The sequence below is a fragment of the Alosa alosa genome, chromosome 5, assembly GCF_017589495.1.
Source record: "Alosa alosa isolate M-15738 ecotype Scorff River chromosome 5, AALO_Geno_1.1, whole genome shotgun sequence".
NCBI classification, from domain to species: Eukaryota; Metazoa; Chordata; class Actinopteri; order Clupeiformes; family Clupeidae; genus Alosa; species Alosa alosa.
The window spans coordinates 16542420-16614508 of NC_063193.1; the positions used below are offsets into that span (position 1 = coordinate 16542420).

Here is a 72089-nt window from a genome sequence, read left to right on the forward strand (position 1 = left end):
ACACACACACACACACACACACACACACACACACACACACACACACACACACACACACACAGGCACAGGCACACACACACAAAATCCCCACATAACTCATTTCAGACTAATAAAGTGCAGCAGTTCAGCCTCCAATCCAAGGCAAGACCATACTTCTATGGTTTCTGCAGTCTTAAAACACACACACACACACACACACACACACACACACACACACACACACACACACACTCCTAACCAGAATGATTATGTCTTCAATTAGTGTGTCTTCTAGGTGCTGACACAAGAGACCCACATTTCCTGACTGAGGGTAATAACTCGCGTGGCCTGCTGGAGGACGCGGCCGTCTCACCAGGGTCTGGGTAGGCGTACTCCTCGGTGTCAGCCTCGATGGTGTAGATGGGATCCGTGAAGGTGTCGACCGGAGGATCTGTTGGAGGTTCCGTAGGGAATTCTATGGGTGGTTCTACGCTGCTGTCTGCAGTACTGTCAGGGTACTCTATGAAAATAGAAGAACTTGGATCACATTTTTACCCCTATTTTTAAGATATACACACAGTAGCGATACTACAAAAAAAGTCTCTAATTGCAATGATCATCTATAACAACATACATTGATATAAATATATCAAACTGTAGTGTGCCCAACTACATATCATTATTGTATTCTGCAATACTATATCATGACATTTTTTTTTAATTTGCATTAAATGAATGTGCTTTGAATCTGTCTGGAAACGAAAAAGGCCCCAACCTTGGTCCCAGTAGGAGTCTGGGAAAAAGTCCTCCTCGTCATCGTACGCTACGGGCACAGTGGTGGTGGGGGCAGGGGTGGTGGTGGTGGGCAGTGGGGTGGTGGTGAGCTCTTTCTGCTTCTTGTTCTTCTTCTTCCCTCCCTTCTCTCCTTTCTTCTCCCCCTTCTCTCCTTTCTTCTTCTCCCCCTTGGGTTTCTTGGTGGGCTTCGGCCCCTTGTCCCCTTTGGGCTTTTTGGTGGGTTTGGGCCCCTTCTCTTTCTCCTTCTGCCTCTTTCCCCGGCCCTCTTTCGGAGCTCTCTTGGTCCTCGGTGCTTCAAAAGAGGGAGGAGGAGAAGACGTGACAATTTAAGCTCATCTCTGGATTAATGACCTTGTCTGGCTTGTGTGTGCTGCTGAACTGTGTACCATTGCAGACATTCTTTTCAGGATGCAATGTGGATACTACTCCATGCAAGAGACTAATGTGGATACTATCCTAGAACTAAACGAATGGACCCCGGCCAGATGGCAGTGGATCTGATAGAGGCAGCTTATCCTTGTGTTTCTTGCTACTCTTAGAATGTTTAATCAGCAAAGTTATTTGGAGGGGATAGTGAATCATTAGTCTTTATCTTAGAGGGGAAGGAGAGCCAGATAGCTTTCCCACCAATACAAAATCAAAGTCAGGGTTCAACATATGGACTGTATATCACAGTTGTGTACATTCAGGACTGATCCTGAGCTCCAGAGTGGGCTTAACTTGCAGTGGATAAAATGCACAGCAAAGTCTAGTTTGTATCAACATTGTTTGTTTCAGTTAGTTCAAATCAATGACATATGATATACTGAACAAAAACATTTCTTTAGTCTTCAGTGATAAAGTCAGACATCTAGCCACCAGAAATTCCAAAGGGCACTCTGTGGCTTTAAGCTGAAAGCAAATGTCAGAGGCCGAGTGATGTTTGGTCAGTTAATTAGGTGCCTCTATCTTCTTATCCAAGTTTGTTGTAAACAAAGATACTATCATGAAAAACAACAATAACACAGAGAGGATGTCTCCTGGAAACTACATCCATTACCAGCATGACCAGTCATACTTAACCTGAAACAATAAAATTAGACTGACAAAATACCTCACTCTTTTAAAAAAGCATTAATTTAAAGAGGCCATGGCAACTTTTCAGACAGCCTCAACTATCTGTGGCTTTCGTTGTTTCCTTTGTGGATGTTTGGACTGACGATGGGGAGGGAACACTCAGCAATGTCTACTGAGACAGCTGGCTAACACTCAGATAAATCTGTCAAAGTTTCCAACACGTGGATCACTGGTTTGTTGGCTAGTCTCCATGGCCAATTTTGCTAACTATCCCCCCACTTTCTGTTTTGTGAGCTCTAGACCTTGTATGGAAAGAAATCCCCCAGTTACACACTCCATAAACAGGCTACTGTGACTGTGCCAAGGTCACTATGTCTGCCATCCTCACCCTTTCTTCTGTGAAAGACTAGAACAATTTGAACAACGGCAGTTTTAGTGAAGTTATGATGGGTCTGACCACATTAGGAATGCTGTATGGAGCATGTGTGTTGGCACCCTTAAGGTCATCCTATGTTGATACAGATGCTCCTGTATTTAAAGCCCATCCTGTGTTTGTCTCTCAGGAGTAGACAGGGTAGCTCTGAGGGGGGAAAATCCAGACTTTCAGCAGAAATCTATGTTCCAAATGACATCATTTGTCAAACACTGAGCTGGACTGAGAGATCTGACTTTCACTTGTTATTCAGTGTGTGTGTGTGTGTGTGTGTGTGTGTGTGTGTGTGTGTGTGTGTGTGTGTGTGTTTCTCCACAAACTGGTTAAAAGTTCTCCACCACAGTTAAGAGTTTGAGTGTAAAATGGTAAATGTTAACAGTTGAGGAGAACACATCTCTGCTTCACTTTGTTTGGTTTAGTTTAGTGCTGGGTTTGTATCTCTTGCGGTGTAGTGGTTTTTCGGTGTGGACTGGGGTGAGTGAGGTTAATGTCTGGACAGGTGTTGAAGGGGGCAAAAAGACAAAAGAAGTTGAAGTCTCCCTCCAACACACACACACACACACACACACACACACACACACACACACACACACACACACACACACACACACACACACACACACACACAAACAAATGGGGTCAAAACACCACCTGGTACCTTTTGAGGGATAAAGGTTTTCGGTGTTCTCTCTTCTCAAGGTATTTTTTCCTTATCCAACTCCTTACATATTCTCTACTCATTCTGGCATGTCTGTCCATCTTCACCCCCAACCGAAGCTCCATTTCTTCTCCACAGCTCAATATGCACCTCACCCCTCTTCCCCTCTACGTTTTTCTTACAGTCTGCAAAAGTTCTCTCTCTTTCTCTCTCTCTCTCATTCTCACTCACTCACTCTCTTTCTCACCACTTGACCACAGAGACATATCCTGCTGAGCGATATGACTCAGTCAGTGACTCTGGTATGGGATCAGTTTTCTGTAGAAGGGCAAAAGAGAACTCTTTCCACAACTTTCATTTGGAATTCATCTCCCATTGAACTGGTCCAGACATAGCCCACTGCAGACCAAAAATCCCTTAATATCCCAGGGCAGCTTAAGGCTGCTATTCTGTCAGGGTTAGCCTATATAAATGGAACCTATGGTCATTACATGACTTGTTTCATTTAAGGTTGACTTTTCAAAATGATGTATGACAAGACCAGTGTGTGAATGTTGGTGATTTTTTCCCTGCATGGAGGCAGAAAAGAAAGACTAAACCCATTTTGGGAAAGCTGCCATTCAACAAAGTGAAATAAAGTAATCCAATGGAGTCCATCACCAACTCTGTTAATAATGGGAGACAGGAGAGTTTTCCCTCCGAAAAATTCCACTGAGTCTCGTACAATTGAGATTTCATCAGAAGCACACAAACCCCATGCTCCTCCATTCATGGCTGCAGCCCATCTAAGTCCTCCCATATGAGATTACACCTTCACAGTTACATAACAGCTATTTAAAACATTACTCGCATACTGTACTTGAATTTCCTTTGGACCATTTTGAATCTATCCTGAGAACATGTACATGTACAATTCAATGGAAACATATCCAGAATATGGAGGCCAAAGTAAAGACCTCTTAGAGTGGCTATAACTGTAGCCATTATATTTTGAGAGCCCAGGTAGTATGTATAGTCGCTTGAGCTAGACTGGATTTGGATTAGTTGGGTCAGCTACATCATACTCTTCTGTTTCCCTCATTTGCAAACACTGGCAGTTCCACAGCAGCGGCTAGACAGGGATGCTACTGTAAGGCGGTTTGCAAGGAAAATGACGTTGCCCGGTGAGTGGACACCAAAAAGCTTACTCATATAACCTCAACGATCAAGGCATGGAAAGCGGTGGTAAAAAAACATGTTTCCATTTCCATTTCCGATGGACACAGACATTTTAGTGTGGGTGAGAGTTTTGTTGCTTCTGATGAGTCATCTGGTTCTGTTTGAAGAAGAATCTTGTGTTGATCTGTGCCCAGATCATCTTGCCAAGGTGAACCATGGCCATCTGTCCATTATGCGTTCAGCTCATCTTTTGCAAGACTGTGCTTGCAACGCATGCATGATGAATAATGTGTGTGTGTGTGTGTGTGTGTGTGTGTGTGTGTGTGTGTGTGTGTGTGTTATTCCAGCAAAGTGCTGTCAGCATGTCATTGAGGACAGTTTTGGTGTGTGTGTGTGTGTGTGTGTGTGTGTGTGTGTGTGTGTGTGTGTGTGTGTGTGTGTGTGTGTTTGTTATTCCAGCAAAGTGCTGTCAGCATGTCACTGAGGAAAGTTCTGGTTTAGCTCAACTCTCCCCCACCTCTTATCTTGTTCCGATCTGTCCTGCAGCTGTCCTGCAACTGTAGCTCTGAAACTTTTCAGATGTGTATGGCACTTGTGTCATTTACCCCATATATTACCACACGCCACAAGTTAGACAGATAGAAAAGAAAAGTATTTTAGATATTCACATGCACATTATTCAGAATGCATGATGCCAATAAAACATTACCAGCGCTGCTAATAATGGGAGACAAGAGAGTTTTTCCTCCAAATATGCCCCCTGAGTCTCGTACAATTGAGATTTCATCAGAAACACACACACCCCATATGCTTCTCCATTCATGGCTGCAGCCCATTGAAGTCCACCCATATGAGATTACACCTTCACAGTTACATACCAGCTATTCAAAACAAAAGAACATCCGCTTTACCTGGTAGCACACCTTCTGCAGACCTCTTGGCCACTGGCTTGACCAGCCCAAGTACTCTCTGTATTCGTCTGCTTTCCTCTTGAGTTAGCGTGGATTCCCTGTGTTCCTCATCCTGGGGTGGATCTCCCTGGCTCCTCACAAGCTCTTTGTCCCCTGTGTTTGTCTCTATGGAGTTTCTTCCAGAACACGTAGTGAGGCTCAGTGTGCAGCCCAGGCAGAAGAACAGCAGGGCCAGGCACAGAAAGGTGCCTCTCACAGGACTCATGCCTGGAGCTAGTCTGTCAGTCAGTCAGGCAGAGAGAGAAAGAGAGAGAGAGATAGAAAAGTTCCTGAGCTCAACAGGCAAGTAACTCAGTGAGCAAAAGAGGTGTGTGTGAGAGGGGGAGAGATGGCTGGGAGACTGAGTGGGAGGGGAGGGGAGGAGAGAGGGAGGGAGGGAGGGAGGGAAGGAAGGAGGGAGGGTGTAAGGGGGAGAGATGGGAATGGAGACAGCAGTGAGTCCTGTTGAAATTTGTGGATGGTCTAGTTACAGAGTAATATGAAGAGGAGGCTCAGCTGAAACAACAAAGGAAATTGAGGAATATCTGAGGAGTCCAAACAGGTGCAGCCAGCCTAGAATCACCACACAACCCCCACCTTCATCTCCATCTTCTTTTGCCAGCAAAGATAAAGGAAAAGGAAAAAAAAAAAGAAAAAAAGAAAGAAATAGAAAGGAAATTATGGAAATACATAAATAAATGTAGCTCATAACGGGCGACAGAAGGGAGCCAGGAGCACATACCTCCATATGTAAAAATCCTTTTGAATTTTTCTTGCTACTGTCACACCGAGGGTGCTTTGCAATGTCACTATGCCATAACAGTGAATTTAGGTTTAAGACATTATGTCAATAAAAACTACCTTTAATTAAAGGTTGTATCAGCGATAGCGGGGATACGTCACTTCTGTTGATGTTCAAACAAAACAGAGAGCTAGCTCGCTACTCCCTTCCCCTCCCTCCCGTGCAATTAAAACTCCTCTAAGCGCGCATCCCATCAGTTATTGGTTGAAACACTTTATTTTGCCTTTGAGTGGGTTGGCTACCCTTGCTGGTAGCAATTGTTTTTGTGTAGATCTCAGAGCCTTGGCTGCCTACAGAGATGCGTTTTTTGGCCGCCTGCTTACGGGGCAGACAGCTAGCAGATCGTTAGAAAAGATTAGATAAATGTGATCATTTATGTTTGGGCCTTTTTTGGGCCTGAAATCACTGACACAGCCTTTAAGTTATACATTTCTAAAGTTGAGTTTAGTCAAGTGACCAGTATCTTACTCTACTTAACCAGTTAAAATGTGCAAGAAACAGTATAAATCTAGTTTAATTACTGGGCTGGCTTCTCAGCCTTGACTTCAGTGAGTGTGTAGACCATCAGACACCAGAGTGACAGTTCTATTAACTTCACTATGCCTATTTTCTGTTTCCCTTCTTCCACTGATAAGTCACAGAGAAATAAAGAATGTGTTTGTCCTGGAAATGAATCAAGTGCAGACCACCATTGCTTAATTCAAGTGGAAAACTGAGACAAAACATTGGCAAAGGGGCCACCTTTTCAAAGAGGCTGGAATGTATGATGCTTACTAGTCATAGCATCAGGATATTGTGCAACAAAGACTTTTTTTTAATTATACCGGGTGATCTCACTCAAATAACACTCAAATAAGGAGCATTGCAAATCAAACTGTTGAGATTTGATACAAAATGTTACAAGTTGTGAGACTGAGGGATGATTTTATTCTGACGTTAAACATTTATCTAGTCCTGATTGTCATATGTACTTTTGTGAATCCTATGATTACAGTTGAAATACTAACATCCAATGATGAGACACCAAGCCACACATTGAATCCCCAAAGCATAGTTCCAAGATCTTCAGATCTTTGGCTTTGACCCCATACCGTTTGGACAAAGCGATTCATTCCAGATTTTAAGATTCCTTAGCGTAACATGACCTAAATAATCTACTACTCTGTGATGGTTTTCTGGACAGGGATTAAGACTAGTCTCAGACTAAAATATATCTCCACTGAGACAGCTGTTTTTCTGGGTCTAGGTTAAATCCAAGACTGGGGAACTGGTTCATCATGTCTTTACACTTTAGTAGCCTATGTGTTCATTCAAAATGAATGAAAACCATCAGATCATCAGATAATATCTGTTTCTCAAATGCCTATTCTACAATGCAAGTATGAACACTATGATAAAACACAAAATACTACTTCAGTGGATTAACTATTACTATACTAGTGATCTGGATGGAAAATGTATGTGTGAGCAGGGGTGCTGCTAGACAATTTGGGTCCTATGACAGACAATAATTCTGGGCCCCCCAATAATATATAGTATGTGTGCTTGTGTGTGTGCATGTATTACCATATGAATACTCGCATGAGGTAGGGCGTTATACTAGCCTGGGAATACCTATACGGATTTGCTCTGGAGCTCCGTACAAGCCCATTTCCAATGGCATGCAAATACACACGCTAATCTGTCATGGACGTGTATTTCTTTGAAATTGAGTAGACAACTGAGTTTAAAACCTTCGTTTACAAGATTGATGCACTTCTGAAACAATTTGCTAAGAGTTTAATGTACCAATGTAAGTTTAATTTAGCTGCTAGTTACACCCCTGCCCGAAGTCGAATGAACCTTTGCCAGACTCACCTTCAATCTCAATTGAGAAGGGTCTGGTTTCAATGAGGCTAGTGTAATGCCACAGGTAGGAATTATTTTTGCGTGCATTTGTGCAGGTATGAATGTACTACCATATGTCTGGCTACACTCATGTTCAAAAACTTGCTTACATGATGTAATATTTAGAAAGCCACCAGTTCTTCTCCCTCCTGAGCTGTATGAAGCTTTAGTAGACATATATCCATTGTGTGCACAGGCATGTGTGAATGTGTTTTTGTGGGCTGGTACACTTACGTGGGCCAGTGACTGTCAAAGACCCATATCTTTGACCTTGACTACATCCTACCACATGTGCAGTTGATGGATGGGGTCTGTTAGCATTTGGCATAAGAAACAATCTGGCACTTTTGGCATGATAAACAAACTTGAGTTTTGTGGGAGGAAAATTTAAATTATTCTCAGCACATGAGATCTTAAGTGTCTGTAGCCTACACAAGTAGTCTTAGGGAATTCATTTCCACAATCCATAACTGAATCAATGAAAAGATTATGTGATGTTAGCTTCCGTGGAAATTCACTGTGCAGATATCTTGTATCAGCCAGTTTAGGTAGTATGACATTATATATTGTTTCATGACACCATACTACAATGATTGATTACAGCAGTCAGTATTGACTAAGAACAGGTAACCATATATGCCAACTATAAATAAAAGAAAAACATGGGCGAAAACATCAGAGAAATTGAATTAGCAGCTGACTCTTTTGCTATAAAGCTGGCCAAAGTATGTTATATAGCATTCCTCCTCGTTTCCACCACCTGGGGCTCATATTCAGGTGGAAAGGAAAAGTGGTGAGGCAATTACGTGACAATCACAACTTGCTACGAAGTTCTGCTGTTTGACTCTTGACGTTCTGCTTGCTTTCAGAAGAATTTCCTCCTTCCCTTACAAATAAGAAATGAGGTCACTACCTTGAACTGTGTTGTTTTTCTCTCTCTCTCACACACACACACACACACACACACACACACACACACACACACACACACACACACACACACACACACACACACACACACACACATGGAATATCTATAAGATTTAACAGTCCCTCGGTATGTCACTATGAGTAATATGGAAAAGACAGGTCATTCATTCCTTACACACTCATCTGGTAAGCCTACATATAACACCTGGCCATACTCCAATGACCAGAGCACTGTCAAATGGCCACATAATAGCAGTCAACACAAGCTGTTATTGAGCAATCATAACAAATACAAATAATTCTTCTCGGCTAGTCATACAAATGCAAGAAAAATAGGTGTTATAGAGAACTTCATTTGGAGTATTTATATGGGTCCCCACAGTTCCAGTAGAATGGTAGAATGCAAAATGAACTGGACAGGAGAAAAGCTAACCATTCTACCTCAGTGTCCAAAGTGATACCGAAATGAATATCAGTTAGAGGTATTATAATGAATAATAACTTATGATTGCTGATTAGTGGCAAAGCAGTTTGATTCAGAAAACAGTATATTCGCTGGTTCTCAAACACCACTGAGGTGTTGTTTTCAATATGGGTGTACAGTATAATGCAAAATGACCTGTGATAAATGATAAGTTATAACACATCATGGCCATAGAGATGCCATAAGAGATGAAGCAGAGGAGTTTGTAGGGGAGAAAACTTGGTGAAGAGGTGGAAAGACGTGAGAGATGGAAAAGAGGGAGGGAGTGGAAGAATAAGAGAGAGGAAACACAGACTCTCATTTGCTGAAGGAGAGAGAGAGAGAGGGCGGGAGAAAGAGAGCGATAGAGGGAGGAAGCGGGAGAAAGAGAAGAAGAAAAAAGAGCTAGGAAGTAAAAAGGCTGTTAAAGAAACTGCTGAGTGAAACTGAGAGAATGGGAAGTGAGGACGCGGGGAGAACGAGAGTGGCTGTGTGTATTCCAGCAGGCTCTCCAGGTACAGATGGGGGCAGGCAGGCAGGCAGGCTGCTCGAGCCTCATGTGCAACTGCACCTACTGTACACTTCCACTCATATGGTCTGAATCACTCCTGCTGTGGCTTCCAATCAGAGCAGTCACACAGACACTGACTCTGTTAAACCGACTCAGTCCGGAATGCTCAGCTAACCACCCACACGACAAGAAGAGCGCATTGCTCAAATCACTATAGTGTGTGCAACTGAGTTATCAGATGAAGCACTTTGACGCAGAGAGGGGGAAGTAAGGCAAAGGCAGAGGGGGAGGGGGGACACAGAAATAAAAAACAGGAGGAGAAAGGCTTTGGTCTCTCCTCATCCAAAAAGAGAATGAAAAACTAAGAGCAAATAAGCGATTTCACCACATTTTCATTTTATCTGCCAGTGCTATTGATTCACGTCTAATACTACTATATTCTCAGTGTGGGCAGGAAGATGTAACATTGTTACTACTATACTACATAGAAATGGTTATGATATGGGTATGACAGGATGTGGAATTTCAACGTGGAATGTCAATTCCAACTAAATAACTAAAGAAGCAACCAGAAGAGATATTTATTATACGTCTGATTACAGAAAGGAAACGTTTTTTTTAAAATGCACTTAAATATTTTACAGTTTTCTTTTTTGTTTTGTTGTTAGATATTGTCATTACTGTACCATGTGTAATTTTGTGTGCAGTAGTGCTACATTTGACCAACAATTTATTTTTCCAACAATATGTCAGTAAACCAAAAATTTACATGGGAAGTCTGTTACTAGACTCCTGAGGGATCATTGACCTAACATCCAACTGAATATGACATGCAGTATCCTGTGCAGCAATTAATGAACTTAATTTGTTTTGGCAAAGCTGAACTAATGGAAGTTTCAGGGATTCTGTTGTTGTCAGCAGTACATGGAGAACAGATGTGTACACCAGTACTATATCTAAACTTCAAGCATAGATAATTGCACATATTCTGCATCACAATGAAAGAAATGATCTAGCCTTAGGGTAGATGTATAGGGTATGGACATTATGAGAATTATATAGGGCCAAAACCCGACCCTTGCGGAACACCACATGATAATGTCAAACCAGACAACATCTGTATTCTTTAGCAACATTTTTATGTATGTTACACCTTGTGGTGAATTGGTTTTTACTTCCGTAAATGCCATGAATACCATAATCCAGCTTGATCCTTTAAATAAACTCGTTTGTAGAACTACCTTTCTGGAACACATTGAGTCTTTTCTTAAGTAAAAACCCAAACTGCCATTACTAGTTTTAAGTGGATGGCTGCTGTGGCAAAAGTCCTGTCATTACTTCCATACCTTTCATTGTTGCCTAGCTAACATATCCCTCCCATCTGCTCAGCCTTAGCTTTTAGTCTTTCAGCCTTAGTCTTTTGGACACATGTAACATGTTGCTAAGTCCTTCAGTACATTTGTAACTCAAGTCACAAACCACGATATCCTACATTTGAATTTCAGGTAATATGGGTCTAAAACTGAAACCACTTCAAAAGGTGTTCAAATTTAAAAGATAATAATAATTGATGCAAATAACATAGTACAATAGTACAAAAGATATATATATATATATATATATATATATATATATATATATATATATAAATCAATACAGTCCAACATGTTTTACCCACTCTAGCATGTCAATGTCAAAATGAGTATGAAGTTATCATTTCATTGTATGTGCCATGTACAGTATCCTATATCCATTTTGTGACAAAAGTATGTTAAAAATAACAATTAGGTTGTGTTGTTGAATAGAAAACACTGTCCTTAAGCCCTTCTCCTGGAAATCCATTGCAGATAGAAGTATTTTATTTCAACCCTTATCTAACATGCCTGGTTCTTATGATCAGGTGGTATAGAAAGGCATGCTTAGCTGGGGTGTTGTAGCCAAGCTGAAAACTTGTCAGTTTAGCCATGGGGTGGCCTTGAACCCTGCGTCAAGATCAACTTCATCTTAAACCGCCACCGATTGTCCCGCCATAGAAGTTGTATATCACTGACAAATAAAAAGTATGAGTACAGAAAGTAAAGTGAAGAAAATATGAATACACAAAATATCTGTGTCCATTTACATCAAATAAGGTGTGTTGTACTAGAAGTACTGAAAATAGACCTTGACCAAGTTTGTACTATTAGTTTATAAACTGAAAATATTTTGTTGTCAGTATTTACTACTTGTATAACCACACATAAGGTTTGGATTTATTCAGCTTGATACAGTTATACTGTATGTGGCAGAGATCTTTCTTAAGGGGATATACCAGCTCTTGTTTTGTCTGAGAGGTCTGCGAGTAGTTACCACTACCAAAAAGATTACACAGACCTCTCAACTATGCTCTTCTAAGTCAAACCAATGTTGTGATTATACCCAGATTAAGAATGCTGCTTGAACAACTTCCAAAACTTTACTTTCTTTCAATCTATCCTTTCAAGATTCTGAGAAGGGGAACTGGGCATGAAGTAAAAGACTAGATGAGATTGCAGCGGTGAAGAGAAAGGGAAGTGATTAATGGTAGCTAATCTATTCCACTTGTATTGCCAAACACGTTGCATTTTCCTCTATGACAAAATTATTATAGATTATATGAGCGGGCAAGAGAGCAACACATGACAATAGCAGACCTAGCCTGTCATGAGGCAAGTAGTGACTAATGTGTAGCCCTTCATACCTCCAGTGGCTTGATAGGTGTATCTGCATCCGTTCACGTTCTTCTTTCCCTCCCGTCAAACTCCTCATGGGGTGTCCTGTCACTGACCTGCTTACCCCTCGCACAGCTTGCCTCTCCAAGGCCTGCTGGACACATGGGCCAAGCTGGCCTGCTTCGAGCTTGATTGCACACAGATGTGGATTTTGCTAGGCTGGCTTGGTATGTTTCTGCGGCTCTTCATTTCTGCCTCTTTGTCACTTCTCTTGGGAAGGTCAGTCTGGCCCCTTAATAGGAGCTCTCTATTCGAGGGTCGTGTCAGAGCAGAAGGTCTGTGGTAGGTGAGGAGGTTGATGTCACCGTGATTTCTTCACAGAGTATTACCAAGGTTCTCAACTGATCCCACAAATGATGGAACACAATAAAAGGAACACTGTTTAAAGATCAGGTGTTGATAATAAAAGACCAACAGTCATCTACAGTACATATGAGGCTCATACAAACCTCAGGAAAGTGGAACTAATGGATTTTGTGTATCATAAAATCATATATGGCATTTTCCTGTTACATTCTTTCTGCATAGCTCCTATATATGGTTCCGCTAAGAACCTGGCAGTCATCCAAGCTCAACCACATGGTTCATATCAGTATATGAATGATTGTTTTACAAGTGGTATTATCTACAGAGAAACATAACCCAAAATATCAAATGTAAACACCTTTGACAAGCCCATAGTCAGGGCAGCTTTTGAAGTGCTGAAATTACGTCACTGCTGCCGCACACAGGTTTCCCAGATCAGGAAATCACATCTGAAATCATATTTTGGTCTGCCACTGTGGTGAAATAAACCATCTTTTATTAGTCGAGATTTGTCTCTTGTAAAACCACACCTCAGGTCCCGTTCTGGAGACATGCACAGACGGACAAACAGCCCAAACTTGCTCTTCTGTAAAAAAGTGCATGTCTGTGTATATACTTAAAGGCTGCAGGACTGGCGGTCATATTTCTGTGACTTCCAGACAGACTGAGCCCATATGGGTCTTAAATCTTTAGGAAAGGTCGCCCACCAACCTCAGCTGGCTAGACAGGCAGACAGACACCAAACGTCCACAACACTGGGCACAAGCACTAAAGCAATGTTCTTAAAGCTTCGACCGTTTAACATACAGTAAGGCATAACCAGAATGTTCACACTTGGCCTACTGGAAGAGACACTGTAACCTTTAATCAATACAGCACACATCTGATTGCAAGACAAAGGCAAATCCTCTGTAATGTTAAGGCATGTTAGTTTAGAACTGCCATAATCATTTATGTACGTATGAATGTGCTGATGAACTATTTGGTTAGTCTCTCTGGGAGTTAATTTTACTTCTCAACATCTGATAGTCTGTATTTCAGTTCTGGGAATCGCAAGCATCACAATTCTTGGATCTTGTGAACTGGCAGTATTGCAATTCTCGGTCCCATCATTCATTGAAATCTGGACCAGTACTATAGTTTGTGACCTCAAGCCAAAATTGATGCTGTGACAGAGTACTGATGACAAGTTGCATTTTTTCCATGATTTCCAAGGTGCCTCTTTTGTTTGTCTAGTGTGTAACAGCAGCACCCTAGAAGTCACCCGATTTTTCATGTAAGCTTTTTTGCAGCTTAGCAAGTGCTTCTGCAGCAGCTTTCACTCAGTTTTTTATGACTCATGACATTTAGTGAATTCTCTCCCTCCCTCCCTCCCCTCACTCTCCATCCTCTGCTGGCTGAGGCCGGATCTGGCCGGGCCAGGCTAGATCCAAGCATCACCCTGGCCTGGGGACAGACTGCTTCAGAAATTCCTGGAAGCGGCGACAGCACCAGTGAGGGGCAAGAGTTTGCCTGAAAACTGAGCTTTCCCCCGAGGGGCTGAAACACAAGGCCAAGGCCTGGATTCTGTGTGTATGTGTGTATTTGAGGAGAGGCAGAGCAGCAGAAGAATTGCATATAATGAGATGAGTCAGCGACCGTTGACTCAGAGAGATGGATGCAAGATGCATGCCCTCTTCACATCATTACAAAGAGATACAGGTTCAAGCCACTCTGCTAGTCTTTAAAAAGGATTTCACCATAACTCCATCTTGCCCTTGTTCCTTTGGAGCCAAAGTGACTAGCATTCACCACATGTGAGTGCTGGGAACCACAGAAAAGAAAAAAATAAGAAGCAATAAGTTGACAATGAGACTCCATTTACTAATTGACCAATCATTTCATCAACACAGTCACTTCTGGACCACCACTTCATTTTACGCTCTTTGATGGCACTACCACTACTCTGTGGCCTGGCAGCGCGGTTGTAGTTCTCTCTCTCTCTCTCTGTTTTTACATGCTCCAATCACACAGCTGGGGTTAAACCACACAGCCATAACTCCTCACTAAACAGGCAACAGAAAGGGCAGAATATGGAGAGCCTCAACCATACATAGGCCTCTCCATGGTTTATGCAATGAATAGTTGACAAAGCAAGTCTTATTGGTTTCAATGATGTATTGTATTTGAATTATTTGATTGATGCTAGTAGGTTGTTACGTCATAAAAATGTTGACAAACTTAAAATATAGTCAGTCACATTTTTGTCTAAAATGAAAACGGGGCGGATTTACAGTACTGAGAAACAAAAATATAACAGACATTCTTGCAGTGCCAATCAATTATTATTATTATTATTCCAGTGCACAGGAAATTAAAAAAACAAGGTCCAGATGGACACAGCAGTCCTTTCTTTAATTATTTTGGTGAAAAGAGATAAATGAGAAAGGATTTATGGTATATATCTGGAATTATGATTTACTCAAAACAGTGAAACACATTGACCATGTTCATGCTCATAATATTTGTGACATCTTAAATCCTGCAAATTTCTGATTGACACCTCATAAAGTAGATTTCCTGTAATACTGTGCCCCCCTCAGGAGGACAGACAACATTGCAGCCTCCCAATAGACAATGCAGGCAGAAATAATTTTTAAGTTGCAATTTTATTTTAATAGTCTTCATACAATACATTACTGTACAACTGTACGCATATATTCTGAAATATATTCTCATTATAAAATCGGACTTCTACAATCAGGTATTACTGGAGGGAAGGGGTGTTGGGAGGATAGAATGCTCTGAGGGACAAACAGACAAACAACAACGACAACAATAACAAAACACCTCCAAAGGAATGTGCAGGGGGGGGTAGCATAGGGACTCTTATCTCACCTAAGATGCATTTGGGGAAAAGGGGGAGAAGAAGGTCAAGACTGAGGCCTCATCCAGTCTCCTATCGATTCACACGACAGAAGTGAGTCCCAGGAAAGAAAAAAAAAAAAAAAAAAAAAAAAAAGATGAATGACTTTAAAATAATAATAATAAAAAAAGAATTGGGCTAACTCGACCTGAAAGCTAACCAAGAGAGATCTGGTTGATTCCAACCACATCCTCCTTCTTCTCCCTCAAAGAAACAATGCACAATCTTTTGAATTGCCCTATTGCCAAGTGCGCTGTTTAGGGGAACTGTGTATGATAATGCACTGTTAGACTGCTGTACAAAAATAAACCCAAAACAAACCAAAATATAACTAAAAAGATGGCTAAGAGATCAGTGAAGCTGTTGGGCTTCAGGGACAATGCTGTATGTTTTCCGTGTGTCTTTTATGACACCACTGGTGTTCATCAGCTACCGGACAAAAGCAAAAAGGAGGAGAGAGTGAGAGATTTGTCTCAAGCCTGAGGTTTGACATGACATTACTGCTATTACAACCCCCGTTAACAATCACACTGCTACAATCTTCACTTGTATCTTCTATGTACACGTGCCAATGCTCGTCACTACACGTCCCGTCAGGCTGCTCTTCACCAGACTGACCCCTCTGCGAGAGCGTCTGCAGATTGTCCACCGACAAACAGCGCCTCTGACGTAGACATGCACACTCAGCTAAAAATTTGGGTGCCTGTGCAGCTTCACCTTTTTTTTATTTTTTAAATATTTGTGGACAAGCGTTCGCCACGTTCTACTCCCCCCGTGCCATGGGAGACTGGCACGGAAGGGCGACTGGCATGGAATGTTCCTTCATGGACACACAGCAGTCGTGTGGGACGTCTGCCGAATCTAGCCCCCCATCCCTGCCCAACACAACACACTACCCCCGACTGCCTTACTGACAGAGCTCATTTCACTATAAGCTTAGTCTGCTGTAGCTAACGTGGGGGAGCAACACGCAAACAATCAGCAGCTGTTTCGTAGTGCTTACAAATGCTTTATAAACGCTTGCAGGTACCCTCCCCCCTGTTTCCCACCCCCAACACACACACACATACACACACACACACACACACACACACACACACACACACACACACACACACACACACACACACACACACACACACACACACACACACACACACACACACACAGCTGCTGCCATGCTTTGTAAGTAGCTTATGAATGCTTTATAAAGTTCCACCGTGCTTCTCCCAGCGCTATGGGAGGACACTCTTCTCTGAGGCACTAGTGTTTCTCCCCACCGTCACACCCTCTCACAGAACCAACCCATCACGTCACAGAGCTTCACACACTCTCGCACCTGAGCACCGAGTGTGTGTGTGCATGCTTGCCAGTGTGTTCATGGAGGTGATGTCACAACAAATGGAGGGAAAGAAGCAGACAGGAGTGTGTGTGTGTGTGTGTGTGTATATAAAAAATATGTAATTACACACAGAGTTGAAAGGATAGTTGCGCTTGTGGCCAAGTTTGTCACATTTAATAGTCATGCTTCCACTGGTCTAACTGAGAGTGAGTGTGAGTGTGAGTGTGTGTGTGTGTGTGTGTGTGTGTGTCTATCTGTCTGCTTGTGTGGGTAGGTTTGTGTACTCTTAACATTTTTCCTGGATGGGTAAAAAGTCTCGCTGGGCAATGACTCACTGGGTAATGAATCAGGAAGTGAACAAATGCACAGCTAATGTGTGTGTGTGGGGGGGGGGATTCTCTGTGCCACATGCAGCTCCTAAAAGATTATTCTCCGTCTTAAAGATACTGATCTCATTCAAGTGCAGAAAACACTACTCTTTCATTCAGCTAAACATAGGGACTAAAAGTGACGACTCCTAACACGTTCAACCACTGAGTCTAGTTTGTTGTTGCAAAGGGAACTGAAGATATTGGAGAAAGTTACAGAAATCTACTGTGTTTCTCAGACACAACACATAAGATTTTGCCAAAAAGAGACACAAGTGAACATACAGAGTAATAGAACAAGCCTTTTTTTTAACAAGGAATTTTAAACCAGAAAATAAAAACAACAAATAAAACAACAACAATTCTCTGGTGCTACGGTCCTAGTGCTATGGAGCATGCTACAAATAAGTGAGTTCAGAGACCGTCCTTCCTCAAAAACCTGACAAAGAAGTAGGAGATCAATCCAGGATCTCTCAAACAAAACACAAAGCATCACTGTGTCAACCATGACTGGCTCTGATCATCTACCGGAGCACACCAGATATAATGCAGCTAGGTAGTCCTGCTTCTCTCAAGGCCACCGTTTTCCACAACAAATATTTACCCTGCAGAGGATCCTTTCGACTGGTGCTTTGTGGTAGAGCCGTGATGAGCTGCATCGAGTCGCAGAGTCTCGATAGAAACTCACCTGCCAATCAATTCAGCTGACAACACACCCATTCTATTCTGACTGCAACGTACGTACTTAAAGAGGCTTTATCACAATCTGGTTTTTGGTCGCTACCCTGAAGTGTCGAGAAAACACTCCCCTGAATTCATAAACACTTTTCATAATAACATCAAAAGACATTTACCGGAGAAGTTGCTAGCTTCCTACCACTATTGCCAAGACGTACCGCTTTTACTTTAAGGGAAAAATCAACACCCCCTTTTTTTTTTTACACAAAATATACACTGGTTAGGACTAAATCTACAGCCACCAGCACAGTTCCGCTGGGGAACCCATCTTTTTTTTTGTTTGTATGTTTATTTTTTGCATGCAAATTACAAGAACCTACTAGCCACCAGAAGGCTTTTGTCCAGCAGACCCTGCATACTCAGAAGGGGAGGCTAAGCCACGATGTTGCCTTCTGCTAGGCTAGCGGCTCGGTGTCAGGGAGATGGTTTATGCACATCCCCATTTCTCTGAGGTGACAGGGGGACACAGTAACAGTCAAAGAGGGCGGTGGAAGTCACACTTCAACCCCTCCCATCAATGCTTTAAAAATCTGCAGCCAATGTACCAGGCCCAGTGGCCAGCGGGGGTTCCTTGACAAACAGTCCTGAGGGACATCAGGAGGTGCCATGTTTCTTTGTGTTCTTCATACTGGTAAGAATAAAATAGCTTCAGTGTAAAGTCTTTGAAAAATATACTCATATATATTTATACAGCTAGAATTTATCCATACAGAACACTTGTAGAGCTCTAACAGAAAAAATCAATAGTGCCACAAGACCTCAACTGAACCATCTACCTCACTCACCCAACAAATACAACTACCAAATACTTGCATGGTTCAAAGAGCTTCACTAGGGCTTGGATTGCACTGCAAATAGTGCTTCTCGTCTACAACCTGCGCAGAAAGACACCATGTTTCCTACGTAACATTTACAAAGCAGACCAACGCCTTTGAGCAAATACACAGAACACTTTGACATGTACACACCCACACACACACACACACACACATATATATATATATATATGCAAGCTTACAGATATTGTTATGCCAATGTGCATGGATCTCTCCAAATCAATCTCTCGCTTAGTGCACAAGATGAATATAAAAATGGCGTACCTCACGCTTATCACAGATACTTCCTTTCTTAATGACTCTCTTTCTAGCCTCACAGTAGGGCTCTGTGCAGCCAGTGCACAGTCAATCATAAACAAATAAACAAACAAACAACCTCATAAACTTTGAACCTCATCGACCTCAGTCACTCTCCCTGAGCCTTATCTTGTCATCCAACCACCCTACGGACAGTGAAAATGCTACAGTCTCAGCACCAAGCTCCAACTAGGGGGAAGGATAAAAACAAAACAAAACAAAACAAATATTTGGCAACTATTCACCTTGGCGGCTTCTCTGTGTAAGCATACATTACGAGGGGTTATTCTAGTAGGAACCTATAGAAATAGGCAAAGGGAGAGAAGAGAGATAGAGAGATCTGTAGTGAATCTGAACCCTGAAGTCTACTCTGTGAAAGAGGAACAGTTCTCAAAGATGGATGTGCAGCAATGCTGGCTAGGCGTGCACGTGTACACATGTGTGTGTGTGTGTGTGTTGTTGTGTGCAAACGGTGAGCGAGAGGGGAAAAAAGAGGAAAAGAACATTTAAGAGAAGAGATAAACCCATCTCAACTTGTGACATAATTTGACCATCCCTTTCCCCTCACAAGACGTGTCCCACTCCTCACACTCTGTCTCTTTCTCTCAGATGAGTCGGGCCTCTCCCTCCATCTCGGCCGGGAGCTCACACACACCGGTGAAGTTCATCTCTTTGCCCTCTTTGGTCCCCTGGGTCTCCAGGCTGGACCCCCTGTCGGTGGGGGAACGGTTGCTGTGAGACAGGCTGTCCGGTGATGCTCGGTGCCCTATCCTAGTGCGTCGCTCCTTCAGGAAAGTCTCCAGGCGCCTCAGGATCTGTTTGGGGTTCTTTTTGGCAAAGATTTCTACCTCTGCACCATCAAAACACAGAAGAAGAAGAAGAAGAAGAAGAAGAAGAAGATGATGAACAAGAAGGAGAGACAGCAATGCTTGTGAAAACATACCAACTTTTTACAATGATGATACACAAATTACATTTTAGAGACATGGTCATTAAGAAATTGATGGAGTTAACAGTCATGAGAATGCAGAAGTGAAAGCAACGGAAAGTTCTATAAGTGTGCAGCAGAAGGCCAGACGGCAGAGGAGCTTTCTCTCATGACCAGAGAAAGGAACATGACCCATGATTTGGCCATAATCACACCAGGGAGCTAGCGAGCGAGCAGTGTTACCTTTGAGCACATAGCCCGAGTCTGAGATAGTTTTCTGCTCGCTCTTCCACAGCTGGAACAAGTGCAGGAAAGTGGCCGCGTAGAAGTCGTTGATCACCCCGACAACCTGCTGCCGTCGGTTGCACTCCCTGGATGATGTCACAGTGGAGGAAATCGTTCATTTCAGGAGTTTTGATTTCCTAGGCATTTATTTTTAGTTTAATTTCTTCAGCTGCTAAAGAAAGGTGCCATTAATGTCAAGACCAGGGGCCTCAAGTACAAAGACTTGCGTGGAATTCATACTAAAACATTTGGTACGTGCAAACCTGGAAAGTAGCGTACACACAAAAATAATCTGATTTATGAAACTGTGCGTACGCAGCATTCCACGCAGCTTTTCTTTGTACATCCCAATTAACGTGAAATTAAGCGCACATGCACGAGCATTACACTCCACCCTCTCCTACTTCAATCACACTCATTTGAATATGCCAACTAGAAGGCCACTTGAGAGCGCAGACCTCCACGAAGACAAAGTGGCCTATATCCCGCAATATTAATAAGAACATGAAGGGAAAAACGCCCGGCAAATGTTCAAGGCATGGGCAAATGCGTGAAGCCGACCCCATTCATCAAACGTACACTCACATTCATTTACTCTCCGTGAGTGTGAAAGATGGCGTACAAAACATTTTTGTGCGTACGCAAGCTTTGTATATGAGGCCCCAGGACCAGGGCTCTACACTAACATTTTTTTCCAGGAGCACTTGTGCGCCCAAGTTAAAAAATGTAGGAGCACAGACAAAACTTTGGGCGCACAGTCAGTTCTGTACTTAACTTACACATAATCTAACATTACACTGCAGGTAACAGTTAAAACATTCCAGTGCACCAATTGCGAATATTAAGAATGACTGACAACATTTAGGCTACAGGACACAGGATTTTAAAGATCAGTGCCTATTTTATTTTCAGTCTGTTCTATTTTCCTACATTTTGTTAATGTAAAATAATACTAGATGTATTGCTTAGCCTATACAAAATATGACCGCCGCTCAGTCCTGTACATCCGTTCACTGAAAATAAATCACACTTCAATTTGTCTCTATATTTTACTCCATCCCCCACTCTTGAAACTTTTGTGTATGCTTGTTTGGCATGCCTGAGTGTGTGTGTCTTGCTGCACAGAAAGTACCCTACTGGTGCTGAAAAGGTGAATAGATTGTAGAATAGCCAAAGAAGATGTAGAATTGTTATAAAACCTTTAAAATCTCTAAACAATCACAAGTAGGGCAGTTCATCACAGTTCATCCATTGCAACTGGATTGATGAAAAGGTCACTTACACCTATGGCTACATTGTATTTGGGAAAAGCAAAAGGTATCAGCATAATGTTATTTATTTATTTATTTTTATGTATTTATAAACAAAAACATCTCTGTCAGTTCCATGCCGTTTCAACAGCTATCAAAACAAAGGTCATTTTTGGATGGATGGATTTTTGTGAATGTTTCTTCTTCTACATAAGATTTTAGTCATCTTTAGTTCATGTAATACTTTATTGTCAATGCAATAAATTAAGTAACAGTAGTCTGAAACATTATTGTTAATGCACAAATTAAGTAACAGTAGCCTAGTCTGAAACGAAATGCTGTTTTACATCTAACCAGTGCAAATAACTGACATGTCCAAATGGGCCTTGATGAAATCATTAAGCTAGACTGTTCATACACATTTTAACGGGCCCAAAGTTGAAAAACTTTTGTCCGTTATTGTTAATTCTTAAATATAAAATGATTCATGTTCCCTTGCATTGTTTAACTGAGGTCCATGGCTAGATCTGGCTTTCATCAGACCAAGCTCAATCTTTTTAAGAAATCAAAAAATAAATAGCGGGCAGATCAGGCTGGGTTCACCCAGCCTAGTCCATAGGCACCGATATTGTTTTAATTTTCGATTGAGATATATACGCTCTGGCTATTCTAAAATGCAAAAAATGCATCAGGGAGTTATGACAAAGCGGTAACTAACAAACTAGATCCTAATAGAAAGTTGTTAGCTTCCTAAGCTACAGGTAGGATTATAAGGTAGGCCTATTGACAACATAAATTGTCAATAGGCTATGCCTAGCGACAAAATAAAATCTCCTTTGGAAACCAATGGCTTCGCCTTACAGTATCAATGGGACTTAAACTGTCATATCGTGTGGCGAAAAGTTGTAATAACATTCACGCAGCTCCATGAGTCAAGGAAAGCCAATGAAGTAGCCACTTCTAAATGGGACCCACTACACAGTAGCTTAAGGTGTTTTGCTAAAGCAGCCATAATGAAATGAAGGTGTCATTGTTTGGATACTTCACACACGCGTGCTTTTTTAATTTCACAGACTACAACTACCAAGCTGTAATCAAAGCACATCGATTCCCCTCTCACACCCTGCACGCCCAAACAAAATAAACGAGGCGTCTCAGTCTCCCATGTATAGGCAAAACTGCATCAGACCAGTGTAACGCGTTAAATCTTCCATTGCACAGAATGATTTTGTAGCACGTGCAATAAATGACAGTCGAAGATACAAACAGTGCTGCTATCAATTTGCTTGGTATAACGCATTTTATAGTTTTCTACAAATGCAATCAATCAAATGCCTCCATCACTCAACCACAACTTCGCACGGTAACATTACCTAGGTCCTTATTGATATTACAAGATTAACGTGCCTGCAGTAAAAACCAAGCATGTCAAAACATCCTTAGATTTATTTCGACTTCAAGAAGAAATGGGAATTACACTTCATGTGAACATCGTCCTATCCTTATTAGATGTTAGCTCGCGGTAAAATACAGTCCTTGTATGAAGCGTCCATTGTTTCCAACCCACTTTAACTTCCAACAAAATACGTCTCACTGCAACGATCGCCATCTAGTGGACAAACGACTACTTCAAATACTGAAAATGCAGCCATGATGATGATGATGAATATTTATTTTGGCTATCTTTTAATCCTACTGATTTTCATTTTTACCGGGGCAAATCACAAATGAGTGATTATGAGCCAGGTTGATGTGGGCCCTTGAGACCAACATACCATAAAAGATTCACAGAGAACTGTGTCTGCCCTACCCTCCTTTGGGGGTCCAGTCCAGCAAGGGGCTGCAGATGAAAATGAAAAAATGACGGTTCCATGCTATCCATGTGGGGGTACATGCTCACCAAGTTTTGTGTACCCGGTCTTTCAGTGTCCCGAATCCTTGTTGGTGTATCGTCACTAAATGTACACATAAATTATTTTATTGTAAGGCCCCCATGAGCGAAAAGTACACAAAACTTGGCATGCATTCAGAGGGTGTCATAATGATCCTACTCTTTTAATTTCGTGCAGTTTTGACCTTGTCAGCCAGAGATATTGAGATGAAAACACCTAATTTTTTGCTTTTAATTTTTAACTAGGTGGCCTATACATGAAATAAGTGGTAATGGGATGGGTTGACATGCCCCCTTAAGACCAACATACAAAAAAAAGGTGGACCTCCTAGGCCCTCACGGTTCTCGAGATATTCACAGAAAACTGTCTCCGCCACCTACAGGCCAGTTGGTGTATAGTAACATAAATTAATTTATTGTGTGGCCCCCATGAACGGAATTCCACAAAACTTGGCGTGCATACATAGGGTGTCATAATGATCCTACACTTCCAATTTTGTGCAGTTTTGACTATGTTAGGTCACAGATGCCTTCAATTACACCACCTCATTTTAACTTTTTGTGTTTAACTAGGTGGCTATACATGAAATGAGTGGTTATGGAATGGGTTGACATGGCCCCTTGAGATCAACATACAAAAAAAATGGTCCTCCTAAACCCCTCACGGTTTTTGATATTCACAGAAAACTGTGTCTGCCCTACATATAATACATTACTTAGCCTATATATATATATATATATATATATATATATATATATATATATATATATATATATATATATATATATATATATATATATATATAAAAATACTTTTATTTTTATTTGAAATATCTGCATTGATGGGGGCAGTAGGCAAGCGTTAGACCTACTTTTCGTTTTGCACTTCAGCTTGTATTCGGTGTAAACAAACAAGCATCGTGGAAGCCTGGAGTTGTCAGTAGCGTTCTACCTTTGAATAAAATGGGAGTATTACGGGAGGCTACTTTTGTGCCTGTTAGCTACAGCTATATTTTGCATATTGCAGCCAATACATCAACTGGGCTAAAAGGCATGTTAGGTTATTTCTCTCACTGCATTCTCAGAATCTCATCCTGTTCCTCCTATATCCGATGACTTTGGTGGATAGAAGAACTAATTTTTTTAATCTTTGCATCTTGGCTGGCTAGTCTAACTTTCCGCTTTTTCTGCGCGCTCTTGGATTTGATAGAAGCGACTACTATGCGAGTCTAACATGAAACTGCTAACGTTGGTGGGAGGTGTAGTTTTATGCTGCATTATAGCGTGATTCTATGGTTTGCACCAGTAATGTTTCTCGATGTTGCGGTGTATTTTGTAGACAAACATTGACATGGTTAGAAGTCATTCGCACCAGTGCGCCTAAATATTTTTTTGCACTCGCACACCATCATTTTTACTCGCATGTGCGAGTGAAATGGGCGCACTGTAGAGCCCTGCCCAGGACAGCAATATCAAAAAGCCTCTATCCTTCTTGTTCTGACAGAAGCTCAAATTTCTTGTATATAAGTGGGAAGGTGGACATCTGTTGTAGGTTTATAGAAGCCTCCTCATTTTAAAATGTGGTATGTACACTTGTGAAAGTGTGTGTGAGGCTTTGTAAACTCACTTGGATAGGACCTCCTCTCTGAGCGCGTGCAAGGCAATGCGGGTCATGTTGATGGACATCACGCTGAAGGGGAAGTTCTGCCAGGGGACATCACAGAACATTTAATCACAATCCTCTCTCTACATGACACAATACTGGCGTCAGGTAGGTGAGTGTATACTTGTGTGTGTGTGTGTGTGTGTGTGCATTGCGTGCGTGCGTGTGTGTTAGTGTTACCTGCACTGGGTGCTGGGACAGCTTGTAGATGTCTCGTGCTAAAGGTAGTGTTTCTGGATCCATGACCAGGTAAAGTGTGTGCATAAGGCCCAGGAAGCCTGTGCCTCGCAAATCTGTGGACGGGTCGGTCCCTTTGGAAACAAACACGGATGCATTGGCCCAAGAAAATACACAAAAACCACACAGAGCTGAAAAAGTCACAGCAACATCTGAATAAATTTGGTGACTTTGGGATATGGGAAATGCTACTGACAATGCTATGACAATCAATAAGAAGAAAGAGAAAAGAAATGCATTTTCATATTTAGCCTGCTCCAGTTATAAGAGGGAAGGGGGTGGTCCTGTGAGGAAATTTCTCTGCATTTTACCCATCCGGGTGTAGTGTGCACACATTCATAAACTTCATAAACACTTGGAGCAGTGAGCTGGGAGCCCACACACACTAGGAGCACACCTACACATCCGGCGCAGTGGGCAGTCCTTAGTCTGGCGCCCAGGGAGTAGTTGGGGGTTAGGTGCCTTGCTCAAGGGCACCTCATCCATGGATGTGGATGTGGGAAAGCTGTTTTAGATCACTCACTACCTGTCAGGGATTGAACCGGCCACCCTTCGGTCACAAGTCCGATTCCCTAACTAGTAGGCCACGAATGCTGAAGAAGTTTTGCAAAATCAATGTATAAACCTCAGTTACTAGGCAGGGAATTACAGTATATTGTAGTTGTTTCTTTTTCTGCCCTGTCTTTTTCTGTATCTGTCAACATCTGAGTGGCTGATCATCATCTTCAACTTCATAAGGGATGCTACTATTGACACATGCCATTATCTTAAAGGAAATGTTGCCATCTCGATTGCCAAGTGTGCTCTGGAAATTCACAATTTCGTCGCCGTTTAAAAAAAACAAAAAAAACCCAACATAGTCCAGTCCATACAACTTCATTTCAATTTCAAAAGAAATACTGGACTATGTTTTTTTTTTTTTAAAGCGGCGGCAATTGTAAATTCAAGAGCACCTGGCAATTGAGATGGCAACATTCGGAAAGGTACTGGCTTGATGAAATTCATTCTGGACTCTCTATCCGACCACAAAGACCTCGGGATACTTCGGTTTGGCTTTAGGGACCCTCTACTCACTACCGCGTAAGTGCAATGTTGTTTGGAACTGTAGAAGAGGTATAAAAATAGCGTTTTGTAGCGGCAAAATAATATGCCCTTCTCACTTCCACGCTAACGAGCTTTGACTAAAAACGGTAACATCTAACTTTCTCAAAACACATCCGAATGACATGATTTGGATGTCAACTCAACGTATGTACTCCCAATCATCCGTAAATCGATCTAAAGTGCATTTTACTCCGGATAATTCCTTTAAAAACCGCTTCAGACAAAATATGGAATTTGGTGTGCTTTTTCTTGGTCCCATATACTCCCATTTCTGTTACATAAACTGAAGGTACCTTTTTTACATGTTTTACATAGTTCAACCTCTTCCCTCTAGGGGCCCCTTCATCCAACTTCTTGGACCCCATTTATTGCCTTTTGCCACTGTATTTTCACATTGCACTGGAAACACACTCACCCTGAAAACCCACGTTCTCCCAGTGGGGTCCAAAGCGTGGGCAGTCATTGCGGTTGCCAGTCAGTTTCCTGTAGATGGTCTGCAGCACACGCATGTGCACAGGCTGCCCGTTGTCCAATGAGCCTAATTGACAGAGGTCAAAGGTTAACACAGCCACATAAGGACCAACACAACCTAAGGATTAACACAACCTCAGCCAGCAATCACCTACCAGTAGCTTCAGACCACTGGATCAACAAAGCATGATCAAACAATATCAAGTCACATCGTCGGAGTTTAAATTGACTGAATGCAGATTCCATTAAGATATAATTTATGATTCAGCACACATGCATCGGTGATATGCAGCATATACAATAACAATATACAATGATATGCACATTTCTGTTTGCTTAAGGCGAGACACTACAGGTGAATAGGGTAAAATTTTTAACAAGCAGATATCACTATGAAACTTCCCCAGTTGATTACTTACATTAATATGAGAAAAAAAAATGTATTACAAGTTTGCTGTAATTTAATGTTTACATATGCAAATTAGGCATTATCTAATTAAATATGCTAATTTGCATACATTTTTAAGGCCTAAACCTGAGCATTGGATACAGCCAAGTTCAAAATTATGTTTTCATTGTGTTCAGATATTAGATGGGAAAAACATTTACAGAGGGATTTATGAATATCTACTTTTGTTATCCTGTAAATCAGAAAATTATGTCACTAGCCCTAAAAAATCGCTTTTTCCATGTTTTTAGGCATAAAATGTCATCTAAGTCAGGCTAGGAATAATATATCAACAAACCCCTCTGTTGAAATCTTCGACATATAGTTAGGCATAAATCCAGAAAGTTTGGTGTATGTCGTGTGCTTTTTGAAGTGGGTTTTTTGAGCTCAGAGTGTGGCGGAAACTCATTTTGAGAAAACAGCCTTGAAAGACAGCCAATGAGATTCCGTTCTCAGCCTAGACTCGCCTTTGAACTTTTAAAAGCGATTGGTTGCTGATACAAAGGAAGTGTCCATATATGGATCACATAGCGTGATACAGGAAAAACAGAGCTTTCAACGGTAGTACACATGTTATGTTTTGGACCACGGTGAGTGCATGCAAGGTTAGAATGCTAACTTTTGCTGAATTTAGGAGAAATATACAGGCAGTAGACACAATATAATGAAATAAACACCTACATGTGTAAATCGGACTTTTTTGTTGTAGTAGTGTGATAGAATACATGCTAAGGTAACATACTAGCTCAAAATCTCAAAATTGACCAGTGCATGAAAAAACGATGTTTTCACCTGCCGTGTCTGCTCCTTAAGATCGCATTACATGTAAAGTGCGTATGCATGTATGTGTATGTGTTTGTGTTTGTGGTCTGGGGTGTGATCTCAGTTTGCTCATATGTAGGACAAGCAAATAAAAAAAATAAAAATGATGAAGCATGAAGATCCTCCAGGTCATATAAGGACTTCCTATTTCTGTCTCTCTCATTTCCAAAATGGCAGCCATTAAAAGTGCATCAACTTCTTGGCCTGGGAAAAAGTACAAGTTGTACTGCAAGACTTTAATGGCACTCGTGGTCTCCGTTTAGAAACAGGCAGCACAAGCAGTAGCATGGACAGCCAGCCACTGTGAGCTAGGAGCTTAGCCAGTTTGAGAAAATACCCTTTAGGCAATGTCATGCACTGCAGTCAGAAGGCTCCTGCCATGTCTGGCGACTTTTGGAAAATCAGCTATACTTCTAACATGACAACTGTTTTCTTTGATAAAGGTTCAACCACAGCTGGGCTGGGAATAGAGGTCCTGTCTGTGTACACCAGATTGAAAAAGGATTAAAATATACAACAGCTAATTGCATCAACACCGACGCGACTCAGAACAGAGGCATGGAATGGTCTTGTAGAGTAGAGTTTGAAGCAAGAGACTCTTATGTTCTCCTCTATTCTAATTCCAGGTTTTGCATTTGAGTGTGTGTGTGTGTATGTATGTGTGTGTGTGTGTGTGTCTAGCTGGGCTCTAACACTCTGCTGGGGACATCCTGTTACTGAGGGACTGGGCCCTTGGCCAAGCAGCCACAGCCCTACCGTCTGATCACCCCATGTGTGCGCATGCACACACAGACACACACACACAAATACTGCTCATGACAAGCTTATTGTAGGTAGGAGCAGGAAAGGGCAGCAGCTGAGAGAGACATGCTGTACAGAACACTCAAGATCTCCACCTGCTCAGCGCAGTCAAAATATGTGTGTGTGTGTGTGTGTGTGTGTGTGTGTGTGTGTGTGTGTGTGTGTGTGTGTGTGAACAGGAGGAAGCCTACATTGAACGTTAGTGGAAACCTGACCAATTGTGGGCATCATGGTATATATTCATGGTATATATGTGTGTGTTTAGTGCTTTTTATGTACATATTGCTATGGATACATTTTGTGTATGATGCTACATAGATATACACAATAATTAATTCCTCTATGACATGGTTGTGTATGCGTATGTGTGTATGTGTGTGCGTGTACTCACACTGTGCAATGGCAAACACCAGGTCCCTCTCCTCCAGCAGCTCCTTGTGCAGTCGGGGCGGACCAAACAGGAAGTGTGTGATGGCCGCCAGACCCGTCCTACGAATGGTGGGCTGGATGTTCTTCTGTACAGGGGAGAGAGAGAGAGAGAGAGAGAGAGAGAGAGAAAGAGAAACAGAGAGAGCGAGATAGGGATAGACAGGAAGAGAAGAAATGAGGGAGTGGAGGGGTGGCAGAGAGAGAGAGAGAGAGAGAGAGAAAAAGAGAGAGAGAGAGAGAGAGAGAGAGAGAGAGAGAGAGAGAGAGAGAGAAAAAAAAAGAGGTTTGGGGAAAGGGAACAGAAAAAAAGCAGAGTAGGTGGCACAAAAAAGAAATGTCAATGAAAGGAGGAAGAGAGATGGGGCAGAGGAGGAACAAATTTGTTGTGTTTAGGGAAATGAAGGCAAAACAGGGAAGTGTTTATTTTAAAAATAAAAATAAAATCCCCGGACCACTGATTTCATCAAACGTCTATCTAACTGTGGTCATGTATATCAGGTCCATATAAAACCTCATAAAAAGGCACAGTGTACCTTAACAGTGCTATTCACTTTTAGTAAATGTGTCTCAACGAATGGACATAAATCCAAAAACCACATTCTAACAACACTCACAAGGAGACTCTCCCTCAGACAGACAGACAGACATACACACACACACACACTCACCAGGAGATCTGCGAGGTCTGTGGTCTGGAAGTGCTGCAGGGCTTCGTTGAAGGAGATGAGCAGGGAGGGAGCGAGCTCCTCGGGGAGAACTGCACAGGAAAGGGCAGCGTCAGATAAGCTAAAATCACAACCCCGACGGCCCAACGCCCAACGGCCACTAACCCCCACTCCAGACGCCCTTTGGAAAAGCATTCCGTTTATGCTGTTTACCATGTTGTTAGTCGCTTTGGTTAAAAAAGCGTCAGCCAAATGTAATGTAATGTAATGTAATGTAAATGCTGCACACCACCCCTCAACGAGCAGACTGCTTCCATTCTAAGGTTCTCATGCCATAAGATGTTGGTGAGTTGATGAATAACAAACAACACAGTATTTTTGCTGCTATGAGCCCAGGACTGAAATCCTCACTTATTAGCAACTGTCATATTATTCTGTCAACTTCAACATGATTTTTGAGGAAGAGGATAACTGAATGTCAACATCATACACGTCTGCATGTGAGAGTTTACACTAAATGTTAAAAAAAAAAAAAAAACAGGAACTAGAGAGCTTGATGGAGTTTCGGCATTTTGAGAAATAACTTTATCAATCAAAACTATCTCCTAAATATTTTAGGAGAGTCTGAATGCAAGTGAAAGCCTAATGCCATGTTCCTTCTTCCTTTCTCCTATTGAGGCCGACCCAATCAAAGTGTCTGGGAAGTCTCTGGATTGGACGAGTGAGTTTGGTATCCATGGCGGTAGGCTAGCGTGGCTGAGGTAAGGCAGTACATTAGAGCTGTGGTTCCCATGGCGACAAGGAGGATGAGCTCACCTGGCTGGATGCTCTCAAGGGCATCCCATTCCTCCCTGGCCCTCTCCACCTCCGAGTTCACCTCTGCAATCACACGCCACCGAGAGGAGGGTGAGAACACACACACACACAAACTTCAACAGTAAACAAATACATATCAACCCACTAGCAAGCGCACATACACACACACACACGTACTTCAACAGTAAACAAATACATATCAACGCACTAGCAAGCATGTTAACACACACAGGCACTCAGGAGGTGGGTGAAGAAAAGACACATGTGCACAGTACAACAGAGGCACAAACACACACACACACACGCTCTCACCTTCTGTCCTAGGCTGATCACCTCCTGCTGCCAGGGACTGCAACAGACCATTCTGTTTCAGCGCGGAGATCTACAACAAGGATTCATTGCGCTCTGCTCAAGACGTGCATGAGTTGTGTGTTGGTGAGTGAGTGTGTGTGTGTGTTTGCATGGGTATGGTGAAAAACTACCATCCGCATCCATTAACCACATAGCCAATATTATTGTCTCAATCTTCCCAGAATGTGTATTTATGTATGTAGGCAATATGTCCGTCCCAGGTACTCACTGGCACTGGTTTGTGAAGGGAGTTTCCATTGGCGTGCTCCTTAATGATGGCATGGCCTGGAGCCACTCCATTCATCTCCTGCAAGTCGACAGAGACGGTCAGGTCAAATTCCGAGAGGTCAGCTCACAGAGCATGGCAAGGGCAGCACGGGGTCACGGATTCAAGTCCAAATAGCAATAAAATTAACTATGTTGGGAGGCTTTCTGGCCTCCACTATACTCTGCACTAATGTAATAATAATACGTTTATTTTATATAGCGCCTTTCTCAAACCCAAGGTCGCTTTACATAGTAGAAGGGAAAACACAACAACACTTAAAAACAATACAACAAAGACAAGCTATGTGTATAGAGCTATGTGTTGGGTGTGGAGGAGAAGTGATCATTAAACAAAAAGCCTTGACATTAGTAAGTCAGCAAAGGTGGGTACATTCTTTTGTGTCTTAAGACAGGCCAGTGAACCTTTGTATCCATATTTCACCACTTGATGCAGACACTGAAAAAGCTGCATTTGGGCACCTGCTATGTATTATTATCTCTCCATCTAAATGTATTAAATTTTAATTCCCTCATTTTCATCATCATCAACACTTAAGATAGCACAGAACATCCTGGCTACTGCGGTCATCCCCTGTGGGTCAAACAAAGGCTTCAGTGCACTTCACCTTGCTCACAGCTCTCACAAGACTGTGCAGAGCAGTGCACTCTGGGACTGAGCAGCTCAGATGAGGGCACTACTGTAAATCCTCGGTCCTGTGCTCTGCAATAGATATGCGGTCCTGTGCAGTAGATATGTTGTCCTGTGCTGTGCAATAGATATGCTGTCCTGTGCTGTGTAGTAGATATGCTGTCCTGTGCTTTGCAGTGCAGTAGATATGCTGTTCTGTGCTGTGCTGTGCAGTAGATATGCTGTCCTGCTGTGCAGTGCAGTGCAGTAGATATGCTGTCCTGTGCTGTGCAGTAGGTATGCTGTCCTGTGCTGTGCAGTGCAGTAGATATGCTGTCCTGTCCTGTGCTGTGCAGTAGATATGCTGTCCTGTGCTGTGCAGTAGATATGCTGTCATGTGCTGTGCAGTAGATATGCTGTCATGTGCTGTCCTGTGCTGTGCAGTAGGTATGTTGTCCTGTGCTGTGCAGTAGATATGCTGTCCTGTGCTGTGCAGTAGATATGTTGTCCTGTGCTGTGCTGTGCAGTAGATATGCTGTCCTGTCTTGTGCAGTGCAGTAGATATGCTGTCCTGTCCTGTGCTGTGCAGAAGGTATGCTCTCCTGTGCTGTGCAGTAGATATGCTGTCCTGTGCTGTTTAGTAGATATGCTGTCATGTGCTGTGCAGTAGATATGCTGTGACAGGCCAAATCGCTAGATGGTATAGAGGAAGCACAGGGCCGTTGCATTGCGTGACTGTGCTTGGGAAGTTAAACAGTGCCCAGTAGAGGTGTATACTGTACTGTAATGTGTGGAAAGAGAGTGACCGCTTCTAGTGCTTGGAACTGACAAATAGGATACTCACAGGTTTGTGATTGGAGTGTCCATTGGTTAGATCCACTGTCTGCTTACATTCTTGAGGCAACCCATTCAAACCCTGAAAACCAATAGCACATCAGAAATTGCACGTGAAACCCAAGAAAGTGAATGAGAAGAGAAAGAGCAGACCTCAAACTACAAGGAAACTCTCTACAGAACAAAGAGATGTAGCGTGTTTAAAATAAGAATCTTTCATTCCACCCTCCTTAGTGCGCATCCCCACCATTCAGCAAGAACTTACATATGCCAAACCTGATGTCAATAGAGTCCCGAAGCCATGACGTAGCGTTGCCAAGGCAGCAATTTCACTGGATCTAAACAAATCAATCTAACCATTGAAATCGCCATAGCGGTGGCTTTCTTAATCTATGTCAATAATTTTACAACGTTTCTAAGACGTTAGTATATTTTTTTTACACTGTAGGAATCACATACTACAACATATATTCATACCAACACGATCAAATTCGTGACTACAGAGTTTTATTTTAACCTGATGTCAATTCTAACCTCCGCCGGGCCAGTGCGAGTCATCTGGACTGGCAAGGGACTTCATTAAGTACTCCAGAAACAGATCAACAAACTGACTCAACAAACTCCCCAACTCCCATCCATAGTCACAGGTCTGTAACCACTCATTGCGGTATTACAAATGCTTGCTCCGCACGCGCTATGCAGGTGCACCAGAACAATGGATGCGCCATGTTACCAAAACTGGTAGAAGGTGTCAAAACTGTGAGAGCAAAAAGCAAATTAATCAGCATTTCTATTTAAAATAGACAATTTCAATGTCTGTTTGTGTTGGTGTGTGCAAATATGATCTGATGTCCTACTGAGACTGAAATCACGGTCACGATTACCTGTAGGTTGTATTCCTAAACAGTGTCTCTTTGTGTATCTGTGTGATCATACATGTATAAGGGAGAGGTCAAACATTTTTCAGACTTCTGTCAAGGGGGGTATTTAGATATGGTTGGAGACATGTTTGATGCATCTCCTATGACAGAGGCACACTTGTGGCTAAATAAGTAGGAGCCAGTGCATAAGCAATTTCCAACGAATTTACAGGATTTTTAGAAATAGCTGAAAGGCATTTCTTGTATTGTTTCAATAACTTGAACGAATCTATCCAAAAGTAAACGTACCATTGTCAGCACTTCATAGCTATATAGGAAGTGAACCAAGAAGAAGGGAAATGTTTCGCAAGCTTGAGTTGAAGAGCAGACAGCCATGCAGTCACTCTATTTACCATTCATCAACAAATTCAATGTGCTCTTTTTCACTCATACAACACACCTTTTCTATACAAAGATGGGAATGCATAAAAGCAGGTGTTCTGACTGGAAATGTATTTCCTGCTGAGAAAGCCATTCAGGCAATTCGGCAATTCAGGGTTTTTCCTGCTTAATACTATTGAGCTGATAGATTTTCTGCCATAATTCTGGCTGACTAAATTCTGACCCTTGCGTGCACTTTAGTAGCCCTCAGTCCTTACCTCTGAAACTGACCCTTAAAAGACGACTTCCCAGAAGGGAGGACTCAGAGGAGCTGAGCACAGGCCTAAGTATCCACTACCACCTCAATAATTGCAAGGAAAGGAAATTAGCTCTACCCCCCACACCACACACACACACACACACAAACATAATTATGTCTTCCATCATAGCGCAGTCAAACTGACATGTACTAAAGCGATTTGAGTATGCATCCCCCCACCCAGAGTCATATTCCATAGCATAGCCTGGACTAAACATAACTGGTATGCACTCAGGCTGTTCCAGTATGCAACCCCCCCCCACCCACCCACACCCAGCCGTGACTGTAGCTGCACTGACAGCTCAGCGCTCAGCTCTTACCTCCGTGTTTGCGGCCAAGATGATGTCCCCTTCCATGGCATGGGTGTTGGAGCTTGCCGGCCGGGCTGCTGCTGCTGCTGCTGCTGCTAGGTGGGGTGGGCCCCTCCTACTGGCTGCCCAGCGCTGGTGGTGCGACGCTCTGCTCTGCTGTTCTCCAGATGGCCATGGTGCTTGAGCAGTCACAGTCACAGAGCGCGAGCGCACCGTCTCTTTGTCTCTCTCTCTCTCTCTTTTCTCACCCTTAGCGTTCTGACAGTCTGGTCCGCACTCGCTCGGGAGCACCAAAGCAAATGGTGGGAGCCACAGGTAACAGGTGCAGGTGGATCAGGAAAGAGAACGGAGGGTGATTGGTGGCTCTCCTAAAAGGTGATGTCACTTCAGGCGGGTTCTGTGAGGTTTACCACCAAGGGTCAAGCTGTTTGCTTCCTGTGTCGTTTGGAGAGAGAGAGTGAGAGCATGGAGTAGTTTGTGGCTACGGCGGTAATTGACCTCTTCGGATCAGGCAGAAGAGTGGCGTTTAAACTCCCTCTCCTTCTCCTCGTCCTCCGTGCCAGGCGTAGTTGAGAGGGCGTCCACTGGGACGCTCCATCAGAGGAGCCAGGCTGTGAGCGCGGCGCTGGGGGCACGGGCCCGGGTCGCCTCCTGCTTCCCAACCCCCATGGCTCTCCTGGAATCCCCACCGATCTCTGCAAAGCAACGAGACAAATTCCTATGAACGTCAGAAAGGGTGGACAGAGAGACCAAAGAGAGCCTATTTACAAGCTCTTCCCATGAATCCCCAGATTAGTGAAAAGTACAGAGGTCTTTGACAATGGTCTTGTTCCGCGATCATGTAGCCTGTGTGTGTGTATGTGTGCCTGTGAGTGTGTCACCTGCTAATAGCTGCAACCAGTGGACGATTCTGTGGAACTTCCGTCAAATGGATGGCTCTGAAAAGACAGGAGAGGGAAGTTATTAAAATGCAACAAAGAGAGCAGCCTTTTGTTGGTACACAGCACACATTGGTACAATATTAATTAACGCAAAAGTCGTTTTGCAAACGTAAGGATTATGCAGCTTGATGAACTGAATTAAGTAACATTCAAAAGGTGACCTATTTTATCGGCATACATGCAGACACAAAGAGAGGCTGCATAAGTTTCACCACGGTAACACAACACGTTTGAATTGGCAAAATACACGTGCAACGTTATATTGGAGACAAAAAGCACAAAGCACTTAAAATGAAAATATGATTACTTCTGTCATTGAGTCCTGGTAATTGCTCTGACAAATTTACAGGCGCAATATAAAACGCATATCGATGACGTCATCGATAAATCCTGCATTTCTTACCATCTCAAGAATGCAACTTCAACATCAGCTAAAACCTGGAAAAACCTACGTCTTTCTCTATTTAGAGCACTATAGCCATGGCGTTACAGCTTAGTTCGATCAGTGTCTTCTCAATAGTTAGCCAAAGGACACTCTATTTGTCATATTGATGAGTATGGGAGGGGTTATCAATGACATCATCGCCTTCTGTCATCTTCACATACAAGCTAGCAAGGCAAATACCACGCAATAAAATTAGACAGAAGGGACAGAGGAAAGATAGCGACAAAATATGTACGCTACTGTCGCACTGGGGTTAAACGCAAACAGAGAAATCACCAGTCATGTCACTTTAAAACCTAACAGCGGGGTAAATCATTCTGGCAACTCCGTCTCTAACAACAACCATCAGTAACATTTTAACCACACAAGCGCTACAGTATCCAACAGCGCACTGAACGTTGCCGTTTCACTTACCAACCCTGTCACAACATCTTTTTAATGAATAAACTTGGCGACAGATCATTGTCGAATGCAAAGGTAACTTATGCGGTATAACGTTATCTCGGATGAAAAAATAAAGCTGGTAAAAGTTTGCAAGACGTGCATACATCATGTGCTGTAAAATGTTGAAAACAGTACATAGTTGGTGATTGCAAATACTTTCTAAACGGGATGACCAATAGCTTGTCAGTTATCTCAGTAGCTACAATAATTCCAACTCAAACTCTAACGTTAACGTTATCTAGCTAGCTCTAGCTCATGATTCAACGTTAGCAGTCCATATTATCTGTCATAATATCACGCATAAAAAGTTAATCAACCCTAAAGAATGCAAAAAACATAAACCCGCAAGAAGAATGCATTGTATCTAAGATACCGTCTAAATTAAGTTTTCAAACATGACAGAACGACAACTCACGCTTACCGCCGCTCATTGCTTACCGTCACTTTACCTCAGAACAGGCTAACGTTAGCTAACAGCTACCAACTGATATTTGCGTTAGTGTAAAAGTAACTGGGGAGGTAATGCTAGCTCTGCTTGCTAGCAGATAATGTTAACATTAGCTAAATCTAGCTAAATCTTTTTGTGCAGTCCTAACTAGGTTGCTCTTATTTTTCGCAAAGAAACCGTTTATGATGCAAATCTCAAACAAAGCTATACTTGCAACAACAGCCTCTAAAGGTTCAATATCAGCTTGCATCTCTACACCAAATGTTGTAAAAAAATATCGCTTTTTATTTTTACCTCAGTTTGTCTCCCTCCAATCTCGGCTTCCCTTCCCCCTTCCACTGTTACAGTAATTTGAAGCGTGATGGGAATTGTGGTTTTTAATCTCTCTTCCGGTGTAGTCATGTTCAGTGCGAGAATATTTCATGACCATAGAGGGCGTAAGAGCCCTGACAGTAAGGCGCTGGTCTAGATGATCAAATAATTAATGTTTTAGCTTTGGTATACTTATCACAGTATTCAAGTGAGGTAATAATCTAAAAATAAAATATCTTACTTAGAAATAAAGCTAAGAATTTCTATTAAGTTTGGTGATACCTTTGTGCAATAATAATAATAATAATAATAACAATGATGAAATCAATAATATTTATTGATCTTTTTATTTCTATAGCACCTTTTTCAAACCCAAGGTCGCTTTACAGAGGAGCAATACAAAAGTGTGATGTGTGCATATTTCACCATCGGACGGTTTCACCATCTTCACTGGAGATTTTAACCATGCTGATCTTAAAACTGTACTTCCAAAGCTACACCAGCATGTTGATTTTCCAACAAGAGGAGATAACATCCTGGACCTGTTCTACACTACACACAAAGGAGCATACAAAGCCACCCCCCTCCCCACATTGGACTTTCAGACCATATCACTGTTATGCTAATGCCGCGCTACAGACAAAGGGTAAAAGCGAACAAACCGGTTAAATAAGCAGGTAAAAGTGTGGCCTGAGGGAGCCTCAATGCTCTTCAAGACTGCTTTGACACAACAGACTGGGAAATGTTTAAGCAGGCAGCCACTTACAACAACCCGGACAGACATAGAGGAGTATACAGACACTGTAACCTCTTACATCACCAAGTGCATCGATGATGTGACCCACACAAAAGACATCATCACTTTCGGGCTAACTGGAAGCCATGGCTGACAGGGGGATGTCCTCAGGCTGCTGAGGGCCAGAGACAAAGCCTACAGAGCTGGGGATGAAGCTGGCATGAAAACAGCGAGAGCCAACCTGTCCCACGTGGCATCAAGGAAGCAAAAAGGAATACACTCATAAGATAACCACCCACTTCAAAGAGACAGCAGGAGCGCACAAAGCCTATGGCAGGGCATTCAGGCCCTCACGGGACTACAAGCCCGCCACAGGCTGTGAGAGCAACATCCCTCTGCTCAACAACCTGAACCGCTTCTTTGCTTTCGCTTTGAAGCACAAAACAGCACCTGCCCACAGAAGACCCATCCCCCTCTACATAGGCAGCCCTGTGCCTCTCTGCCGACAGCGTGAAGAGGACACTTGCTGCTATCAACACCAGTAAGGCAACAGGTCCAGACAACATCCCAGATTAGATGCGCTGAAGGACTGCACAGGGGAGCTTAAGGATGTCTTCACAGACATCTTTAACGCTTCCCTGGAAGCAAGCCATCGTCCCATCATGTTTCAAAGCTGCCACCATCATACCTGTGCCGAAGAAAACTGCTCCATCCTGCTTCAATGACTACCGCCCTGTGGCACTGGCACCCATCATCATGAAGTGCTTTGGCGGCTTGTCATGTCACATATCAAAGCCATTCTCCCCCACCTTGGACCCCTTCCAGTTTGCATACCGAGCCAAGCGGTCTACAGAGGATGCAATCTGCTCTGCCTCCACCCAGCCCTCACCCACCTGGAAAAAAAGAGACTCATATGTGAGATTGCTGTTTATAGACTTCAGTTCTGCATTCAACACCATAATACCACAACAACTCATCTGCAAACTTGACAAACTGGGACTCAGTACCTACCTCTGCAACTGGCTACTGGACTTCCTCTGTCAGAGGCCCCAAGTAGTATGTGTTGGCAGCAATACCTCAAGCAGCATCACACTGAGCACAGGGGGCCCCCAAGATGCGTGCTCAGTCCGCTGCTCTTCACACTGCTGACCGATGACTGCACTGCAACCTACAGCAACAATCACATAGTGAAATTTGCTGGCGACACAACTCTGGTGGGTCTCATCACCAAGGCGACGAGACTCAATACAGGTTGGAGGTCGACCATCTGACCACGTGGTGCAGGGACAACAACCTCCTGCTGAGCGTCCAGCAAGACCAAAGAGATTGTTGTTGACTTCCGGAGAGGTCACACCCAACACCTGCCACTGACCATCGGCCGGTGCTGTGGTGGAGAGGAAGCGGCAACACCAAATTCCTGGGGGTGCACATCAGTGAAGACCTCTCCTGGACCACCAACACTGCATCACTGGCGAAGAGCTCAGGCGCCGCCTGTACTTCCTCGCGGAAACTCAGGCGAGCAAGTGCTCCACCAGCCATCATGACCACATTCTACCGAGGCACCATTGAGAGCATCCTCTCCAGCTGTATCGCTGTGTGGGGCGGAAGCTGCACTGAATACAACAGGAGAAGCCCTGCGGCGCGCGCAGTGAACACAGCTGGAAGGATTATTGGTGCTTCACTCCCCTCCCTGAAGGACATTTACACCACCCACCTCACCCGCAAGGGCGACCAAAATTGTGAGTGATGCAAGTCACCCGCTCACAATCTGTTTGATCTACTGCCCTCTGGGAAGAGGTACAGAAGCCTGCGCTCCCGCTTTTCTACCAGACTCACCAACAGCTTCATACACCAAGCTGTAAGGATGCTGAACTCTCTCCCTCCTCTCCCCCTCCACCCTCAGCTACATAACATCCTGGACATTGGACCCACAATGGCCGCCTGCCTCTCCACTTGCACTTGTACACTTTACAACTTGTTGTTGTTGTCCTGAAAACACAACACTTCTGCTGCTCTTACATAACTTGCACCACTATGCCACTTTCTTTCTTACTTAGGTCAAACAGAACTACCCAAAGCCTTTTATTGGCCTGACTTTGCACTAGTATTTTATTGACTGTCTATGCACAATTTCAACCAAATTTTGCTGCTCTTATTTTTTCATTATTATATGTGCCCTTTTTATTTACTTATTTACTTACTTTTTGTTTTGCTTGAATGTTATGTTTGTCTGTGGACTTAAATGGTAAAATATGTCTTGTCTTCACCGTGGGATAGTGAAAGCGTAATTTCGATCTCTTTGTATGTCTGGAACATGTGAAGAAATCGACAATAAAGCTGACTTTGACTTTGACTTTTGAGCATGCCTGCAGCTTATTTGTCTATTTGTAGCCAAAACCAATGCATGCAGTTATGATCATTCTGACATTTCCACTAATGATCATGTATCCCTTTTGGTTGATTACTAATGCCTTAGCAATGTTTTTCTTCCATAGACAAACTATAAACTAAAAGATAAAGTAGTTGAAGCAGACCTTTCCACTCAGTGTTCCAAGGTGAAAGCACTGGTTCAGCTTACCTTAAAGATGCTGCACCTCACAGATCCCCAAACTTCTCAAAGTCTCAAAGGAGTAATCCTCTGACATCACCAGACCAACCCCTTCTGTGGTCACTGCACTCCTGGGTGGTGGAGGCTGATGTTGTGTGGGGCCCTTAGCCCATATCCTGAGCCAACCACATCACCACCACACAAACAGAGAAAGTCAGAGAAGAACAAGAAGAAAAAGAACAAGAAGAGCAAGAAGATTTTGAATTGTCATTGCGGCAACACTTTGCTGACACCGATGAGGCACACTTGCAGATAAGGCATTGTAAGGAAGAACATTTCAATTATTTCGGTTTTGATTGTGACAGTCATGAAGTTGCCACAATTTTTTCAGACATTTCTGTGGCACATTTTATCTTCTGGTTTATATCCAGAAGAGAAAAATATGTGAGCACGCAGGCCATTCATTTAGAACCAAGAAAAGGAAAAAAGAACCACAGAAAAAGAACCACAGAAAATTATTTTTTTTAAAAATCTGGACCGAGAACATGTGAATCTGGATTTAGCGTTATACCTGGACTGACACAATATGCCATAACAACAATACAATCATCATAATATATAACAACGACATATTGTGGATCCACAAATGTGGATGGACTTGTTATCGTGCTCCAAGTGTGGCCTGTAGGTCTGAGGCACTTTCTTTTCTCTCTGTGATGGCCACAGCCACACATGGTAACACAAGCCCTCACTTTACAAATGTACATTATTAGTTTCTTTTGGTACATCATGAATTTGCTGCACATTTTATTGTTTGCGGTCACATGTGCTATTCTATTCAAATAACTCACTCAACATTTTGTTTCATTTATTTACTTTATTAGTTTTTGTATTTTAGCCTTACATTGTTTTATATGGGTGCACACATTTAACACTGTAAGGTTATATAAGTTGTTTGTTACTAATCATGTGTTTCTTTGTCTTGAGTTACCTGGGCTGAGCGTTGGAGGCGTTCCCTTCCTGGTTGGGCAAAGGTGTGGCTGAGGGCTGAGAGGACCTAAGTCTGGGTGCCGACCTATTAGACCGTACCACGTCTGCCATGTGCCCGAGGGGGGAATTTGGCCTTAGTTACTTTGCTCTGTGTTATGATTTAAGTCTATGTATTTAGTGTATCCCCTTTTTGTGTCCTTTGGTTTGGCCAAACCGATATATATGTTCCCTATTGTTTCAGGTCAGTTTTTTGTTCAGACTATGTCACGGTCGTTATTATACTTTTGGTTGACCTCTTTTATAGGCCTAATGATCAGTTTGTAGACTTTGTCAATTTTTGATCATTCTTTGGGTAATAAAAACCCTCCATGCCTCACTGATCGGTCCCTTACACTCTCCCTCACCTCTCTCTTCTCTGCCCCACGCTTGCTTTTCCCCTTATTTCTACGTCACCAAATGTGGGTGGGAGAGGTTCGCCATTGAGAGCAGGCAGGTGTATAGGCACCTGGGGTCCTCATGCCGGTTGCCATCCACTGTAGCTAGCTGCGAACGTGTTGGAGTGTAGCAATGTTTCGGGGTGCTGTTTGTAGCGCAAGGTACAGTATGTACAAACATTCTGTTATTGTAAGACTATAATGGTTACTGGGGTTTCATGCACTAAGGTACACTGTAAAAAATAAGTAATGGTTACTTGAAAAAAGGGTGGAAACTCGTTGCCTTAAATAAGTTAAGTAAACAAAACTTTTCTCTTCCAAGTTATGTTTACTTGATGTCTACAAGTAATGCTTACTTAGAAGTTATCCTTACTTAAGACTTAAGTTCTGGTTACTTACTTCCAACTAGTAAAGTTTACTTCATGCCCTCAAGTAAAGCTTACTTGAAACAAAGTTGTATTTACTACTGTTAAATGAGTTACCCTTACTTTAAGTTGTAAAGGGTACTTTATGTTGGATAGTAAAGTTTCCTTGCAGAATGTACACAAATAGTTGGCACTATTAGATTAGATAACTTTATTGTCATTTTGCAGAGTACAAGTACAAAGACAACAAAATGCAGTTTACATCTAACTAGAAGTGCAAAAAAAGCAGAAAAATGCAATCTGATATACAAAGACAGGTGGTGCATAGACAGCATAAGAAATATGCGGTGTAAACAGTAGTATACAGTTGGTTTTACAGAAGGTGGTTTAGAGTAATATAAATTAGGTATAAATATGTGCAGTGTATTAGCAGAATAAATATGGATATTCGGTATGAACCATATAGACATATATGTACAGTATACAGCTATGTGCAGTGTGGTAACAGTACTGTAGTGCAGAAACAGTAACATTATAACAGTAGTAAGAATACGTGTATGTGCAGGATGAATAGTATGAAGAGCAGTAGAAAATGCCATGTATAAGTGTAATTACAGTATGTACATTTGTAAATAAATAGAACACTATGGGTGGAATAGGGTAGTGCAATTGTCCTTGGGGGTTGGGTGTCCCCCGTCAAGGTTTCCATGGTCATGGTGGACACCTCAACAGGCACAGGCAAGGAGGCATTGGGCGGGGGCTTAGTTGGTTGGTTGTCACCGGGATGCAGAGCTAGAGTTCAGTAGGGTGACAGCCGCAGGGAAGAAGCTTCCTCTGAACCTGCTGGTTTGGGTGCAGAGAGACCTGTAACGCCCCAGAGGGGGGGGTGAACAGTCTGTGGTTGAGGTGAGAACAGTCTCTGATGATGACTGCGCCTTACGCAAGCATCACTTGCCCTGGATGGCCTTGATGGAGGGAAGTGAGGAACCCGGTGATGCGTTGGCCAGTTTTCACCACCCTCTGCAGTTTTTTTTTAGTTAGTATTCTGGTGTAACCTCCATGTTTCAATCAGTAGTGTTTGAGCAACTGACCTCTGACTTCACATCCAAACAAGCACAACTTACATGTCCAGTTCATTGCTCTGCATTTTCAGTTTTCCAACTGCAAAAAGAAAAAGAGGGCAAAATTATTATCAATATGCATCTATTGGCCATGTTTAACAGCTGATTAAGTTTATCACATTAAATGTTCATTTAAATTATTTCTCCAGAGACCTAATTAATACTGTTAAGCTAAAAATATTATGATTTGGCAGCTTAATTTTCTCTCTATTTCAGGCCTAGTACATTTATCACAATAGAATTTAAAATGTCAATCATACGTTGGAATTATATGGATGCCATTTTGCACCTCAATAGCGGCACATTAGTTCAAATTCCACACACTGCAACCTAAGTCCTCTTGCTAAATCACAGCGAAAAAGATTTTAGATAAAAGACCATGGCTTTCTCAGTCAGTAAGGTTATGAGTCCAATTATCCTAATTGTTTTATCAATACAGTAGGAATATGGACGTAAAACCATACACAGTTTAATCTTTACACGTTTTGAATCAACTTAGCATGCTAACAAAGTTTTTCTCATGAGAAATGGCTAACGTTAGAACTAAACTTCATTAAGAGAGCTCATGAAGACGACTGCTATTGGCAAATTTATACAGCCTAGTTCTAGACCCCAGGCACCACCACTTCCTCATAACTTCGATAACATAAAAAATATCAAAGGGCTTGAATACCTAGAATATTTGTTTTCTGCTCTGCATGGTCTGAGGCAGTGTTAACAAAGATCTTTGGTGTTAACTCGCATAGCTGCTATCAGTTAGCTGCAAACTGTTAGCAGCTAGCGCATATATCGGCCACTTAGCAAGTTGAACTTAACATTACCCCAGCTGTTAATGAAACCGAATGTACAGTTTTGCACAAATGCTGTTAGTTCAACCTATATTGTAAACATTTGACACATTAATACATACTGTAAACTTACCGGACAGAGCAAGTCACTGGTGAAGCTGCGTTACACTCCCATCCCAAAAGTCAGCCACACCGTAACACTGCCGACCGTTGGCTGTGGAATCCAGAAAGCTCCCTCTGCTAACTGTGCGCGTGTGCACTGTGTGAGTCCAGTTTACTCAGGTCTGAGTTGTGAAGCTTACTCGTGTATCTCAAGTTTTAGACCCCATTGTTGCAAGTTCGGCACATTACTAATGTTACTCTAGTAAGAACACTAGGTCAGCCTATAGTAAGTAAAGTATACATGTGTTACTGCAGTAAGATGTAGTGTCATTTTTTACAGTGCAGGTTTTATTGTCTTCTTATGGGCTAAGGTGGTGCCGAGTGATTGCCAACGACGCCACTGTTTGTGTGTGTGTGCGTTTCAAACCTTTTGGGATGCATAGACTGACGAGCACAGAGGAGGTACACTTTTATACTAGCTGTTTTAGGGTATCCCTGCTCGTGTATTGCTTGGTTATATGCAGTCAGCCCTGCATTAGGCCGGCTTTACACGACAACGCTCCCGGGTTAAACCAACAATCGGATGTTTTATCGGATGTGCCTTTCGTTTAGACGGTGACAGCGTTTTTGGGGCTTAAAAACGCAAAAAAATGAACCCACCCTCCAGAGTGGAAATCTTAAAGACGCTCCACCGTTGCGTTCCCGTCTAAAGGGTTGAAAACGCAAAAGTGTGCTCTGAGCTGCTCACGCTGGCTATCCTCGCATATGCGTTGACGTCATATCCATGTGCAGTACAGCCAAACGACAACAAACATGTCGGATTATTTCCATCAGTCGGACATTCAAGTTGCCTTAGCTTAGGTTTTCGACTGTGGGCTATTTCGCGCTACTACGGAGAGAAGTAGAAGGAAGTTTCAATGCATGCGCACGCTCTTGGTGTTGTTGCAGTGCTTCACAGTAGGCCTACCACCTAGCCACCTGGCATGCATACTACTGTACATCAAATTTCACACACTTTTGCGTCACCGTGTGCATGCAGATTTCCACCCAAAGACGCTTGTCAACGCAAAATAAAAAGTGGGAACGCAACGCCACTTTTGCGGATTGTGTTCAGATCGTTGTCGTGTAAAGCTAGCTATAGACTTACGGGGGGCCACACAAGTTTAGCATATCACTCTTCAAAGTTTCTTACAACAATGTAAGTAAAACATTACTCAATTCCTTTCACAGTAAGTATTTGCCTATGTTTTTAACTTCCATTGTTCATACACATGATGTTTCTGCATTTGATGTACATTTATGATGCTGCAACAGAATACAGTCAGCAGCACAATATGTGAAACTCTTAGTACATGACCCGGTGTTGACTTCAAATCAGCTTTCCCAGACTTTCAGAGATGGCTAGTAAATTAGGCTAATGATGTGTTTCTCTGTGGACATATGCTCATACTTGAAACCCTCTCCTGTCCACAGTAATTGCAGGTACCCTTGACAACAGTTAATGGTGTAAGAGGACATCAGCCCCTCAAAGCATCTGTTTTAGGTTGATCCACAGGAGATCTGCAACATGTGTCACTTGCACTCTTCAGAGGTTAAGGCAACACATACAAGGCCAAACTAAAGACATCCCTCTCATTAAATACCAGGCATAATATATAACACTTTTTCTCTAGCAGAGGATAAAAGCAATGTCCAGATTTAGTTTTCTTAGACAAATGGAGAAGAATTACCTTCCAAATTCTGCAGTTGAATGTAGTCAGAGAATGAATTTCATCAAATAAAATCTAAAAATCTCATTTGTGGTGTTCAGAATGCAATAACATTAACTGTAGGCACTTCATTTTCTTTGTGCCAGACATCAACATTAACCTGTGTTTGCTGTATGGCTTCAAAATGCATATATGCCCACAGGGAACAGTAGTGAACTCATCATTACCAATCAGTCGTATGAATTTACATGGATCCCAGATTCAGCATTTGTTTTATTCAGGCCGGCCACTGACAGTGTGGAAACGGTCTTGACAGGTTGCATTTCAAAGTCATGAAAAGAGCATGCCTCTCCAGTCTCTTCTTGGATCCTGTTAAAATATACATCATAGGAAAATGTTACGAGCGTGAAAATGCAGGGGTCAGACTTCCTCTGGCGCAGGCTTCAGGGCTACCTCATATCCTGGAATGTGTGAAGCTCGCCTGAACCGTGCTTTCAAAGGGCTGTGAGGTTTCCCGCACACATGCGAATTGCCAAACACCTGCTTGCTTTGGCAAACACCCTGTGCACACTAATGTCCACCAGGCACGAAGGACATTTTCATGAATTCATCGGCTCAGTATTATTCACTTGTATAGACACACCACACAAACACACACACACACACAAATGCACAGGCGCACGCACACACACACACACACAAACTGCGTTCCAAATGATTATGCAAATTACTTTTTTTTTCGGATTTTCCTAAATAGTTAATGCAAATGACAGTCAGTATAATTTTCAAGTTATCAACCGTTAGAGTATAATTAAAATTTTATTGAACAAATCTCCCAATGATAACAATATTTTTTTAAAAAATACAAAACTCAATATGCACTGTTCCAAATTATTATGCACAACAGAGTTTCAAGACATTTTATAGGTTGTAAAGAACTAAAAATGGTCATTTGTTGAATTGGCAGCATTAAGTAGTCATATAAATTAAATCAAAAGTTATCTCAATCAAAAACATCAGGCCAAGTTACATGTTAACATAGGACCTCTTCATTGATATCACCTTCACAATTCTTGCATCCATTGAACTTGTGAGTTCTTGGAGAGTTTCTGCTTTAATGTCTTTGCAGGATGTCAGAATAGCCTCCCAGAGCTGCTGCTTGGATGTGAACTGCCTCCAGTCCCATACTCATAGATTTTGCTTGATGATGCTCCAAAGGTTCTCAATAGGGTTGAGCTCAGGGGAAGATGCAGGCCACACCATGAGTTTCTCTCCTTTTATGCCCATAGCAGCCAATGACCCAGAGGTATTCTTTGCAGCATGAGATGGTGATTTTGCTACGGAAGGCACGGTTCTTCTTTTTGTACCACGGAAGAAAGTGGTTAGTCAGAAACTCTACATACTTTGCCGAGATCATTTTCACACCGTCAGGGACCCTAAAGGGGCCTACCAGCTCACTCCGGCCCAAAACATGACTCCGCCACCCATTTTCACCAACCATCCATTACTCCATCCATCTGGACCATCTAGGTTTGCACGGCACTCATCCGTAAACAAAACTGTTTGAAAATTAGTCTTCATGTATTCCTGAGCCCACTGCAACCATTTCTGCTTGTGAGCATTGTTTAGGGGTGGCCGAATAGTGGTTTATGCACACTTCCTGAACCTTGAGGTTCGCAGGACTCCAGAGACACCAGTGGCTTCAAATACCTCTTTGCTGCTTTGCAATGGCATTTTAGCAGCTGCTCTCTTAATCCTATGAATTTGTCTGGCAGAAACCTTCCTTATTATGCCTTTGTCTGCACGAACCCGCCTGTGCTCTGAATCAGCGACAAATTTCTTCACAGTACGAAATATCCAATGTTTTCATACCTTGTCCAAGGTAGTGCACAATTTCACGCTTTTCAGCAGCAGAGATCCTTTTTCTTTCCCATATTGCTTGAAACCTGTGGCATGCTTAATAATGTGGAACATCCTTCTTAGTTTTCATTTGATTGGGCTCACCTGGCAAACTAATTATCACAGGTGTCTGAGATTGATTTCAAAGCCCTGAGACACAATACTATCCATGAGTTTAATTGGAAAAACAAAAAATAAATGTTTGACACTTAAATCCAATTTGCATAATAATTTGGAACACGGTGTACATAATGCAACACATGCAAAGGAACTCGTTCATAAAAGAGGACTTACAGACCAAGAATGCACATTTGTGACCCCAACAAGCAACCTTTGTACAAAGCACACTTGATATTAGTCAGTGTGCTCAGATAGAATCAAGAAGATAACAGCAACTATATGTCTGCTTCCTCAAGCACCTGAATGCTATATTGAGCAAATCAAGGTGGGAACAAAAGCATTTAGTGAAAACAGTAAAACACACTTCCAATCGTATTTAGATAATTTCTGTTTATTCACTTGGCAGACATCCTTACCCAGGGTGACAGGCAATGACATAAACGTAATAAATATTAAAGATAAAAGTGTTTTTCTTTATACAAACAAAGTGACCACATGTGATTGGAAATACATAGACATTTGGACTAGAGAGAACTAGATAAATGGCAGAACAATTTGCAGAAGGCAGTGGACACACAGGTTGGCAGACCAACAGGATGGTAAAAGGAGCTTGTGCATCCAGATACTCTGCTACATTTACAGTTTGGATTCAAAATACCTGTCAGGAATGGAATGGGGCATTCAGACTCCACTGAGCTATTATAAACTGATTGGGGGTTGGGCAACATTTTCCTCTTGAATCATGTGTGTACTGTAGTATTTACAAAAGTGGGTGTGAAGGAGATCATGGCTGGGCAAGTCTGTACTTAAGAAGGAGGCTGCCAGCGAATCCCGCGCTCAGGAGCCAAGCGTCCGACGTGCAGCCACAGGCCAGAGGGGTCAGCAGGCCAGAGCAGCCGCCTCCAGCCCACCACTGACCATCATCCTCTGGCGCAGGTGGTTGGCAAAGTCCAGCTGGGTTTGGGACAGCACCCTGTTGATGATTGTCTTTGGTATCCAGCCCTGGGTAGACAAAGAGAGGCAAATCAGACCATGTACTGAGGAAAGAAAGTAAGCATAGAACTCGCTGCGAATCTTGGTGTGGGCTATGCGGTTCCCATGATGAAAAGGTAAAGTAGAGTGGGTGGAGTTGTTTACAAGTTTTGTAGGTTTTTGGATAGAATTTAAATATAGAATATGTTTAGAGAAAGGACGCAGTATGGTTATTGATTCAAACTGAAATTACCAGGAGAGTGTAGAGAGGTCAGAATTCTATTGGATATGAATAAAATATACATCTTAATACAGACTTTCAAACTTTATGCCATTGCTATTTGCAGTACTTGGAGATAAAGGCATTCAGTGAGAAATATATGGTGTGATAAAATACCTAGGTAAGGATAATTTGTGGAAATGAATGTCACTATATATGATATGCTGTACGTTTGGAATCCTCACCTTAAGATCTATGCTCAATAACCAGGTAAACTTTGTCTTGTCTGGATCTTCCGCACTTGGACGCATCACAATGCAGGTTGGTCCATTCTCTGCCCTGAAGGTGGGGTCACACAATGTAATGCTTGAGAAACTTTGCTCCAAATTCTGCTTCAGGTTCTCCAAATACTACTTTCATCAGCAGTTAACAAGTAGAGGGTGATTATAATTATTGTAACTGTCACATAACACCAGTGAATCAATTCCAGATGTTAAATATTGAGACACAACAGCTGATTCTGGACCTGTGCCTGGTCCAAATTGGCTCTCATCTGGCAGGAATCTGATTGGCTAGCCCAGATTGGCTCTCATCTGGCAGGATTCCTGGACAGAGCTGTTCCAGAACCAGCTGCTTTCTGACCCCTGTGCTCCCATGGACTACTCAACACCAAGATAAATGGAGATGTTCCATTCATACTCAACACCAAGAGATTTTTCCATCCGTACTCAACACCAAGAGATGTTGCATACATACTACACATAGTACAGCTTCAAAATAAATACATTACAGGTATCGTCTGGCTTTGTTCAACCTGTTATTGTAAGATTTAGACAGCTGCAGTACCTCACAACGCCCTTCTGCTCTGGCATACCCGGATGCTGGGTGGACATTCCAGCTAGGAAACAGGTGGAGCCTCGCCGCTTGGCGCAGCGCACACTTACAAAGTCGCGCGGCCCGACCACGTTACCAGGAGTCTCAGCCGAGACCTCGTGAGTGACCATGGTGTCCTGGCCAATCTTTTGGAGAATCTAAGACAGAGTTGAGGAGAAACAGAGGGATCTGCATTTAAAGTGTTCACACTGAAAGAGTACTTTAAAATACTCACACATCAACTGAGAAAACCAGAAGAGTTTGTTAAGCAAGAGGAGAGGGACTGGTCTTTTGAATCAAGCAGTTAGGGGAGGAGATGGTAGAACAATGCAATAGGTCACCATTCAAAACTGACGCTTCTACGTATCAAACAATAGCACAAAATCACATTACATACAAAAAAATGCATATACACTTTTATAATACTAGCTACTGGCCATGGGAAGCTTCCAGCCCTCCGGATCAGGTGTTCAGCCCTCTCACCTTGACCTGTTTGACGTTTGGGTTCCAGTCCCCCATCTGCTCCATGTTGTCCACCAACTCATTATAGAGGTCGTCAGGGTGCTGCTCCAGCACCACCTCCAGCTTGAACACCTTACCGATGTCCGGCAGCACCTTGCTCAAAACCTTATCACCACTGGCCTGGAGAAAGAAACACACACAGACACACACACACACACACACACACAATTGCAACATTACTCAGTAATCACTGGTATTATAGACATATGGTGGTGCAAATTCATATTCTCCCTGTAAGTAAAGGAAGAAGTCCTGCATATGGGTGTTTAAGTATGGCTCTACCTTTAAGCAACACCTTTTTAGTGAGATAATGCACAAGGATGTGAATGTTTAATTGCCTTTCAATGTGATCCCATTCAATACCTGGTTCTGAGAAATCTTAGGAACATAATTTTCACTTAACCTCATACCAGCAAAATCCTGCTAGGTTTAGTTTTTCATGAATTGATGACATTTTCCTGGAGAACATTTCTTTTTAGGATTCTTTTTGTCACACATTTTAGTGGATATTCCATTTTCTATATGAACTATCAATTCTGTTGGGTCAGGTTCTGCATGGGGTTAATGAAATGGTTCTTTGGATAATTACCCCTCATGAAATGGCAGGTGCATCTTCAAACATAGTCACAGGCACTGTAAGCATATATCCAGACCTAATACTCCTTTTAGGAGATTTGCACAGCATTGTTAACACATGCAGCATATTAGAGAGGTTGGATGCATGATTACTGTAATAATTTCTGTCTGCCAGCCATCCTGTTCACTGAGAATGCTGATAGATTTCTGCAAGGCCTCCTGTCCCTGCTTTACATAGGCAAGGTCCACCTCAGTGCACGCCCGCTCCTCCTCAATTCGGCTGCCTGGTTTTGACATGCACACACGCACACAAACACGCACGCACATACACGCACAGAGGAAGTACAGTGGATAAACACACCAAGCAAAGGCGTAGGTTTAAGCAGTAAACAAATGATGCGTGCAGCATGCAAGCATATATCAGATGGTGCAAGAGAGAGACAGGGAGAAATGGAAAGAGAGAGAAGGGGAGAGGAGTTTACAATGACAGTTATCGGCAACTGTTATGTGTTGTGAGTGACTGGATGCACATATAAAGTGTGTGTGTGTGTGTGTGGGGGGGCTCTTACTAAGCAGTGAGCTCCTGCGACGGACATGGCTGATCCAACTGCTGGGCCCTGGACCTGACAGAGAGCTGAGCTTGTGGTGGATCGCCACAATCGCATTCTTCTGCAAACCTGCAAGCACAGGAAAATCAGATACAAACATACAAACAAACACACACACACAGACATATATACACAGGCCATGCCAAAACACAATTGCTTTTTATGTTTGCTTATGCAAACATCACTACATTATCCTGCAATACCTTCCACTCAATACAATATATTGTACCCAATCACCTATACTTCCTTTCAATACTGTAAAAACAGATTATAATAGACAGCATGATTTTCCTGACCTGAATTTATAACCAACTAATCATTGTTACCCCACAAACATGTCAAAAAAGCAACCAATAGTTCAGGTTGACAAAAGTTCTGATTGATTCTGGAGAACTCCAGAACATTGGCCTTTATAAAAACACATTACCAGATATATACAGTATGGTATTAATAATGTTTTTTGTATAAACATCTTGAACATAACTCTGTTACATGATACAAACACAAACTAATGTTATAGTCATATCTGAGTGAAATTAATTCCATTCATTGCTGACCATCAGCTCCTTAACTTTAGCTTCTCAGTCACAAAAGTAAGTCCAGTGCATCAACTTACCTGTCATGTTTCGCATGTGACGATAGGAAATACCAGCAGCGAGCTTGAAAGTTGCAGGCAACATTGTATTAATAAATGAGCTCTCACTAAGAAACAGAACGAGTACAACAACACTTGGAGTCGAAGCTTACTTAATTCTGCCTGAGTTTCCTGCTGGTGGATGCTATATAGGCCGAATGCAAGGCCACACTGCCGTCACCTCGCAGATAAAAAAAAGTCTCATCAGTCAAGCACCTCCCCCGACCCTGCAGGCCAAGGATGCTCAGTGTACAGGGCGAGCCTGTCTCCGTCTCTCATAAACACTGTACAGATAACATCCAGTCCAGTGCCCCAAAAACTTGGCCATGCCGTGCCAGTACACGCACAACTCTCTCTCCTTCCGGTTTGCTCCCCCTTCTCTCTCTCTCTCTCTCTCTCTCTCTCTCTCTCTCTCTCTCTCTCTCTGTCTATCACCAGAGAACCACATGTTTCGGGTGAGTCTGCATGATGGTCCTATTCAGATTGTAGCGTGACATTTACAATATGAAGATGTGATAATAGTTTAATAATAAGAATCATAATTTACTATTAAAAGATTTTTAGTCATATAACTGCTTAAATCCAGCTTGCTCTAAAACAAATAAAAATGTGCAAATGCTGCAAGGTCATGCATGATAGACAACCAGTGTGAAACAAGTTAGACTTATAATGTTTAAAAACTTAGAAGCTTAGAATTAAAGTGTGTTTTTTAATTAAAAGCATAACTTGTTTTTGCTAGAATAACCTGTTATAATTTTACTTAAATTTAGAGTGTTTTTCTTAAACATAAACGAAAGTTTTTTGACTTATAAAACTGTTTTGCTCAGACATAAGGAATATTTACTTGATGCATAAAATGTGTTTGCTTAGATATAAAATGGTTGTGTTAGAATTAAAGTGTGTTATGCTAAATGAGATGTGCTTTGAACAAAATGTAAAGACAGAATCTAAAAACAAAAAGCTGACTGGCAACTAAAAAGAAAAAAAGCAGACAGTTTAGACAGGCTTAGACAGTTTTCTTTCTTTGTATTTTTTATTTGTATTTAATAAAAGTCAAAATCCTAACCTTTGATTAGGAGTTTGTAAAAAGACCGTCTAGTGTTTTCTCGTATTTTTCTGCCTCTCCTGTGTTGCTGAGAACCCTGGATGCCTTGCAACAGGGCCTCTGCTCCAAAGACTTGACTTCGCTCCGGGTGAGTAGGGCGTCCGTTTGAGGGCTACTTTCTAAGACACTGTATATGGGCAAAAAACATACTGCGCACGCACTGACATACACAGGAGTAGTGAACTCAGCCAGGCATTTGGGAAGGAAAGTCCTATGCTCCAGGGCAGACAAAAAAACAAATAGGCTTTGTTAGCAAATTTATTTGTTGTGACAAATTGTTTGTGAAGCTAAGGTCTAGGACCCGTTGTGGTCTAAATGCACATCACACACCCAAGCGAGGATATGGAAATCTGTCTGATAAACAGTGTTGGACAAATTACTTCAAAAGCGTAATGCATTATTTATTACTTGTTACTGTCATTTCAAAGTAATTTGTTACATTACAATATTACTGTCTTTGAATTGTAAGGCATTACACTACGTTTACATTACTTTTACCAAAATAACAGGAAATATGGATTTGGTGTTCTCAATAGATCTTCATGTGTTCAATGCAGCTCATTACACGGCAGGAGGTGATGTGGTATGGCATAATGACTGAGCTAGGCTTAAGGCTAACAAAAGAACAATATAATGGTTGCAGTTATGGCTTATGGGACAATGTAGGCCCCAAAGGCCAAAGGTCCCTCACAACTTAATATAGTAAAATATAGCCATAGTGAAATTGTATGTTGACTTTAAATGGTTCTCATCATTGCTGGTTGCCTTTCCTTCCACTTACAGTGGTGTAGACTTAAATGCAAATAGTTTGAGAATAATGGCTACGATCTTTGTCTGTAAAAGCAACATTTTAGTTATTCTCACTGCTTGAAATGAGAAGTATAGCCTAACCATGTTAGATCTGTTGCATGAATGGCAAAGATAACTCAAATTCCCTTTCTACAGTCATCTAAACAAGGCAATCAAATTCCAGGACCAGCATAGATGACTTTTTTTAATTCTTGGAAAATCTTCTCTGGTGCCAATTGAGCATTTCTCAATTTTGGATTAAAAAGCAAAGTAACTTCAGTTACTGAGAATTGTACCGAGTAAAATATTACTGAAATTGTATTGGTAATGCCTTACATTACTGCATTACAGCAAAAAGCAATGCATTACTGTAATTACATTACTTTTTTAATGCATTACACCCAACACCGCTGATAAATACAAGTGTATTTAGGGATAGAATCTAAATTGTTATAGTTCCGTTGTGGTCAATTGAAGTTCTTATATGTTACAAGAACTGTCATTAAAAAGAGCTTTAATTTCAATTTGACAAAACTCCCGAAATAATAGGGTAGTTGATTTTCCCTCAGATCTAGACAGTAGTGATTTTTTAACCTCTCTCAGATTTTGATGACAAACAACTCTGGCAAATTACAGCTCTGAATTTCTTCCTCTTAGTGAAGTTAACCACATTTTGAAGTACGAGTCGAAGGGAATAGGGAACAGCGACTAAGAGATAGAGAGAGACTCTGAAGTGGTCTATTTTCCTTAGCCCCTTAACCCCAAATTAGGGAATTTGATTCAGATAGGGAGAGCCTCTCAATCAAGTCAATCCTCTCATACATCCTAAACCCGTCGAAAAGGGGCCCTCGCATCATACACACACACTGAAAGATACTTCCTCTTTTGCCCTGTGATATCATCACAGTCCGAAGACGAACACCAACAGGAGTAGCGATCTCAACTGTGTTAAAGGGAATCCCTTTGGACACCAGAGTAGTCACAAAACGCATACCTCCTCTTTTACCCTGTGAAATCCTCACAGTCTGAAGACGAGCGCACCCACACCTACAGGAGTAGCGATCTCTACTGTGTTACGGGAGCCCCGTAGACACCAGAGTGGACACAAAACGCAACAAGATGAATTGGGTGGGTGGGGTGGAGTAGTGGGTGGGGTGGAGTAGTGAGGGTTAAGGGTGGGTGAGTGGGTGGGCTACGCTACAACATGAACGACACATCCGTTCTGAAAGCCAAGGCCCGACGTCAGCAGCAACATCATGTGCTGTAATCAGTTGTCATATCTGTGGTGATGGTCTCCGAGGCACGTCTGAATGTTTCCCTCCCTGCCCCGTTCATGGTGGCCCACTGCACTGGACATTTCAACCCTCATCTGGGTTAATACCAAGGCCCTCTCATCTCAATTCAACCAGGTGTGATGAACATGATTCCAATTTAGAAATTGCATGTGTCCCCCCTTGTTAGGTTACTTACTGCTATTGATCAAATCCCATGAACTTTCACAGATTATGATTACTTTTACACCATCGGATTATGAGACAAGTCCTCCTTCTAAATCCCCTCACCTTGGTGTGGTTTATGGTTAAGCAAACCCGTTTTCACAACCTTGTTTCCTAAGGCTGGCCTGTGGCCCTCGTAATCTCAGGATAATATTGCTTTAATGACTGGTATAAAGACAAGCTCATAGGGTCGACATTCTCAAGAGCACAAAAATATTATCTTGCCAAGTAGGTCAGGAAGGGGGTTTGTGGGCTCCGCCCAAAGTTGTAGGCAACTGCATGTGTGTGCGCGCATGCCAGACCAAAGTCTCCTTCACCTGCCACCCCTATGTGCCATCTGCTGCCACACAGGGTAATTTATTCCCAGTTTGCAAGGACGTTTGCCCTAATTGCTGTTCTCTAAAGATGAGAGTTTTTATTCTCTACCCCCCATGGCACCAATAGTTCTGGGGCCGATTTTGACTAGTCCTAGATTAAAGGCTCTATCTGAATCTCTTCTAAAGTTCTCTTTTAGTCCAGGACAAGGCTTAATACATATAAGGGGAAATAGGCCTAGGAATAAAAAGTGGTTTATAAAAAATTGTGTGTTGACCTACTGATTTCAGACCCTGTCTGTGCACACAGACTGTAGGCAACAATTGATGATGCACTGTCTGCTTAAAGGTAAGCTAAACTATGTTTGGCGATAAAATGCACTGAAGCATTGACGAGTGAAAACAAAAAAACATGAAAATTGATATTGTTGCTGCAGTACCTGGGAATACATGCCAATATAAGCTAGAATTGTTATTCTGGACACGTCATAGTGTATTCATAGCACTGAAAATATTAACATGATCTTTTGAGCCTGATAGGCCAGTAGGCCTTGTGAAAGCAGGCAGTCATATTGCTGTGTCTGAGCAGACGTTAAAAGGTCAGCCAATACGAAGATAATAAGGCTAGCTAAGAAGTGCAAACTCCCATGCAGCTGGACAACATGTGTATATATACTGTACATTACAAAGAGGCGGGCTTTTTTTATAGTGATGAAATCGGATTAGCTGTAATACAGTCCATGTGTTTGGGGCTTAGGTCTTTAAGGAGTCTATATGAGGAAGACCACGACTGGGGTCAGCCCTACAGACACGAATACTGAATAGAGGGCCAATAGTGACCTTATTTTCCTGTTGTAACTTCACAGGACTCTAGATGCCACATATCTGAAATCTATAAACAAGGTATTATAAGATTTTGGTTCACTTCTGTAACTTTGAGTTCCTGTGCTTCCGTATTTTAGTGTATTTATTGTAACTAATTACTTCCTCTTATTTTTATTTTTTATGTAGCCTTGTTTCTCAATTACTTAAGACTTAATTGCAATGTTTGAATTATACCATGTTGACCTGATTTATATGCTCAAAAGGTCAATACACAGGCTGTGATGGGTGGGTCCGCATATTTTATGATAAGAGATATGGACTCCAAGGAGAAGTATGACAAGCCAGAGCAAGCCAGGTCAACTTACACCATGACAAATCAAAATCATGACTTTATACACAAAGACGCTGTTTGAGACAAATGGCAAGGAAAACTATGCAAAAAAAAATTCTCAGCACATCTGGGTAGCTTTTGCATGATACTTTTGTCCTGACTATTTTGATTTTCATTTTCTCTTCCATTTCTTGTCCATGTCTCAAAGCACTGAAAACACTTCACTGCTTGAAAATGGTTTCTTTCATCTTCAAACACAATGTGAAAACCATGTTAAAATGAATGCAGCTGAAGCAGTTAACACAATGAATTTAACACTCACTGCTAATATTTATGTTGCCCACATACCGTGTAGTAGCACAAGGAAACTCAGTCCAAAGAAATGAGACCCACACGTTGACTTCCTCAGGCCAGCCCCGTTTAATCAGACCATATAGAACTCATCGGATTTTTCACATGCAATCAGTATCTTACAACCAGTTCCTATGTAACCCTATGAAACAGTATGTACTGTAAGTGTGTGTTGCTAAACAAGACAATGAACAATGCTTAACACGGAAGGTGCAAACTTTAATCTGGGCACAGCCTGCATTGTTTTTGGAGGGAGGCACTTCACTGATTCTCAAATGATTGTATTGTTGGAAATGTTAACATAAAAAGGAAAGCTTTGGACAATAATATTAATAATCCCTTTTAATGATGGCCAAAGCATTTGATGGAAACTTCCCTTTGCTGTAAATAATCTATCACATTATGTCTATGTAGTCAATCATGTTCCCCTGGTCAACATTTTAGAAAGGAACAAAGGTTTATGATTGAAGGTATACTTGTTGAAGGCTTTGGTGATGGAGAAGTAACAGACAATACAGTCAAGACTGACATTAGGATGTCTGAACACACTGTGAACTCAGTCATCTACCCACTACCCATCAAGGAAGATGAAAACCTATAAAACAGGGAGTACACGACAAGCAACAACACTAAATTGAATTTTTCTTACCGTCATTCTAATAAGGAACTGGTCCAGAAGTATTTGTAGTTTTAACCGAGAACTCTGCTATGTCGGCAGTCCAACTTTAAAAGACGAGGAACCCTTCAAGTCGCATACAATGCTGTAACACCAGCACAGTGCCCAAATAATATGGTGCAGATTATGATAATAAATAAACTGGATGCTACAGATGGTGTATGTATATAATGGTAGACTGTAGATAATTTTTTAAATATACAAAATAGGATGTTTACTTTCCAATGCCTACACAGTGTTCAGATATAAAAGACCCTTGTCCCACAATGGTAATTGGGTCTTGGCGTCTGTGGAAAGGTAACTTATTGTCAAATGACTTCTGATGTAATGTAATGTTTGCAATGCTTTCAGCACGCTAATCCCTCTAAAAGGTTATTCTCGAAGTCAGCTGCACACAAGAGTAACCAGCTTCCTAGCACTGAATGTCCTGAAATGTCTGACTTGGTCCAAAAGCAGCCTGAAAAACTAATTTCTGTTACAAATTTACGAAGGCAATACAATTTGTAGATGAAATGCTGTTGGCATTGAGGCAACAATTGAGAAATGCTTGTAAATAGCTAGTGCAGCTCTGCTGTCTTTGTGAACATGACAGTTGGTTGGTTCCTAATAGAGTTCCCTCAACACAGGAAGTCCTGAGTTTATTGGTGTGGCACTTGAACTTCCAATCTTTTCTCCCTGTCACCCCTGCAAGCTCCTATTGGTGTTCTGGTGCTTAGAGCTCCTTAGGGCAGATATAGTGAATGTTGTTGCTGTAAAAAGAACCAGGAATCACAGCAAAACAATGTCATAAGCCAAGTCTAGTTACTTTTTAACATAAGGGAAATGTGGCAGAGTTCCTCTGGCACTGTTGGAGACAAGCTCAAGTTTATTTCAAATATGGGTGCAATGCTGCAAGTTTCCTGTCAGTTTTTTCATTCCTCCCTCCTTAATTTTCTCCTCTCCTCTCTATACATGATTTCCCTCCTCTTCTCCTGTTTATCTTTCTTGTGCTTGAGTTCAATGCTTCTTTTGTTTTCTAATTTGCATGTGCAGTGAGATTTCAGTGCCTCTCTCTCATCCCGACTGGAGTTCGTCTGTGTTACATCTGGGCACTCCTGTATGTTTGACAGTGTAGTTAGATTATTTACTGACATGATGGATGGATTGCTGGTGTTCTGTTGCGTCTCCATTTGGCCTTCAGTAATCACATGTGTGCTCCTCATCCTCTGTTCATAGCACACCTAACACAGGATTGCTGAGTCTCAGGCGACTCACTGATGCACTATATGCGGGGTCAGTATTGTACTTAGGCACTATGTAAGTGACAGAATCTTCTATAAAGCACACTATGTTACAATAGAGGCATCCGATGGCAATATTAAAGACTGCGCTGTGGAATGCCAGTAGGGTATATACACACACTATCTTTTCAGTGTACACTATCTTTTAAATGTACAGTATGTTTTAAGTGTACACTATCTTTAAGTCCGCACCAAATAATTCACCAATCAAGTGTCTTCAATACAGGGGGCAATGTAAAGGCTACCTTCAGATGCACCATCTCCCTCAAGATATTGGGGGTGACCCTTCCTCCCTCTTTGTTGACTGGAGGAACTAAAGCTGCCAATTTCAGTTAGCCGATCTATGATTGGTTAACAGCAATAAACAAACCTTCACTGACTGCCTCTAACTTCTGGTTCTCTGAAGCAAAAGTCATCTCATTCTCTGCCAACAAACATGGGGATCCTCCAAAACAAACGGGAGCAAAACTCGACTAATATGCTGTCGGAACGCTATCTTTGGCCTGAGAATATGCGAGGCAGTGCACATTTAGGGCTGAGGTTGAGGTTGGCGGCGTTGTCTGTTTCGTCTCAATAGCCCACGAGAGTTCTTGGGAGAACGAAGGGGAACAGGAGACGAAGGGAAGAGAGGAGAGAGGAAGTGTGTCTGTGTGTACATAGGCTTTACAACAGAGTTGAATTTGTTTACACATTTAAAAAAAAACATTTAAGAGATCAAAAATCATAACGACGCTTTCCTCTTGTTCTGTGGGACAGTGCGGACAGAAGACCTCTCCAGTGTCCACTTTCGGTCTCTTTTTTCATATTTGTTTGTTTTGAGGTCAGTGGCACACCACCAGCATCCTGAGGGCTTGTCTCTGTCAGTGTGTGTGTGTGTGTGTTTGTGTGTGTGGGTGGGTGGGTGTCTCTCTTTCTGTGTGTGTGTGTGTGTGTGTGTGTGTGTGTGTGTGTGTGTGTGTGTGTGTGTGTGTGTGTGTGTGTGTGCGCGCGAGTTAATTCAGGGCAGAATGAGGGTGTTGGGTACTGAAATGTTTTTTCCTAAAATTGTGTTTAATCTTATTTGTTTCATGAAAAGCGTCTCTAAAACAGTTCAACCGAGGTCTGTGTGTGTGCGCACGCATGTATATCTGTGTCTGTCTGTCTGTCTGCACCTGGCCAATGCCAAGCCCGTTGGTATGGTAGTTAGTTGGTTGGTTGGTTGGGTGGTTGGAGAATTCTGGCGGACCCCGGCTCAGTGACAGATGAGAACAGCCTGCTGAAATTCAGTCTTTCTGTCCTCCGCCTCGCTCTCTCTGTCGGTCTGTCTCTGTCACACTCTCCGTCTCACTCCTCTGGCCTCCCGCCACTAGGGGGCAGAGTTTGACATGGAGTCCACAGAGTTCACACTGGAAGACGAGACTCTGATGTTGGCGATGGACACCTCTGGGTGCTGAAGGGAGAAAGTAAATGGGGAGAGAGAAAAAGGTACACACAAAAACAAGAGTGTGTTAAGCGAAAGTGTGTGTATGAACTTTCTTTTGCTAATTACTTTGATTAATATTGCTGTGTGTGTTGAAAATATACTGTATAAATCATAATCCTAACATGCAAGTAATTATAATATATGAGGTCTATGAATTTCTTTCATATGAGCAGCCAGAGCAGCACTCGGTCACATAAACTATTTCCAGAAGTCTTTGGTAAACTGTTCTACAGTTACTCATACCCTACTTGTGAATGTTACTAACAGTCTTAGTGCATTGTTTTGATTAATTAAAGGAGAATTGCAGCTATTTTTCATACTGATCTCAGTTTTCTCGAGGTCACCGAGTACTGTTGGTACTGTCGAAAACAATCGGTTCTACCTATTAAGCTGCTGCAGCCAACAGCTAGAGCTGCCAGGCAGCTACAGTGCTACACTCTGGGGGCATGAACATGCCCTCAGAGAGTAGCACTGGTACTTACAGTTATTTCAAATGGGCAAATGTGTGTGTGTGTGTGTGTGTGTGTGTGTGTGTGTGTGACTGGAAGCATGGGTCGCGTGCCTCACATGTCTCCTGAAGATCCGGTCCAGTAGCCTGCGGCGGGGAGGTTCTGGAGGCTGGTTCCAGTCCAGGTCAGGAGGACGGGAACCGTCTGGCCCAAACACATTCAGGTCACTGAAGACCTCTGTTTCTATCATCTACAGATAGAAAGACAGAGACAGAGAGGGGCGGGGGGATGAGGATGGTAAAGCGGATATGGGGACAGAAGGGGGAGTATCATCAATAACAAAAATAAATAAATAAGACAGTTGTTTAGATAAGTGAGTTTCCTCTCTTAACACTTTCAATGCCGCGCTGTTTTCGGAAGCTTTGGCCCAGAGTGCCAGCAATCTTGATAACTGTTGACGATTTTTGTAGAGCCACAGTGTATTCTATGTTGTAGCTATGGACACATACTATGGCTCGTTTGAAAGGTGAGACTTCACCATCACCATCACCATCACCGTCATATTCGGCACTCTAGCAAGGACGTACCCTCTTGCAAGCACGACTCGGCCCATCACCCACTCCGCTCGGCCCGGCCCGTGGTGGAGTTGGAGCTCCCTCCTCAGCACAATGGTCAGTCACTCTTTCTAATGTTTTTGACCTGGCGTGTGGTCTCCCCTGATTGTCGTGGTCAGAGTCATATTGTCTTAGTAGAAAGGTGGACTCATCCAGCGTTGTCTGGCAAAAACACACCTGCTGCAATATCTTTTTCTTCAACGTTTTCATTATCCCTGTCAGCAACTGAGAAGGGTTGCCTGTGAAGTTAAGTTTCCGGGAATTGACCTAGCGAGACCACCACCTAGTGATAAACCCACGAAAATAAATGGCCTGGTTTTGACCTGATGTGCATGAGTCACTGATTCGACCCTAAGCGGCAACCATCAAAAACCGAGTTATGATAAAATGCTCAGATTTCATGAGTTCATGATCATAGAGTTCCCAAAATCGCATATAAGGTGTGTTAGAGTGTCTATTTTCGTAATAAAAAAAAAACTAAAAACGCAATATTGTGTTTTTGGCACTCAACGCATGGGAACAAAAAACGCAATATTGCGTTTTTGGCACTCAAAGTGTTAAACATGACTGGAGCCATCAGTTCAGGCGTAAGTGTCCTGTTCTCATTCATCCTGACCTACCTCATTCTGCCAGGGGATGGACACACTGCCAGTAGCAAACTTGGAGTAGAAGTCATTGTCCGTTTGGTCCAGGTTCACGCCTTTAACCGTGGAGAACTGCTCAATGTCGAGGACATCTTTACAGTATACAGCCCTGGGCTACAAACAGGGAAACAGAGTAAGAGAAAGACAAGACAAGTTGTTATTCAAGGTAAATGACACAATGTGACAGATAAGAGATTAAAGCAGCACACTTCCGCAAGGACAACTCGCTACCTGTTGATATTTCAATAGTCAACTGCATCGGAATTCACCACAGACAAGGTTGACTTTCATTTCAGAACCTGCTTGTTTATAGTTCAGGATCTAGTGCCTTTCCACACAACTTCCACACAAACTAACTTTATTTACATATTTTACAATCCACTATTTTACCAATGTTCATGTAAAGTGGACTGTTATAAAACTATGAAAGGTTCTATGGTGTGCACTCTACAGAGTTCACTGTTAGGTTGTTTCTGCCATGACTGTGCATGACTCACAAGCAGCCACCTCTCACTTATTCACTATATCTGTATTAACCACTGTCTGGCAACTCTGACAAAGAACAGGACTGGTAAGTGTAAGGTATGATTACTCATCAGTAGGTGGTAAATCTAAGGGCCTGTTTTAGAGGTCAAATTAAAGAAACACAATATATTACTGCATTAGTGGCCATTAAGCGCATCTTAAGATTGATGGACAGTAACTGTCAGCAAACAGCTGTAGAGGGCATGCTTGGTCAATTTTACACATGTGTATGCAGCTGGGTTGCCAATGCCATTAACTTTTCAAAAGCAAACTTTACTTTTGAAATAGGAAATCCTGAGTGAGAGAATCTAAATAAGTCCAATAAGAAATAGATTTTCTAGACAGGGGCTTAATGTCGCTTGAGTAAAATGCGACTAAGGCTGATGGAAATGGATTTATTCACAACAAACCGCATTTGTTGAAATTTAATTACCTGTTTATGTTTAACTTGACCTGGCAGCCTCAAGTTTTGAACCCACGGCTGTTCACAACTCCTCCATTGATTAAGCGAGTGTTCATGCTTTATTTGCATAACACAGTAGATGCAAACGCACACAGACTTGCATTTCTCCCAGCCAAATCATTAAAGCTCTTAAAATATGCGAATGAGTTAAATGGAAAAGCATCCAAGTGTGGAGGCAGTAGTAGGAATACAGGAGGGAGAGAGAGAGAGAGAGAGAGAGAGAGAGAGAGAGAGAGAGAGAGAGAGAGAGAGAGAGAGAGAGAGAGAGAGAGAGGAAGGAGGCCTGAAGTGACCACTCACATCAGGCACAAAGGAAGGTTCGACGATGCCGGCCTCCAGCCTCTTAAAGTGGATGCACTTGAAGAAGTGGTGAGCTTTCACTGACGCTCCCCCGTCGGACTGACACCCCAACCTTTGCTTGGGGTCTTTGGTCAACAGCTGGAGACAAAGCAGCAGAGAGAGAGAGAAAGATAGAGAGACATGACCTCAATGAGTAATCCATACTCCTAAATATATTTCAAAGATTATGCACATGGGTAGTCAATAGGTGTAGTGTGTGTAATGTGAGTTTGTATATTTTTTTGGCAATCGTCTCTACAACAGTAATTGCATGGATGCATATGAACGTGCTCTGTGCCTCACCATCCTGCAGATGGCTTTGGTGTCCTCGGTGAACTTATCGCTGTACTCCTCCTCCTCCTCCAGCACCCTCTTCTCCACCTCCTCGCGCTTCACCCGTTCCTTGCGGGCGCGGAACGGCGAGCGGCCGGCGGTCATCTCATAGATGAGGCAGCCCAGGCCCCACCAGTCCGGGCTCATGCTGTACTTCTCGTTGTTGATGACCTCTGGGGCTGTACGGACAAGGACCAAACAGTTCAGTTAAAGTCCAAGTTGGGGCGTCTGGTCAAAACTGCCCTGAAGATTGTAGGTCATCCAGACCAGGGCTACATGCAGGCACTCTATGAAAAGTCAGTCCTCAGGGAGGCACTGAAAATTGTAGAAGACTCCACACACATCCTGTACGAGGAGTTTGCCCTCCTACCCTCAGGTAGACGCTTTAGAGTACTAAACTGCAGATTAAATAAATACAAAAACTCCTTTATCCCAACTGCCATAAAGATGCTCAATGATAGTTAGCTGGCTACCTATAAATGTCTGTACGTATGTATGAATGTATGTATTTCTCATTTTTATGTTCATTTAATTGAATCATTCATCTGCCAATCTGAAAGGATCATAAATGCTAATAAGCTAACCAGCACATGCATATGGTGGGAAATGGTAGCAATTTAACCCACATTTGGTATTAATGCAGTGACATAAGACTGGTCTGGTCTGATCATAGATAATATTCTTGACAGAAAGAATTCATGCATCACGTGGAGTGTTTGTCTGCAAAGTACTTTGCTGTGAAAGGCAAGCATCAGCTCTGAAGGATAAGCATTTCCTTGATGTAGAATAGCAAAGACAATGAAATGCCAAGACTCTACTCCATGAAACCAATACTCTGACAAGCAAGTGCCTGCACTGTTCGCTTTTCCTGCATGACCTATTAAACAGGAAGTACTTCACAGAAATGTAAATACTACATGATGGAGGCCGAAATATGACTGAAAAGTTGCTTGACTTACCCATGTATCCCACAGTGCCTACACGGCCTCTGATTGGCTCGCCATTCACCAGCTTGATAGCCAATCCCAAATCAGATATTCTGAGGTGGCCTTTAGAGAGCAGAGACCGATGGTTAGAAAGTAACTGCTGAATAATTAGGTGATAACAACAGTAGTGGAATTGTATCAAATGAGTACTCACCATTGTCATCTAAAAGAATATTCTCTGGTTTTAAATCCCTAAAGTAAAGGAAAAGAAATGGAGGAAAGAGAGAGAGAGAGAGAGAGAGAGAGAGAGAGAGAGAGAGAGAGAGAGAGAGAGAGAGAGAGAGAGAGAAACATCCATTAAGGTCTTTCCTAAGAGTAGGTTGCACTTTGCAAGTACGGAAAAATGTATGAATCTATATATATAAAAAATGCACAAAAAATGCATGTACAATATATTACTGTGTTTGCCTGTTTGTCTCTATGTAACCATGCAACCATGTGTGCATGTCTGTATGTATGTATGTATGTATGTGTTTGGTATTGCTGGATCTCACCGCTGCTTTTGATACCATTGATCATGCTATTTTAATTAGAAGACTAAGAGAATGGGTTGGCATAACGGGTCCTGCTTTGGACTGGTTCATATCCTATTTATCCAAAAGGACATTTTTTGTTTCAATAGGTAATTTTACTTCCTCTACCTCAGCTATTACTTGTGTGTTCCCCAAGGTTCAATTTTAGGACCAATATTGTTTTCCCTGTATATGTTACCTCTAGGCCACATAATTAAGCCCATAACATATCATTTCACTGCTATGCTGATGACACACAGCTGTACCTCTCAGTCAAACCAAACATGCTTAACAAGCTAACTGTACTGCAGGATTGCATAGCTGATGTGAAAGACTGGATGTCTCAGAATTTCCTACAGCTTAACTCTGACAAAACAGAAGTCCTTTTCATTGGCCCTGACAAAGTCTATAATCAAGCTAAGACTTTTCTTGGAAATTTAGCCTCAAATAACAAGACTACTTCTAGAAACTTAGGGGTTTTATTTGATACAGATTTAAAATTTGACCAACATGTAAAACTCCTTGTGCAGTCCTGTTATTATCAACTGAGAAACATTTCCAAAATCAGATCAATGCTTTCTTTAAAGGACACAGAGAGAATTATACATGCATTTGTCTCATCTAGACTTGATTACTGCAACGCCTTATTCACCTGTTTAAATAGTCATTCCATCTCTCGTTTACAAACTGTTCAGAATTCAGCAGCCAGACTTTTGACAAAGTCTAAATTTAGGGAACACATCACCCCAGTTCTGGCCAATCTTCACTGGTTGCCAGTGAGTTTTAGGATTGATTTTAAAATCCTCCTTATTACCTATAAAGCATTACATGGTTTGGCACCTGACTATTTAACAGATTTATTAACCCCCTACTGTCCAGCTCGGCCCCTCAGATCCTCCAGCCTGGGACTTTTAGTTGTTCCAGAAAGTAAACTGTCAACTAGGGGTGACCGATCATTTGCAGTTAGAGCACCCAAGCTTTGGAATAGCCTCCCTTATAACATCAAATCTGCACCATCTGTGGCTGTTTTCAAATCTAGTCTAAAGACCCACTTATATAAAATTGCTTTCCTTAAATAGTGAATGATTCCACTCATGTCTCTGCTAATTTATTATCATTTCTGTTTGTTTATTTTGTCTTGGGTACTATACTGTATACCTTTTCTATTTTCTTTTTATATATATTGAGTTAAGTTTGTGTTTGTAGTTTGGTAGTTTACTATTTTATCATTTTTATTATTATTATTACTATTATTATTATTATTATTGTTATCATTACTATTGTTTTGTTTTTTGCTTTGTTTTGTTTGTTTGTTTGTCTGTAGAGCACTTTGTGCTTTGTGCTTGAAAAGTGCTATATAAATAAATGTTATTATTATTATTATTATTTATTATTAATATTATTATTGTTATTATTATTATGTACAGCTCTGGAAAAAATTAAGAGACCACTGCACACAATGACATCCAATTGAGTTCATAATCATATTAAAAATTAACAGACCACTGCAAATTTGAATATGACCGTCAACTCATTTGAATGTCACTCAGCAACCGTAGGATAACATCAGAAAGATGTGCAGTGGTCTCTTAATGTTTTCGAGAACTGTATGTATGTATGTATATATGTATGTTCATGTCTGTGTATTAGATCATTACACTGGTGTGTGTACATGACTGTAAGTGTGTGTGTTGTGTGTGTGTGTGTGTGTGTGTGTGTGTGTGTGTGTGTATGTGTGTGTATGTGGCCTCCTCACCTGTAGACAATGTTCTCTCGGTGCAGGTGTACCAGGCCACAGCAGATCTCTGCTGCATATAACTGTACGCGGTCTCTGTCGAAACCCGGCGTGCCCATGTTGTAGATGTGGAACTTCAGGTCACCGCCATTCATGATCGTCAGCACCAGGCACAGCGCATCTTTGGTCTCATAGGCATATGCTAAGCTCACCTGGTCAACACAAAACACGGTAAATATCAACAGCACATGCAGAAACAGTGATCACAGTATAGAGTACAGTAACAACAACAGCAACAAATATAAAGGACACTTTATATGAGCTGTGAACAGCTCTTTATGCCATTTGGATGGCACAAGAAATCTTGTGTTGTGGTGATCGAGCGTTGTTGTGGTGACCAGAGTGCATTTACTTTTAGCGAAGGGCAAACATCTGATTTGCATTGGGATTATTTCAGGACATTTCGGCTATTTTTTAGCCGCTCTGGTTGAAGGAATGACATAGACCTTTATTGAGAGGCTGTAGTATAGTCAGTCGTCCTCTGTCCGTATGTGTGTGTGTGTGTGTGTGTGTGTGTGTGTGTGTGTGTGTGTGGAGACAACTGCTTAATGGTATGCTATATTGCCTTGTCTGCTAAAATAAACAAATAAATAATGGGCCAAACACAGGAAGGGCGCAGGGCCAGATGAGCTCATTAGCCGTTGGAGCACCTGTGCCGTTATTGATTAGGCTTTTACTGGGGATGAGATTACTATGAATAATTCACCTTGATGCGGAAGAGGGACGCAAAGAGCACAGGAAAGCCATGACGGGGCAAACCGACAGATAGACAGAGATAGATGATGCACCGACGGGTAAATAGAGGATAGACTGATGGATTGAGAGAGAGAGAGAGAGAGAGAGAGAGAGAGAGAGAGAGAGAGAGAGAGAGAGAATGTGTCATATGTCTACTGTGTGAGTATGTGTCATATGTCTACTGTGTGAGTATGTGTCATATGTCTACTGTGTGAGTATGTGTCATATGTCTACTGTGTGAGTATGTGTCATATGTCTACTGTGTGAGTATGTGTCATATGTCTACTGTGTGAGTATGTGTCATATGTCTACTGTGTGAGTATGTGTCATATGTCTACTGTGTGAGTATGTGTCATATGTCTACTGTGTGAGTATGTGTCATATGTCTACTGTGTGAGTATGTGTCATATGTCTACTGTGTGAGTATGTGTCATATGTCTACTGTGTGAGTATGTGTCATATGTCTACTGTGTGAGTATGTGTCATATGTCTACTGTGTGAGTATGTGTCATATGTCTACTGTGTGAGTATGTGTCATATGTCTACTGTGTGAGTATGTGTCATATGTCTACTGTGTGAGTATGTGTCATATGTCTACTGTGTGAGTATGTGTCATATGTCTACTGTGTGAGTATGTGTCATATGTCTACTGTGTGAGTATGTGTCATATGTCTACTGTGTGAGTATGTGTCATATGTCTACTGTGTGAGTATGTGTCATATGTCTACTGTGTGAGTATGTGTCATATGTCTACTGTGTGAGTATGTGTCATATGTCTACTGTGTGAGTATGTGTCATATGTCTACTGTGTGAGTATGTGTCATATGTCTACTGTGTGAGTATGTGTCATATGTCTACTGTGTGAGTATGTGTCATATGTCTACTGTGTGAGTATGTGTCATATGTCTACTGTGTGAGTATGTGTCATATGTCTACTGTGTGAGTATGTGTCATATGTCTACTGTGTGAGTATGTGTCATATGTCTACTGTGTGAGTATGTGTCATATGTCTACTGTGTGAGTATGTGTCATATGTCTACTGTGTGAGTATGTGTCATATGTCTACTGTGTGAGTATGTGTCATATGTCTACTGTGTGAGTATGTGTCATATGTCTACTGTGTGAGTATGTGTCATATGTCTACTGTGTGAGTATGTGTCATATGTCTACTGTGTGAGTATGTGTCATATGTCTACTGTGTGAGTATGTGTCATATGTCTACTGTGTGAGTATGTGTCATATGTCTACTGTGTGAGTATGTGTCATATGTCTACTGTGTGAGTATGTGTCATATGTCTACTGTGTGAGTATGTGTCATATGTCTACTGTGTGAGTATGTGTCATATGTCTACTGTGTGAGTATGTGTCATATGTCTACTGTGTGAGTATGTGTCATATGTCTACTGTGTGAGTATGTGTCATATGTCTACTGTGTGAGTATGTGTCATATGTCTACTGTGTGAGTATGTGTCATATGTCTACTGTGTGAGTATGTGTCATATGTCTACTGTGTGAGTATGTGTCATATGTCTACTGTGTGAGTATGTGTCATATGTCTACTGTGTGAGTATGTGTCATATGTCTACTGTGTGAGTATGTGTCATATGTCTACTGTGTGAGTATGTGTCATATGTCTACTGTGTGAGTATGTGTCATATGTCTACTGTGTGAGTATGTGTCATATGTCTACTGTGTGAGTATGTGTCATATGTCTACTGTGTGAGTATGTGTCATATGTCTACTGTGTGAGTATGTGTCATATGTCTACTGTGTGAGTATGTGTCATATGTCTACTGTGTGAGTATGTGTCATATGTCTACTGTGTGAGTATGTGTCATATGTCTACTGTGTGAGTATGTGTCATATGTCTACTGTGTGAGTATGTGTCATATGTCTACTGTGTGAGTATGTGTCATATGTCTACTGTGTGAGTATGTGTCATATGTCTACTGTGTGAGTATGTGTCATATGTCTACTGTGTGAGTATGTGTCATATGTCTACTGTGTGAGTATGTGTCATATGTCTACTGTGTGAGTATGTGTCATATGTCTACTGTGTGAGTATGTGTCATATGTCTACTGTGTGAGTATGTGTCATATGTCTACTGTGTGAGTATGTGTCATATGTCTACTGTGTGAGTATGTGTCATATGTCTACTGTGTGAGTATGTGTCATATGTCTACTGTGTGAGTATGTGTCATATGTCTACTGTGTGAGTATGTGTCATATGTCTACTGTGTGAGTATGTGTCATATGTCTACTGTGTGAGTATGTGTCATATGTCTACTGTGTGAGTATGTGTCATATGTCTACTGTGTGAGTATGTGTCATATGTCTACTGTGTGAGTATGTGTCATATGTCTACTGTGTGAGTATGTGTCATATGTCTACTGTGTGAGTATGTGTCATATGTCTACTGTGTGAGTATGTGTCATATGTCTACTGTGTGAGTATGTGTCATATGTCTACTGTGTGAGTATGTGTCATATGTCTACTGTGTGAGTATGTGTATATGTCCACTGTGTGAGTATGTGTCATATGTCTACTGTGTGAGTATGTGTCATACGTATGATTACTGTGAATGTATGTGTGTGCGTGTGTATCTGTTTGTGCACATGTGTGCACATGAAATGGGTTAACATGACCCCTGGAGGCAAACATACGGAAAAATACGGCAGGGGAGAGAGGGGGAGAAACGGAGAAAGAGAGAGAGACAGGAAGAGAGATGAACAGAAGAGACTTGTGTTGATATAGTACTGTAGGAGAATATATTGAGATAAAGAATAAATCTGACCACAGACTTTGAGAAGGTCACCACAGAGAAGGAGAGAGAGGGAGAGAGAAAGAGAGAGAGAAAGAGAGAGGAAGAGAGGGAGCAAGAGAGAGAGGAAGAGAGAAAAAAAGAGAGGGAGCAGGAGGGAGACAGAGACACTGCTTGATGTCTTATTCAGTGTATATTTACAGTGGGGAGACAAGAGGCAGCAAGCAAAGCAGCTCACCACAAATCTGCTGTTGACTTTCTCCAGGATCTGTTTCTCATTGAGTGCCATGGACTCGCCCTTCCTCTTCTTAATCCGCTTCTTCTCCAGCTTCTTGCAGGCATACATCTTCCCCGTGGCTCGCACCTGACATGCACATACCTGCGCACACACACACACACACACACACACTCAATGTGAGTTACAACAAACACATTGATACCTAATCATATATACAGCCCTGAAGTCTATTACATGAGTACACAGTGTACAAACACACACACACGGGGCGCAGTCTGGTTTTAATAATGAGGACTTACCTCACCAAAGCCTCCTTTACCCAGCACACGGTAC

At 42.1% G+C, this 72089-nt stretch overlaps 4 protein-coding genes across 9 annotated transcripts in view; all 4 read right to left on the reverse strand.

Annotated features, from left to right (window-relative positions):
- The window catches only part of aebp1b (AE binding protein 1b), a 17687-nt gene extending 12325 nt beyond the window's left edge, over window positions 1–5362 (reverse strand). Inside the window, exons 1-3 of the mRNA XM_048242547.1 lie at window positions 4991–5362; window positions 755–1066; window positions 353–499 (exon numbers count right to left, since the gene is read on the reverse strand). Coding sequence (XP_048098504.1) covers window positions 353–499; window positions 755–1066; window positions 4991–5255 — 724 coding nt within the window. The 5' untranslated portion in view covers window positions 5256–5362. The remainder of the gene's footprint in view (window positions 1–352; window positions 500–754; window positions 1067–4990) is intronic.
- A 10165-nt stretch (window positions 5363–15527) lies between these two features.
- Window positions 15528–40920, reverse strand: elmod3 (ELMO/CED-12 domain containing 3). Of its 5 annotated transcripts, none has more exons than XM_048242552.1 (14): window positions 40830–40920; window positions 35807–35863; window positions 34935–35620; window positions 33065–33136; window positions 31555–31632; window positions 31287–31356; window positions 30975–31037; window positions 30162–30250; window positions 29456–29579; window positions 26938–27060; window positions 25362–25492; window positions 25146–25222; window positions 20336–20463; window positions 15528–20014 (listed from the first exon to the last, which is right to left on the reverse strand). In XM_048242552.1, exons 3-14 carry the CDS (start codon window positions 34968–34970, stop codon window positions 19770–19772), a joined length of 1236 nt encoding a protein of 411 aa, XP_048098509.1. In that variant the 5' UTR covers window positions 34971–35620; window positions 35807–35863; window positions 40830–40920; the 3' UTR covers window positions 15528–19769. The 5 variants fall into 5 exon arrangements, with proteins under 5 accessions (XP_048098509.1, XP_048098507.1, XP_048098510.1 ...); XM_048242550.1 differs by lacking the exon at window positions 40830–40920 and adding an exon at window positions 37498–37583; XM_048242553.1 differs by lacking the exon at window positions 40830–40920 and adding an exon at window positions 37194–37441.
- Window positions 40921–48730: 7810 nt separating this feature from the next.
- Window positions 48731–52834, reverse strand: star (steroidogenic acute regulatory protein). The gene is made up of 7 exons (XM_048243595.1): window positions 52715–52834; window positions 52060–52167; window positions 51644–51774; window positions 50876–51034; window positions 50366–50550; window positions 49765–49858; window positions 48731–49329 (listed from the first exon to the last, which is right to left on the reverse strand). Exons 1-7 carry the CDS (start codon window positions 52776–52778, stop codon window positions 49207–49209), a joined length of 864 nt encoding a protein of 287 aa, XP_048099552.1. The 5' UTR covers window positions 52779–52834; the 3' UTR covers window positions 48731–49206.
- A 7991-nt stretch (window positions 52835–60825) lies between these two features.
- Window positions 60826–72089, reverse strand: part of grk5l (G protein-coupled receptor kinase 5 like) — a 44924-nt gene continuing 33660 nt past the window's right edge. The window contains exons 7-16 of one of the 2 annotated variants that reach the window (XM_048243841.1): window positions 72056–72089; window positions 71757–71897; window positions 67983–68173; window positions 65869–65906; window positions 65688–65777; window positions 64699–64907; window positions 64357–64494; window positions 63045–63182; window positions 61929–62060; window positions 60826–61328 (exon numbers count right to left, since the gene is read on the reverse strand). The exon at window positions 72056–72089 is cut by the window's right edge and continues 30 nt beyond it. In XM_048243841.1, coding sequence (XP_048099798.1) covers window positions 61245–61328; window positions 61929–62060; window positions 63045–63182; window positions 64357–64494; window positions 64699–64907; window positions 65688–65777; window positions 65869–65906; window positions 67983–68173; window positions 71757–71897; window positions 72056–72089 — 1195 coding nt within the window. In that variant the 3' untranslated portion in view covers window positions 60826–61244. Of the gene's footprint in view, window positions 61329–61923; window positions 62061–63044; window positions 63183–64356; window positions 64495–64698; window positions 64908–65687; window positions 65778–65868; window positions 65907–67982; window positions 68174–71756; window positions 71898–72055 lie in introns of both variants that reach the window. The other variant, XM_048243842.1, reaches the window with a different exon arrangement.

Bases quoted from the DNA above. Each gene is read 5' to 3' on its own strand.
- star (XM_048243595.1), bottom strand. From the start codon at position 52,778: ATGTTGCCTGCAACTTTCAAGCTCGCTGCTGGTATTTCCTATCGTCAC. The intron at 51,035-51,643 runs GTAATCATGCAT...TTCTTTCTCCAG, and splicing joins GGCAGACAGAAATTATTACA to GCCAGTGGTGATAAGGTTTT. The intron at 49,330-49,764 runs GTGAGGATTCCA...TTGTCTACCCAG, and splicing joins TATTGAGCATAGATCTTAAG to GGCTGGATACCAAAGACAAT.
- elmod3 (XM_048242552.1), bottom strand. From the start codon at position 34,970: ATGGAAGGGGACATCATCTTGGCCGCAAACACGGAG. The intron at 31,038-31,286 runs GTGAGAGCGTGT...GTGTGATTGCAG, and splicing joins TGATCAGCCTAGGACAGAAG to AGGTGAACTCGGAGGTGGAG. The intron at 30,251-30,974 runs GTGAGCTCATCC...TTTCCTGTGCAG, and splicing joins CCTTGAGAGCATCCAGCCAG to TTCTCCCCGAGGAGCTCGCT.